Here is a 72,089-nt window from a genome sequence, read left to right on the forward strand (position 1 = left end):
TCTTTATCCATTCATCTGTCTGTGGGCATTTAGGTTGCTTCCATTACCTGGCTATTGTAAATAGTGCTGCAATGAACATTGGGGTGAATGTGTGTTTTTGATTTATGGTTGTCTCTGGGTATATGCCCAGAAGTGGGATTGCTGGATCCTATGGTAATTCTATTTCTAGTTTCTTTAAGGAAACTCCATACTCTTCTCCATAGTGACTGTATCAATTTACCTTCCCACCAATAGTGGAAGAGGGTTCCTTTTGTCCACACCCTCCCCAGAATTTGTTGTTTGTAGATTTTCTGATGATGCCGATTCTAACAGGTGTGAGGTGATACCTCATTGTCGTTTTGATTTGCATTTCTCTAATAATTAGTGGTGTTGAGCAGCTTTTCATGTGCGTCTTGGCCGTCTCTGTGACTTCTTGGAAGAAACGTCTATTTAGATCTTCTGCCCATTTTTGTATTGGGTTGTTTGTTTTATTAATATTAAGCTGTGTGAGCTGTTTATATATATTGGAGATTAAACCCTTGTCCATTGATTCGTTTGCGAACGTTTTCGCCCATTCTGAGGGCTGCCTTTTTCCATTCCCGTTCTTTTTAACCAAAAAAGAAAGAAAGCAAAAGAAGCAGAACACTAATGTGCGTGAAATATGCCTCTTGAAACTGTCGTTTTGAAATACGGACGTCTTTTGAACTTTTTGGTCGATATATGACCCCAGGATTTGTTTTCAGGGCAGGTGTCATTTACAGGCCTGCAATGATTTGGAATATCCACTGACCATTAGCGCTGGGATTAAAGCTGCTGTTGTGTGAAACGGCCACAAGGTGGCAGCAGTTCTCCCTTAGCAAATCTGGTTACTAGGGCAACAGAGCCTCAATGGAAGCCTGTTCTAGATTGGAATTTAGAATGGAATGTGCCAGGAGAAAGCCCCTCAAGTTTGTCTCACTACTTCTTGTTCGTGTTTTTAATTTAATTTTTAATTTTTTATTACAGCAAGTTTGATTACAACGTTTGCTTGTTGTAGGTGTGCAAGATGTGGTTCTTTTACACATATACATATGTCTGTTCTTCCTGGGACCCTTTTCCATGTACGTTATGACAGAATGTTGAGTAGTCTTCTCTTGGCATTCCGTAGGTCTTTGGTGATTATATATTTCACCTGTGTTTGTATATGTCTCTTAACCCAAATATAATGAATCCAATCCTCACACCTTTCCATTGGTGAGCCATAAGTTTGTTTAATGAATCTGTGATTGCCCTTCACCGTGGAAATATCTGCCCTGGTATCCGTTGTTAGGTAACACCTATAAGTGATATCCTACGATATGTGTCTTTCACTTTCTGACTTACTACAAGTCACGTGCTTACCTGTAGACTCATCTACGGGGCTGCAAATGGCATTGTGCCCTTTTTTTCCTTGGCTAATATTCTGTCGTAGCGAGGTCCATTTTCTGCAATGTGATTCCCTGAGGGCTGAGGATTAGCTGACCTGGGCAGCCTGATCCTGCCGGCAAGCCCTCCCCAGGTGTGCCTGGGTTGAGGTCGATAGAAACAGCACTCCAGGCAGCAATAGCCCCTGCAGCTGTGCCTGACTCCATATTCTCTGCCCCGTCAGCAGTCTCGGGGCTGTGCTGGTGGGAGGGTGTGAGGGTCCACGGCTTTGTTGGTGGCCCGGTGTGAGTGGGGCTCTGCTGGACTTTCTGAAGGAGTTGCCAGGCTGCCACATGTAAAGAAGAGGATGTGTCACCCATAACTTCTTCTGGAATTTCTCTCCGGGCTGAGGTGAGGAAGGAAAAAAAGGAATGGGGGCTGGGACAGGAGGGGTATATCAGGCAGGGAAATGGAAAGCTTCCAGAAGAGTGCCCGGGGCCAGGACCATCCTGGCTGGCCTGCAGGCACCAAGTTGGCCTGCGTGCTGTCGCTGGTGTGGCTCCACGGCCCTTCCTCTAGGCTTTCAAGCCCTTGTACATATTCAGGTGTTTTACCTGGGAAGGGTGGGAACAGTTCAGCAGCAGCTGGCCTGGGGCTCAGCTCACGTTTACTCACAGAGGCCTCGGCACGGTCCCCCAGCTTTGCAATGAGGACGCTCCTTGCGTGGGGGGTCCGGGCTGCTGGCTGTATGGGAGATGATTCCCCACCTCTGACCAATCTCAGAATTGTTTACCGCTGGAGCAAGTGCCCTGATAGGGTTTTCCTCTGTATAACTGCTGGGTACAGGATTTGTTTTTTCTTTTTTGGTTCAAGTTAGAAGTTATTCATCTTTTATGTATTTATTGATATAAGCATGGAAATAATTCATTCATAGAAATACATCTGTGTGAAGGGAAGAACTTTTTTTCTGTTTTATTTTTAAATTTCATTTCTAAAAATTTTGCAGTTTAATTATATTTATTTTTCTATACAGCAGGTTATTATTAGTTATCTATTTTATTCATATACATATATACAGGTCAATACCTATCTCCCAACTCATCTGACCACCAACACCCCATGGCTTCCCCCACTTGGTGTCCATACGTTTGTTCTCTACCTCTGTTGCTCTATTTCTGCCCTGCAAACCTGTTCATCTGTACCATATATCTAGGTTCCACATACATGCATTAATACAGAATATTTGTTTTGCTCTTTCTGACTTACTTCATTCTGTATGACACTCTCTAGATCCACCGACTTCTCTACAAATAACCCAGTTTCATTCCTTTTCATGGCTGAGTCATATCCCATTTTATGTATGTACCACATCTTTATCCATTCATCTGTCTGTGGGCATTTAGGTTGCTTCCATTACCTGGCTATTGTAAATAGTGCTGCAATGAACATTGTGGTGAATGTGTGTTTTTGATTTATGGTTGTCTCTGGGTATATGCCCAGAAGAGGGATTGCTGGATCCTATGGTAATTCTATTTCTAGTTTCTTTAAGGAAACTCCATACTCTTCTCCATAGTGACTGTATCAATTTACCTTCCCACCAATAGTGGAAGAGGGTTCCTTTTGTCCACAACCTCCCCAGAATTTGTTGTTTGTAGAATTTCTAATGCTGCCGATTCTAACAGGTGTGAGGTGATACCTCATTGTCATTTTGATTTGCATTTCTCTAATAATTAGTGGTGTTGAGCAGCTATTCATATGCGTCTTGGCCGTCTCTGTGACTTCTTTGAAGAAACGTCTATTTAGATCTTCTGCCCATTTTTGTATTGGGTTGTTTGTTTTATTAATATTAAGCTGCGTGAGCTGTTTATATATATTGGAGATTAAACCCTTGTCCATTTTTTCGTTTGCGAACGTTTTCGCCCATTCTGAGGTTTGCCTTTTTCCATTCCAGTTTTTTTTTAACCAAAAAAGAAAGAAAGCAAAAGAAGCAGAACACTAATGTGCGTGAAATATGCCTCTTGAAACTGTCGTTTTGAAATATGGACGTCTTTTGAACTTTTTGGTCGATATATGACCCCAGGATTTGTTTTCAGGGCAGGTGTCATTTACAGGCCTGCAATGATTTGGAATATCCACTGACCATTAGCGCTGGGATTAAAGCTGCTGTTGTGTGAAACGGCCACAAGGTGGCAGCAGTTTTCCCTTAGCAAATCTGGTTACTAGGGCAACAGAGCCTCAATGGAAGCCTGTTCTAGATTGGAATTTAGAATGGAATGTGCCAGGAGAAAGCCCCTCAAGTTTGTCTCACTACTTCTTGTTCGTGTTTTTAATTTAATTTTTTATTTTTTATTACAGCAAGTTTGATTACAACGTTTGCTTGTTGTAGGTGTGCAAGATGTGGTTCTGTTACACATATACATATGTCTGTTCTTCCTGGGACCCTTTTCCCATGTACATTATGACAGAATGTTGAGTAGTCTTCTCTTGGCATTCCGTAGGTCTTTGGTGATTATATATTTCACCTGTGTTTGTATATGTCTCTTAACCCCAATATCGTAATGAATCCAATCCTCACACCTTTCCATTGGTGAACCATAAGTTTGTTTAATGAATCTGTGATTGCCCTTCTCCGTGGAAATATCTGCCCTGGTATCCGTTTTTAGGTAACACCTATAAGTGATATCCTACGATATGTGTCTTTCACTTTCTGACTTACTACAAGTCACGTGCTTACCTGTAGACTCATCTACGGGGCTGCAAATGGCATTATGCCCTTTTTTTCCTTGGCTAATATTCTGTCTTAGCGAGGTCCATTTTCTGCAATGTGATTCCCTGAGGGCTGAGGATTAGCTGACCTGGGCAGCCTGACCCTGCCGGCAAGCCCTCCCCAGGTGTGCGTGGGTTGAGGTCGATAGAAACAGCACTCCAGGCAGCAATAGCCCCTGCAGCTGTGCCTGACTCCATATTCTCTGCCCCGTCAGCAGTCTCGGGGCTGTGCTGGTGGGAGGGTGTGAGGGTCCACGGCTTTGTTGGTGGCCCGGTGTGAGTGGGGCTCTGCTGGACTTTCTGCAAGAGTTGCCAGGCTGCCACCTGTAAAGAAGAGGATGTGTCACCCATAAATTCCACTGGAATTTCTCTCTGGGCTGAGGTGAGGAAGGAAAAAAAGGAATGATGGCCGGGACAGGAGGAGTATATCAGGCAGGGAAATGGAAAGCTTCTAGAAGAGTGCCGGGGCCAGGACCATCCTGGCTGGCCTGCAGGCACCAAGTTGGCCTGCGTGCTGTCGCTGGTGTGGCTCCACGGCCCTTCCTCTAGGCTTTCAAGCCCTTGTACATATTCAGGTGTTTTACCTGGGAAGGGTGGGAACAGTTCAGCAGCAGCTGGCCTGGGGCTCAGCTCACGTTTACTCACAGAGGCCTCGGCACGGTCCCCCAGCTTTGCAATGAGGATGCTCCTTGCGTGGGGGGGCCGGGCTGCTGGCTGTATGGGAGATGATTCCCCACCTCTGACCAATGTCAGAATTGTTTACCGCTGGAACAAGTGCCCTGATAGGGTTTTCCCCTGTATAACTGCTGGGTTCAGGTTTTTTTTTTCTTTTTTGGTTCAAGTTAGAATTTATTCATCTTTTATGTATTTATTGATATAAGCATGGAAATAATTCATTCATAGAAATACATCTGTGTGAAGGGAAGAACTTTTTTCTGTTTTATTTTTAAATTTCATTTCTAAAAATTTTTCAGTTTAATTATATTTATTTTTCTATACAGCAGGTTATTATTAGTTATCTATTTTATTCATATACATATATACAGGTCAATACCTATCTCCCAACTCATCTGACCACCATCACCCCATGGCTTCCCCCACTTGGTGTCCATACGTTTGTTCTCTACCTCTGTTTCTCTATTTCTGCCCTGCAAACCTGTTCATCTGTACCATATATCTAGGTTCCACATACATGCATTAATACAGAATATTTGTTTTCCTCTTTCTGACTTACTTCATTCTGTATGACAGTCTCTAGATCCACCGACTTCTCTACAAATAACCCAGTTTCATTCCTTTTCATGGCTGAGTCATATCCCATTTTATGTATGTACCACATCTTTATCCATTCATCTGTCTGTGGGCATTTAGGTTGCTTCCATTACCTGGCTATTGTAAATAGTGCTGCAATGAACATTGTGGTGAATGTGTGTTTTTGATTTATGGTTGTCTCTGTGTATATGCCCAGAAGTGGGATTGCTGGATCCTATGGTAATTCTATTTCTAGTTTCTTTAAGGAAACTCCATACTGTTCTCCATAGTGACTGTATCAATTTACCTTCCCACCAATAGTGGAAGAGGGTTCCTTTTGTCCACACCCTCCCCAGAATTTGTTGTTTGTAGATTTTCTGATGATGCCGATTCTAACAGGTGTGAGGTGATACCTCATTGTCATTTTGATTTGCATTTCTCTAATAATTAGTGGTGTTGAGCAGCTTTTCATGTGCGTCTTGGCCGTCTCTGTGACTTCTTTGAAGAAACGTCTATTTAGATCTTCTGCCCATTTTTGTATTGGGTTGTTTGTTTTATTAATATTAAGCTGCGTGAGCTGTTTATATATATTGGAGATTAAACCCTTGTCCATTGATTCGTTTGCGAACGTTTTCGCCCATTCTGAGGGTTGCCTTTTTCCATTCCCGTTTTTTTTTAACCAAAAAAGAAAGAAAGCAAAAGAAGCAGAACACTAATGTGCGTGAAATATGCCTCTTGAAACTGTCGTTTTGAAATATGGACGTCTTTTGAACTTTTTGGTCGATATATGACCCCAGGATTTGTTTTCAGGGCAGGTGTCATTTACAGGCCTGCAATGATTTGGAATATCCACTGACCAGTAGCACTGGGATTAAAGCTGCTGTTGTGCGAAATGGCCACAAGGTGGCAGCAGTTCTCCCTTAGCAAATCTGGTTACCAGGGCAACAGAGCCTCAATGGAAGCCTGTACTAGATTGGAATTTAGAATGGAATGTGCCAGGAGAAAGCCCCTCAAGTTTGTCTCACTACTTCTTGTTCGTGTTTTTAATTTAATTTTTAATTTTTTATTACAGCAAGTTTGATTACAACGTTTGCTTGTTGTAGGTGTGCAAGATGTGGTTCTTTTACACATATACATATGTCTGTTCTTCCTGGGACCCTTTTCCCATGTACGTTATGACAGAATGTTGAGTAGTCTTCTCTTGGCATTCCGTAGGTCTTTGGTGATTATATATTTCACCTGTGTTTGTATATGTCTCTTAACCCCAATATCGTAATGAATCCAATCCTCACACCTTTCCATTGGTGAACCATAAGTTTGTTTAATGAATCTGTGATTGCCCTTCTCCGTGGAAATATCTGCCCTGGTATCCGTTTTTAGGTAACACCTATAAGTGATATCCTACGATATGTGTCTTACACTTTCTGACTTACTACAAGTCACGTGATTACCTGTAGACTCATCTACGGGGCTGCAAATGGCATTGTGCTCTTTTTTTCCTTGGCTAATATTCTGTCTTAGCGAGGTCCATTTTCTGCAATGTGATTCCCTGAGGGCTGAGGATTAGCTGACCTGGGCAGCCTGACCCTGCCGGCAAGCCCTCCCCAGGTGTGCGTGGGTTGAGGTCGATAGAAACAGCACTCCAGGCAGCAATAGCCCCTGCAGCTGTGCCTGACTCCATATTCTCTGCCCCGTCAGCAGTCTCGGGGCTGTGCTGGTGGGAGGGTGTGAGGGTCCATGGCTTTGTTGGTGGCCCGGTGTGAGTGGGGCTCTGCTGGAATTTCTGCAGGAGTTGCCAGGTTGCCACCTGTAAAGAAGAGGATGTGTCACCCATAACTTCCACTGGAATTTCTCTCCGGGCTGAGGTGAGGGAGGAAAAAAAGGAGTGGGGGCCGGGACAGGAGTGGTATCTCAGGCAGGGAAATGGAAAGCTTCCAGAAGAGCGCCGAGGGCCAGGACCATCCTGGCTGGCCTGCAGGCACCAAGTTGGCCTGCGTGCTGTCGCTGGTGTGGCTCCACGGCCCTTCCTCTAGGCTTTCAAGCCCTTGTACATATTCAGGTGTTTTACCTGGGAAGGGTGGGAACAGTTCAGCAGCAGCTGGCCTGGGGCTCAGCTCACGTTTACTCACAGAGGCCTCGGCACTGTCCCCCAGCTTTGCAATCAGGACGCTCCTTGCGTGGGGGTGCGGGGCTGCTGGTTGTATGGGAGATGATTCCCCACCTCTGACCAATTTCAGAATTGTTTACCGCTGGAGCAAGTGCCCTGATAAGGTTTTCCTCTGTATAACTGCTGGGTTCAGGATTTATTTTTTCTTTTTTGGTTCAAGTTACAAGTTATTCATCTTTTATGTATTTATTGATATAAGCATGGAAATAATTCATTCATAGAAATACATCTGTGTGAAGGGAAGAACTTTTTTTCTGTTTTATTTTTAAATTTCATTTCTAAAAATTTTGAAGTTTAATCATATTTAATTTTCTATACAGCAGGTTATTATTAGTTATCTATTTTATTCATATACATATATACAGGTCAATACCTATCTCCCAACTCATCTGACCACCAACACCCCATGGCTTCCCCCACTTGGTGTCCATACGTTTGTTCTCTACCTCTGTTTCTCTATTTCTGCCCTGCAAACCTGTTCATCTGTACCATATATCTAGGTTCCACATACATGCATTAATACAGAATATTTGTTTTGCTCTTTCTGACTTACTTCATTCTGTATGACAGTCTCTAGATCCACCGACTTCTCTACAAATAACCCAGTTTCATTCCTTTTCATGGCTGAGTCATATTCCATTTTATATATGTACCACATCTTTATCCATTCGTCTGTCTGTGGGCATTTAGGTTGCTTCCATTACCTGGCTATTGTAAATAGTGCTGCAATGAACATTGTGGTGAATGTGTGTTTTTGATTTATGGTTGTCTCTGGGTATATGCCCAGAAGTGGGATTGCTGGATCCTATGGTAATTCTATTTCTAGTTTCTTTAAGGAAACTCCATACTGTTCTCCATAGTGACTGTATCAATTTACCTTCCCACCAATAGTGGAAGAGGGTTCCTTTTGTCCACACCCTCCCCGGAATTTGTTGTTTGTAGATTTTCTGATGATGCCGATTCTAACAGGTGTGAGGTGATACCTCATTGTCGTTTTGATTTGCATTTCTCTAATAATTAGTGGTGTTGAGCATCTTTTCATGTGCGTCTTGGCCGTCTCTGTGACTTCTTTGAAGAAACGTCTATTTAGATCTTCTGCCCATTTTTGTATTGGGTTGTTTGTTTTATTAATATTAAGCTGCGTGAGCTGTTTATATATATTGGAGATTAAACCCTTGTCCATTGATTCATTTGCGAACGTTTTCGCCCATTCTGAGGGTTGCCTTTTTCCATTCCAGTTTTTTTTTAACCAAAAAAGAAAGAAAGCAAAAGAAGCAGAACACTAATGTGCGTGAAATATGCCTCTTGAAACTGTCGTTTTGAAATATGGACGTCTTTTGAACATTTTGGTCGATATATGACCCCAGGATTTGTTTTCAGGGCAGGTGTCATTTACAGGCCTGCAATGATTTGGAATATCCACTGACCATTAGCGCTGGGATTAAAGCTGCTGTTGTGTGAAACGGCCACAAGGTGGCAGCAGTTCTCCCTTAGCAAATCTGGTTACTAGGGCAACAGAGCCTCAATGGAAGCCTGTTCTAGATTGGAATTTAGAATGGAATGTGCCAGGAAGAAGCCCCTCAAGTTTGTCTCACTACTTCTTGTTCGTGTTTTTAATTTAATTTTTAATTTTTTATTACAGCAAGTTTGATTACAACGTTTGCTTGTTGTAGGTGTGCAAGATGTGGTTCTGTTACACATATACATATGTCTGTTCTTCCTGGGACCCTTTTCCCATGTACATTATGACAGAATGTTGAGTAGTCTTCTCTTGGCATTCCGTAGGTCTTTGGTGATTATATATTTCACCTGTGTTTGTATATGTCTCTTAACCCCAATATCGTAATGAATCCAATGCTCACACCTTTCCATTGGTGAACCATAAGTTTGTTTAATGAATCTGTGATTGCCCTTCTCCGTGGAAATATCTGCCCTGGTATACGTTTTTAGGTAACACCTATAAGTGATATCCTACGATATGTGTCTTTCACTTTCTGACTTACTACAAGTCACGTGCTTACCTGTAGACTCATCTACGGGGCTGCAAATGGCATTGTGCCCTTTTTTTCCTTGGCTAATATTCTGTCTTAGCGAGGTCCATTTTCTGCAATGTGATTCCCTGAGGGCTGAGGATTAGCTGACCTGGGCAGCCTGACCCTGCCGGCAAGCCCTCCCCAGGTGTGCGTGGGTTGAGGTCGATAGAAACAGCACTCCAGGCAGCAATAGCCCCTGCAGCTGTGCCTGACTCCATATTCTCTGCCCCGTCAGCAGTCTCGGGGCTGTGCTGGTGGGAGGGTGTGAGGGTCCACGGCTTTGTTGGTGGCCCGGTGTGTGTGGGGCTCTGCTGGACTTTCTGCAGGAGTTGCCAGGCTGCCACCTGTAAAGAAGAGGATGTGTCACCCATAACTTCCACTGGAATTACTCTCCGGGCTGAGGTGAGGAAGGAAAAAAAGGAATGATGGCCGGGACAGGAGGGGTATATCAGGCAGGGAAATGGAAAGCTTCTAGTAGAGTGCCGGGGCCAGGACCATCCTGGCTGGCCTGCAGGCACCAAGTTGGCCTGCGTGCTGTCACTGGTGTGGCTCCACGGCCCTTCCTCTAGGCTTTCAAGCCCTTGTACATATTCAGGTGTTTTACCTGGGAAGGGTGGGAACAGTTCAGCAGCAGCTGGCCTGGGGCTCAGCTCACGTTTACTCACAGAGGCCTCGGCACTGTCCCCCAGCTTTGCAATCAGGACGCTCCTTGCGTGGGGGTGCGGGGCTGCTGGTTGTATGGGAGATGATTCCCCACCTCTGACCAATGTCAGAATTGTTTACCGCTGGAACAAGTGCCCTGATAGGGTTTTCCTCTGTATAACTGCTGGGTTCAGGTTTTTTTTTCTTTTTTGGTTCAAGTTAGAATTTATTCATCTTTTATGTATTTATTGATATAAGCATGGAAATAATTCATTCATAGAAATACATCTGTGTGAAGGGAAGAACTTTTTTCTGTTTTATTTTTAAATTTCATTTCTAAAAATTTTGCAGTTTAATTATATTTATTTTTCTATACAGCAGGTTATTATTAGTTATCTATTTTATTCATATACATATATACAGGTCAATACCTATCTCCCAACTCATCTGACCACCATCACCCCATGGCTTCCCCCACTTGGTGTCCATACGTTTGTTCTCTACCTCTGTTTCTCTATTTCTGCCCTGCAAACCTGTTCATCTGTACCATATATCTAGGTTCCACATACATGCATTAATACAGAATATTTGTTTTGCTCTTTCTGACTTACTTCATTCTGTATGACAGTCTCTAGATCCACCGACTTCTCTACAAATAACCCAGTTTCATTCCTTTTCATGGCTGAGTCATATCCTATTTTATATATGTACCACATCTTTATCCATTCGTCTGTCTGTGGGCATTTAGGTTGCTTCCATTACCTGGCTATTGTAAATAGTGCTGCAATGAACATTGTGGTGAATGTGTGTTTTTGATTTATGGTTGTGTCTGGGTATATGCCCAGAAGTGGGATTGCTGGATCCTATGGTAATTCTATTTCTAGTTTCTTTAAGGAAACTCCATTCTGTTCTCCATAGTGACTGTATCAATTTACCTTCCCACTAATAGTGGAAGAGGGTTCCTTTTGTCCACACCCTCCCCAGAATTTGTTGTTTGTAGATTTTCTGATGATGCCGATTCTAACAGGTGTGAGGTGATACCTCATTGTCGTTTTGATTTGCATTTCTCTAATAATTAGTGGTGTTGAGCAGCTTCTCATGTGCGTCTTGGCCGTCTCTGTGACTTCTTTGAAGAAACGTCTATTTAGATCTTCTGCCCATTTTTTGTATTGGGTTGTTTGTTTTATTAATATTAAGCTGCGTGAGCTGTTTATATATGTTGGAGATTAAACCATTGTCCATTGATTCGTTTGCGAACGTTTTGGCCCATTCTGAGGTTTGCCTTTTTCCATTCCCGTTTTTTTTTTAACCAAATAAGAAAGAAAGCAAAAGAAACAGAACACTAATGTGCGTGAAATATGCCTCTTGAAACTGTCGTTTTGAAATATGGACGTCTTTTGAACTTTTTTGTCTATATATGACACCAGGATTTCTTTTCAGGGCAGGTGTCATTTACAGGCCAGCAATGATTTGGAATATCCACTGACCATTAGCGCTGGAATTAAAGCTGATGTTGTGTGAAACGGCCACAAGGTGGCAGCAGTTCTCCCTTAGCAAATCTGGTTACCAGGGCAACAGAGCCTCAATGGAAGTCGTGTTCTAGATTGGAATTTAGAATGGAATGTGCCAGGAGAAAGCCCCTCAAGTTTGTCTCACTACTTCTTGTTCGTGTTTTTAATTTAATTTTTAATTTTTTATTACAGCAAGTTTGATTACAACGTTTGCTTGTTGTAGGTGTGCAAGATGTGGTTCTGTTACACATATACATATGTCTGTTCTTCCTGGGACCCTTTTCCCATGTACGTTATGACAGAATGTTGAGTAGTCTTCTCTTGGCATTCCGTAGGTCTTTGGTGATTATATATTTCACCTGTGTTTGTATATGTCTCTTAACCCCAATATCGTAATGAATCCAATCCTCACACCTTTCCATTGGTGAACCATAAGTTTGTTTAATGAATCTGTGATTGCCCTTCTCCGTGGAAATATCTGCCCTGGTATCCGTTTTTAGGTAACACCTATAAGTGATATCCTACGATATGTGTCTTTCACTTTCTGACTTACTACAAGTCACGTGATTACCTGTAGACTCCTCTACGGGGCTGCAAATGGCATTGTGCCCTTTTTTTCCTTGGCTAATATTCTGTCTTAGCGAGGTCCATTTTCTGCAATGTGATTCCCTGAGGGCTGAGGATTAGCTGACCAGGGCAGCCTGATCCTGCCGGCAAGCCCTCCCCAGGTGTGCCTGGGTTGAGGTCAATAGAAACAGCACTCCAGGCAGCAATAGCCCCTGCAGCTGTGCCTGACTCCATATTCTCTGCCCCGTCAGCAGTATCGGGGCTGTGCTGGTGGGAGGGTGTGAGGGTCCACGGCTTTATTGGTGGCCCGGTGTGAGTGGGGCTCTGCTGGACTTTCTGCAGGAGTTGCCAGGCTGCCACCTGTAAAGAAGAGGATGTGTCACCCATAACTTCCGCTGGAATTTCTCTCCGGGCTGAGGTGAGGGAGGAAAAAAAGGAGTGGGGGCCGGGACAGGATGGGTGTCTCAGGCAGAGAAATGGAAAGCTTCCAGAAGAGCACCTGGGGCCAGGATCAACCTGGCTGGCCTGCAGGCACCAAGTTGGCCTACGTGCTGTCGCTGGTGTGTCTCCACGACCCTTCCTCTAGGCGTTCAAGCCCTTGTACATATTCAGGTGTTTTACCTGGGAAGGGTGGGAACAGTTCAGCAGCAGCTGGCCTTGGGCTCAGCTCACGTTTACTCACAGAGGCCTCGGCACAGTCCCCCAGGTTTGCAATGGGGACGCTCCTTGCGTGGGGTGGGGCGGGCTGCTGGCTGTATGGGAGATGATTCCCCACCTCTGACCAATGTCAGAATTGTTTACCGCTGGAGCAAGTGCCCTGATAGGGTTTTCCTCTGTATAACTGCTGGGTTCAGGTTTTTTTTTCTTTTTTGGTTCAAGTTAGAATTTATTCATCTTTTATGTATTTATTGATATAAGCATGGATATAATTCATTCATAGAAATACATCTGTGTGAAGGGAAGAACTTTTTTCTGTTTTATTTTTAAATTTCATTTCTAAAAATTTTGCAGTTTATTTATATTTATTTTTCTATACAGCAGGTTATTATTAGTTATCGATTTTATTCATATACATATATACAGGTCAATACCTATCTCCCAACTCATCTGACCGACAACACCCCATGGCTTCCCCCACTTGGTGTCCATACGTTTGTTCTCTACCTCTGTTTCTCTATTTCTGCCCTGCAAACCTGTTCATCTGTACCATATATCTAGGTTTCACATACATGCATTAATACAGAATATTTGTTTTGCTCTTTCTGACTTACTTCATTCTGTATGACAGTCTCTAGATCCACCGACTTCTCTACAAATAACCCAGTTTCATTCCTTTTCATGGCTGAGTCATATCCCATTTTATGTATGTACCACATCTTTATCCATTCGTCTGTCTGTGGGCATTTAGGTTGCTTCCATTACCTGGCTATTGTAAATAGTGCTGCAATGAACAATGTGGTGAATGTGTGTTTTTGATTTATGGTTGTCTCTGGGTATATGCCCAGAAGTGGGATTGCTGGATCCTATGGTAATTCTATTTCTGGTTTCTTTAAGGAAACTCCATACTGTTCTCCATAGTGACTGTATCAATTTACCTTCCCACCAATAGTGGAAGAGGGTTCCTTTTGTCCACACCCTCCCCAGAATTTGTTGTTTGTAGATTTTCTGATGATGCCGATTCTAACAGGTGTGAGGTGATACCTCATTGTCGTTTTGATTTGCATTTCTCTAATAATTAGTGGTGTTGAGCAGCTTTTCATGTGCGTCTTGGCCGTCTCTGTGACTTCTTGGAAGAAACGTCTATTTAGATCTTCTGCCCATTTTTGTATTGGGTTGTTTGTTTTATTAATATTAAGCTGCGTGAGCTGTTTATATATATTGGAGATTAAACCCTTGTCCATTGATTCGTTTGCGAACGTTTTGGCCCATTCTGAGGGTTGCCTTTTTCCATTCCCGTTTTTTTTAACCAAAAAAGAAAGAAAGCAAAAGAAGCAGAACACTAATGTGCGTGAAATATGCCTCTTGAAACTGTCGTTTTGAAATATGGACATCTTTTGAACTTTTTGGTCGATATATGACCCCAGGATTTGTTTTCAGGGCAGGTGTCATTTACAGGCCTGCAATGATTTGGAATATCCACTGACCAGTAGCGCTGGGATTAAAGCTGCTGTTGTGCGAAATGGCCACAAGGTGGCAGCAGTTCTCCCTTAGCAAATCTGGTTACCATGGCAACAGAGCCTCAATGGAAGCCTGTTCTAGATTGGAATTTAGAATGAAATGTGCCAGGAGAAAGCCGCTCAAGTTTGTCTCACAACTTCTTGTTCGTGTTTTTAATTTATTTTTTTATTTTTTATTACAGCAAGTTTGATTACAACATTTGCTTGTTGTAGGTGTGCAAGATGTGGTTCTTTTACACATATACATATGTCTGTTCTTCCTGGGACCCTTTTCCCATGTACGTTATGACAGAATGTTGAGTAGTCTTCTCTTGGCATTCCGTAGGTCTTTGGTGATTATATATTTCACCTGTGTTTGTATATGTCTCTTAACCCCAATATCGTAATGAATCCAATCCTCACACCTTTCCTTTGGTGAACCATAAGTTTGTTTAATGAATCTGTGATTGCCCTTCTCCGTGGAAATATCTGCCCTGGTATCCATTTTTAGGTAACACCTATAAGTGATATCCTACGATATGTGTCTTTCACTTTCTGACTTACTACAAGTCACATGATTACCTGTACACTCATCTACGGAACTGCAAATGGCATTGTGTCCTTTTATTCCTTGGCTAATATTCTGTCTTAGCGAGGTCCACTTTCTGCAATGTGATTCCCTGAGGGCTGAGGATTAGCTGACCTGGGCAGCCTGATCCTGCCGGCAAGCCCTCCCCAGGTGTGCCTGGGTTGAGGTCGATAGAAACAGCACTCCAGGCAGCAATAGCCCCTTCAGCTGTGCCTGACTCCATATTCTCTGCCCCGTCAGCAGTCTCGGGGCTGTGCTGGTGGGAGGGTGTGAGGGTCCACGGCTTTGTTGGTGGCCCGGTGTGAGTGGGGCTCTGCTGGACTTTCTGCAGGAGTTGCCAGGCTGCCACCTGTAAAGAAGAGGATGTGTCACCCATAACTTCTTCTGGAATTTCTCTCCGGGCTGAGGTGAGGAAGGAAAAAAAGGAATCGGGGCTGGGACAGGAGGGGTATATCAGGCAGGGAAATGGAAATCTTCCAGAAGAGTGCCCGGGGCCAGGACCATCCTGGCTGGCCTGCAGGCACCAAGTTGGCCTGCGTGCTGTCGCTGGTGTGGCTCCACGGCCCTTCCTCTAGGCTTTCAAGCCCTTGTACATATTCAGGTGTTTTACCTGGGAAGGGTGGGAACAGTTCAGCAGCAGCTGGCCTGGGGCTCAGCTCACGTTTACTCACAGAGGCCTCGGCACGGTCCCCCAGCTTTGCAATGAGGACGCTCCTTGCGTGGGGTGTCCAGGCTGCTGGCTGTATGGGAGATGATTCCCCACCTCTGACCAATGTCAGAATTGTTTACCGCTGGAGCAAGTGCCCTGATAGGGTTTTCCTCTGTATAACTGCTGGGTTCAGGTTTTTTTTTCTTTTTTGGTTCAAGTTAGAATTTATTCATCTTTTATGTATTTATTGATATAAGCATGGAAATAATTCATTCATAGAAATACATCTGTGTGAAGGGAAGAACTTTTTTCTGTTTTATTTTAAAATTTCATTTCTAAAAATTTTGCAGTTTATTTATATTTATTTTTCTATACAGCAGGTTATTATTAGTTATCGATTTTATTCATATACATATATACAGGTCAATACCTATCTCCCAACTCATCTGACCACCATCACCCCATGGCTTCCCCCACTTGGTGTCCATACGTTTGTTCTCTACCTCTGTTTCTCTATTTCTGCCCTGCAAACCTGTTCATCTGTACCATATATCTAGGTTTCACATACATGCATTAATACAGAATATTTGTTTTGCTCTTTCTGACTTACTTCATTCTGTATGACAGTCTCTAGATCCACCGACTTCTCTACAAATAACCCAGTTTCATTCCTTTTCATGGCTGAGTCATATCCCATTTTATGTATGTACCACATCTTTATCCATTCGTCTGTCTGTGGGCATTTAGGTTGCTTCCATTACCTGGCTATTGTAAATAGTGCTGCAATGAACATTGTGGTGAATGTGTGTTTTTGATTTATGGTTGTCTCTGGGTATATGCCCAGAAGTGGGATTGCTGGATCCTATGGTAATTCTATTTCTAGTTTCTTTAAGGAAACTCCATACTGTTCTCCATAGTGACTGTATCAATTTACCTTCCCACCAATAGTGGAAGAGGGTTCCTTTTGTCCACACCCTCCCCAGAATTTGTTGTTTGTAGATTTTCTGATGATGCCGATTCTAACAGGTGTGAGGTGATACCTCATTGTCGTTTTGATTTGCATTTCTCTAATAATTAGTGGTGTTGAGCAGCTTTTCATGTGCGTCTTGGCCGTCTCTGTGACTTCTTTGAAGAAACGTCTATTTAGATCTTCTGCCCATTTTTGTATTGGGTTGTTTGTTTTATTAATATTAAGCTGCGTGAGCTGTTTATATATATTGGAGATTAAACCCTTGTCCATTGATTCGTTTGCAAACGTTTTCGCCCATTCTGAGGGTTGCCTTTTTCCATTCCCGTTTTTTTTTAACCAAAAAAGAAAGAAAGCAAAAGAAGCAGAACACTAATGTGCGTGAAATATGCCTCTTGAAACTGTCGTTTTGAAATATGGACGTCTTTTGACCTTTTTGGTCGATATATGACCCCAGGATTTGTTTTCAGGGCAGGTGTCATTTACAGGCCTGCAATGATTTGGAATATCCACTGACCATTAGCGCTGGAATTAAAGCTGCTGTTGTGTGAAACGGCCACAAGGTGGCAGCAGTTCTCCATTAACAAATCTGGTTACCAGGGCAACAGAGCCTCAATGGAAGCCTGTTCTAGATTGGAATTTAGAATGGAATGTGCCAGGAGAAAGCCCCTCAAGTTTGTCTCACTACTTCTTGTTCGTGTTTTTAATTTAATTTTTAATTTTTTATTACAGCAAGTTTGATTACAACGTTTGGCTTGTTGTAGGTGTGCAAGATGTGGTTCTTTTACACATATACATATGTCTGTTCTTCCTGGGACCCTTTTCCATGTACGTTATGACAGAATGTTGAGTAGTCTTCTCTTGGCATTCCATAGGTCTTTGGTGATTATATATTTCACCTGTGTTTGTATATGTCTCTTAACCCCAATATCATAATGAATCCAATCCTCACACCTTTCCATTGGTGAGCCATAAGTTTGTTTAATGAATCTGTGATTGCCCTTCACCGTGGAAATATCTGCCCTGGTATCCGTTTTTAGGTAACACCTATAAGTGATATCCTACGATATGTGTCTTTCACTTTCTGACTTAATACAAGTCACGTGCTTACCTATAGACTCATCTACGGGGCTGCAAATGGCATTGTGCTCTTTTTTTCCTTGGCTAATATTCTGTCTTAGCGAGGTCCATTTTCTGCAATGTGATTCCCTGAGGGCTGAGGATTAGCTGACCTGGGCAGCCTGACCCTGCCGGCAAGCCCTCCCCAGGTGTGCCTGGGTTGAGGTCAATAGAAACAGCACTCCAGGCAGCAATAGCCCCTGCAGCTGTGCCTGACTCCATATTCTCTGCCCCATCAGCAGTCTCGAGGCTGTGCTGGTGGGAGGGAGTGAGGGTCCACGGCTTTGTTGGTGGCCCGGTGTGAGTGGGGCTCTGCTGGAATTTCTGCAGGAGTTGCCAGGTTGCCACCTGTAAAGAAGAGGATGTGTCACCCATAATTTCCACTGGAATTTCTCTCCGGGCTGAGGTGAGGGAGGAAAAAAAGGAGTGGGGGCCGGGACAGGAGTGGTATCTCAGGCAGGGAAATGGAAAACTTCCAGAAGAGCGCCCGGGGCCAGGACCATCCTGGCTGGCCTGCAGGCACCAAGTTGGCCTGCGTGCTGTCGCTGGTGTGGCTCCACGGCCCTTCCTCTAGGCTTTCAAGCCCTTGTACATATTCAGGTGTTTTACCTGGGAAGGGTGGGAACAGTTCAGCAGTAGCTGGCCTGGGGCTCAGCTCACGTTTACTCACAGAGGCCTCGGCACGGTCCCCCAGCTTTGCAATGAAGACGCTCCTTGCATGGAGGGTGCGGGCTGCTGGCTGTATGGGAGATGATTCCCCACCTCTGACCAATGTCAGAATTGTTTACCGCTGGAGCAAGTGCCCTGATAGGGTTTTCCTCTGTATAACTGCTGGGTTCAGGTTTTTTTTTTCTTTTTTGGTTCAAGTTAGAATTTATTCATCTTTTATGTATTTATTGATATAAGCATGGAAATAATTCATTCATAGAAATACATCTGTGTGAAGGGAAGAACCTTTTTCTGTTTTATTTTTAAATTTCATTTCTAAAAATTTTGAAGTTTAATTATATTTATTTTTCTATACAGCAGGTTATTATTAGTTATCTATTTTATTCATATACATATATACAGGTCAATACCTATCTCCCAACTCATCTGACCACCAACACCCCATGGCTTCCCCCACTTGGTGTCCATACATTTGTTCTCTACCTCTGTTTCTCTATTTCTGCCCTGCAAACCTGTTCATCTGTACCATATATCTAGGTTCCACATACATGCATTAATACAGAATATTTGTTTTGCTCTTTCTGACTTACTTCATTCTGTATGACAGTCTCTAGATCCACCGACTTCTCTACAAATAACCCAGTTTCATTCCTTTTCATGGCTGAGTCATATCCCATTTTATGTATGTACCACATCTTTATCCATTCATCTGTCTGTGGGCATTTAGGTTGCTTCCATTACCTGGCTATTGTAAATAGTGCTGCAATGAACATTGTGGTGAATGTGTGTTTTTGATTTATGGTTGTCTCTGTGTATATGCCCAGAAGTGGGATTGCTCGATCCTATGGTAATTCTATTTCTAGTTTCTTTAAGGAAACTCCATACTGTTCTCCATAGTGACTGTATCAATTTACCTTCCCACCAATAGTGGAAGAGGGTTCCTTTTGTCCACACCCTCCCCAGAATTTGTTGTTTGTAGATTTTCTGATGCTGCCGATTCTAACAGGTGTGAGGTGATACCTCATTGTCGTTTTGATTTGCATTTCTCTAATAATTAGTGGTGTTGAGCAGCTTTTCATGTGCGTCTTGGCCGTCTCTGTGACTTCTTGGAAGAAACGTCTATTTAGATCTTCTGCCCATTTTTGTATTGGGTTGTTTGTTTTATTAATATTAAGCTGCGTGAGCTGTTTATATATATTGGAGATTAAACCCTTGTCCATTGATTCGTTTGCGAACGTTTTCGCCCATTCTGAGGGTTGCCTTTTTCCATTCCCGTTTTTTTTTAACCAAAAAAGAAAGAAAGCAAAAGAAGCAGAACACTAATGTGCGTGAAATATGCTTCTTGAAACTGTCGTTTTGAAATATGGACGTCTTTTGAACTTTTTGGTCGATATATGACCCCAGGATTTGTTTTCAGAGCAGGTGTCATTTACAGGCCTGCAATGATTTGGAATATCCACTGACCAGTAGCGCTGGGATTAAAGCTGCTGTTGTGCGAAATGGCCACAAGGTGGCAGCAGTTCTCCCTTAGCAAATCTGGTTACCAGGGCAACAGAGCCTCAATGGAAGCCTGTTCTAGATTGGAATTTAGAATGGAATGTGCCAGGAGAAAGCCCCTCAAGTTTGTCTCACTACTTCTTGTTCGTGTTTTTAATTTAATTTTTAATTTTTTATTACAGCAAGTTTGATTACAACGTTTGCTTGTTGTAGGTGTGCAAGATGTGGTTCTGTTACACATATACATATGTCTGTTCCTCCTGGGACCCTTTTCCCATGTACGTTATGACAGAATGTTGAGTAGTCTTCTCTTGGCATTCCGTAGGTCTTTGGTGATTATATATTTCACCTGTGTTTGTATATGTCTCTTAACCCCAATATCGTAATGAATCCAATCCTCACACCTTTCCATTGGTGAACCATAAGTTTGTTTAATGAATCTGTGATTGCCCTTCTCCGTGGAAATATCTGCCCTGGTATCCGTTTTTAGGTAACACCTATAAGTGATATCCTACGATATGTGTCTTTCACTTTCTGACTTACTACAAGTCACGTGATTACCTGTAGAATCATCTACGGGGCTGCAAATGGCATTGTGCCCTTTTTTTCCTTGGCTAATATTCTGTCTTAGCGAGGTCCATTTTCTGCAATGTGATTCCCTGAGGGCTGAGGATTAGCTGACCTGGGCAGCCTGACCCTGCCGGCAAGCCCTCCCCAGGTGTGCCTGGGTTGAGTTCAATAGAAACAGCACTCCAGGCAGCAATAGCCCCTGCAGCTGTGCCTGACTCCATATTCTCTGCCCCGTCAGCAGTCTCGGGGCTGTGCTGGTGGGAGGGAGTGAGGGTCCACGGCTTTGTTGGTGGCCCGGTGTGAGTGGGGCTCTGCTGGAATTTCTGCAGGAGTGGCCAGGTTGCCACCTGTAAAGAAGAGGATGTGTCACCCATAATTTCCACTGGAATTTCTCTCCGGGCTGAGGTGAGGGAGGAAAAAAAGGAGTGGGGGCCGGGACAGGAGTGGTATCTCAGGCAGGGAAATGGAAAACTTCCAGAAGAGCGCCCGGGGCCAGGACCATCCTGGCTGGCCTGCAGGCACCAAGTTGGCCTGCGTGCTGTCGCTGGTGTGGCTCCACGGCCCTTCCTCTAGGCTTTCAAGCCCTTGTACATATTCAGGTGTTTTACCTGGGAAGGGTGGGAACAGTTCAGCAGCAGCTGGCCTGGGGCTCAGCTCACGTTTACTCACAGAGGCCTCGGCACGGTCCCCCAGCTTTGCAATGAGGACGCTCCTTGAGTGGGGGGTCCGGGCTGCTGGCTGTATGGGAGATGATTCCCCACCTCTGACCAATGTCAGAATTGTTTACCGCTGGAGCAAGTGCCCTGATAGGGTTTTCCTCTGTATAACTGCTGGGTTCAGGTTTTTTTTTTCTTTTTTGGTTCAAGTTAGAATTTATTCATCTTTTATGTATTTATTGATATAAGCATGGAAATAATTCATTCATAGAAATACATCTGTGTGAAGGGAAGAACTTTTTTCTGTTTTATTTTTAAATTTCATTTCTAAAAATTTTGCAGTTTAATTATATTTATTTTTCTATACAGCAGGTTATTATTAGTTATCTATTTTATTCATATACATATATACAGGTCAATACCTATCTCCCAACTCATCTGACCACCAACACCCCATGGCTTCCCCCACTTGGTGTCCATACGTTTGTTCTCTACCTCTGTTTCTCTATTTCTGCCCTGCAAACCTGTTCATCTGTACCATATATCTAGGTTCCACATACATGCATTAATACAGAATATTTGTTTTGCTCTTTCTGACTTACTTCATTCTGTATGACAGTCTCTAGATCCACCGACTTCTCTACAAATAACCCAGTTTCATTCCTTTTCATGGCTGAGTCATATCCCATTTTATGTATGTACCACATCTTTATCCATTCGTCTGTCTGTGGGCATTTAGGTTGCTTCCATTACCTGGCTATTGTAAATAGTGCTGCAATGAACATTGTGGTGAATGTGTGTTTTTGATTTATGGTTGTCTCTGGGTATATGCCCAGAAGTGGGATTGCTGGATCCTATGGTAATTCTATTTCTAGTTTCTTTAAGGAAACTCCATACTCTTCTCCATAGTGACTGTATCAATTTACCTTCCCACCAATAGTGGAAGAGGGTTCCTTTTGTCCACACCCTCCCCAGAATTTGTTGTTTGTAGATTTTCTGATGATGCCGATTCTAACAGGTGTGAGGTGATACCTCATTGTCGTTTTGATTTGCATTTCTCTAATAATTAGTGGTGTTGAGCAGCTTTTCATGTGCGTCTTGGCCGTCTCTGTGACTTCTTGGAAGAAACGTCTATTTAGATCTTCTGCCCATTTTTGTATTGGGTTGTTTGTTTTATTAATATTAAGCTGCGTGAGCTGTTTATATATATTGGAGATTAAACCCTTGTCCATTGATTCGTTTGCGAACGTTTTCGCCCATTCTGAGGGCTGCCTTTTTCCATTCCCGTTTTTTTTTAACCAAAAAAGAAAGAAAGCAAAAGAAGCAGAACACTAATGTGCGTGAAATATGCCTCTTGAAACTGTCGTTTTGAAATATGGACGTCTTTTGAACTTTTTGGTCGATATATGACCCCAGGATTTGTTTTCAGGGCAGGTGTCATTTACAGGCCTGCAATGATTTGGAATATCCACTGACCATTAGCGCTGGGATTAAAGCTGCTGTTGTGTGAAACGGCCAAAAGGTGGCAGCAGTTCTCCATTAGCAAATCTGGATACCAGGGCAACAGAGCCTCAATGGAAGTCGTGTTCTAGATTGGAATTTAGAATGGAATGTGCCAGGAGAAAGCCCCTCAAGTTTGTCTCACTACTTCTTGTTCGTGTTTTTAATTTAATTTTTAATTTTTTATTACAGCAAGTTTGATTACAACGTTTGCTTGTTGTAGGTGTGCAAGATGTGGTTCTTTTACACATATACATATGTCTGTTCTTCCTGGGACCCTTTTCCCATGTACGTTATGACAGAATGTTGAGTAGTCTTCTCTTGGCATTCCGTAGGTCTTTGGTGATTATATATTTCACCTGTGTTTGTATATGTCTCTTAACCCCAATATCGTAATGAATCCAATCCTCACACCTTTCCATTGGTGAACCATAAGTTTGTTTAATGAATCTGTGATTGCCCTTCTCCGTGGAAATATCTGCCCTGGTATCCGTTTTTAGGTAACACCTATAAGTGATATCCTACGATATGTGTCTTTCACTTTCTGACTTACTACAAGTCACGTGCTTACCTATAGACTCATCTACGGGGCTGCAAATGGCATTGTGCCCTTTTTTTCCTTGGCTAATATTCTGTCTTAGCGAGGTCCATTTTCTGCAATGTGATTCCCTGAGGGCTGAGGATTAGCTGACCTGGGCAGCCTGACCCTGCCGGCAAGCCCTCCCCAGGTGTGCGTGGGTTGAGGTCGATAGAAACAGCACTCCAGGCAGCAATAGCCCCTGCAGCTGTGCCTGATTCCATATTCTCTGCCCCGTCAGCAGTCTCGGGGCTGTGCTGGTGGGAGGGAGTGAGGGTCCACGGCTTTGTTGGTGGCCCGGTGTGAGTGGGGCTCTGCTGGAATTTCTGCAGGAGTGGCCAGGTTGCCACCTGTAAAGAAGAGGATGTGTCACCCATAATTTCCACTGGAATTTCTCTCCGGGCTGAGGTGAGGGAGGAAAAAAAGGAGTGGGGGCCGGGACAGGAGTGGTATCTCAGGCAGGGAAATGGAAAACTTCCAGAAGAGCGCCCGGGGCCAGGACCATCCTGGCTGGCCTGCAGGCACCAAGTTGGCCTGCGTGCTGTCGCTGGTGTGGCTCCACGGCCCTTCCTCTAGGCTTTCAAGCCCTTGTACATATTCAGGTGTTTTACCTGGGAAGGGTGGGAACAGTTCAGCAGCAGCTGGCCTGGGGCTCAGCTCACGTTTACTCACAGAGGCCTCGGCACGGTCCCCCAGCTTTGCAATGAGGACGCTCCTTGAGTGGGGGGTCCGGGCTGCTGGCTGTATGGGAGATGATTCCCCACCTCTGACCAATGTCAGAATTGTTTACCGCTGGAGCAAGTGCCCTGATAGGGTTTTCCTCTGTATAACTGCTGGGTTCAGGTTTTTTTTTTCTTTTTTGGTTCAAGTTAGAATTTATTCATCTTTTATGTATTTATTGATATAAGCATGGAAATAATTCATTCATAGAAATACATCTGTGTGAAGGGAAGAACTTTTTTCTGTTTTATTTTTAAATTTCATTTCTAAAAATTTTGCAGTTTAATTATATTTATTTTTCTATACAGCAGGTTATTATTAGTTATCTATTTTATTCATATACATATATACAGGTCAATACCTATCTCCCAACTCATCTGACCGCCAACACCCCATGGCTTCCCCCACTTGGTGTCCATACGTTTGTTCTCTACCTCTGTTTCTCTATTTCTGCCCTGCAAACCTGTTCATCTGTACCATATATCTAGGTTCCACATACATGCATTAATACAGAATATTTGTTTTGCTCTTTCTGACTTACTTCATTCTGTATGACAGTCTCTAGATCCACCGACTTCTCTACAAATAACCCAGTTTCATTCCTTTTCATGGCTGAGTCATATCCCATTTTATGTATGTACCACATCTTTATCCATTCATCTGTCTGTGGGCATTTAGGTTGCTTCCATTACCTGGCTATTGTAAATAGTGCTGCAATGAACATTGTGGTGAATGTGTGTTTTTGATTTATGGTTGTCTCTGGGTATATGCCCAGAAGTGGGATTGCTGGATCCTATGGTAATTCTATTTCTAGTTTCTTTAAGGAAACTCCATACTCTTCTCCATAGTGACTGTATCAATTTACCTTCCCACCAATAGTGGAAGAGGGTTCCTTTTGTCCACACCCTCCCCAGAATTTGTTGTTTGTAGATTTTCTGATGATGCCGATTCTAACAGGTGTGAGGTGATACCTCATTGTCGTTTTGATTTGCATTTCTCTAATAATTAGTGGTGTTGAGCAGCTTTTCATGTGCGTCTTGGCCGTCTCTGTGACTTCTTGGAAGAAACGTCTATTTAGATCTTCTGCCCATTTTTGTATTGGGTTGTTTGTTTTATTAATATTAAGCTGCGTGAGCTGTTTATATATATTGGAGATTAAACCCTTGTCCATTGATTCGTTTGCGAACGTTTTCGCCCATTCTGAGGGCTGCCTTTTTCCATTCCCGTTTTTTTTTAACCAAAAAAGAAAGAAAGCAAAAGAAGCAGAACACTAATGTGCGTGAAATATGCCTCTTGAAACTGTCGTTTTGAAATATGGACGTCTTTTGAACTTTTTGGTCGATATATGACCCCAGGATTTGTTTTCAGGGCAGGTGTCATTTACAGGCCTGCAATGATTTGGAATATCCACTGACCATTAGCGCTGGGATTAAAGCTGCTGTTGTGTGAAACGGCCAAAAGGTGGCAGCAGTTCTCCATTAGCAAATCTGGATACCAGGGCAACAGAGCCTCAATGGAAGTCGTGTTCTAGATTGGAATTTAGAATGGAATGTGCCAGGAGAAAGCCCCTCAAGTTTGTCTCACTACTTCTTGTTCGTGTTTTTAATTTAATTTTTAATTTTTTATTACAGCAAGTTTGATTACAACGTTTGCTTGTTGTAGGTGTGCAAGATGTGGTTCTTTTACACATATACATATGTCTGTTCTTCCTGGGACCCTTTTCCCATGTACGTTATGACAGAATGTTGAGTAGTCTTCTCTTGGCATTCCGTAGGTCTTTGGTGATTATATATTTCACCTGTGTTTGTATATGTCTCTTAACCCCAATATCGTAATGAATCCAATCCTCACACCTTTCCATTGGTGAGCCATAAGTTTGTTTAATGAATCTGTGATTGCCCTTCTCCGTGGAAATATCTGCCCTGGTATCCGTTTTTAGGTAACACCTATAAGTGATATCCTACGATATGTGTCTTTCACTTTCTGACTTACTACAAGTCACGTGCTTACCTATAGACTCATCTACGGGGCTGCAAATGGCATTGTGCCCTTTTTTTCCTTGGCTAATATTCTGTCTTAGCGAGGTCCATTTTCTGCAATGTGATTCCCTGAGGGCTGAGGATTAGCTGACCTGGGCAGCCTGACCCTGCCGGCAAGCCCTCCCCAGGTGTGCCTGGGTTGAGGTCGATAGAAACAGCACTCCAGGCAGCAATAGCCCCTGCAGCTGTGCCTGATTCCATATTCTCTGCCCCGTCAGCAGTCTCGGGGCTGTGCTGGTGGGAGGATGTGAGGGTCCACGGCTTTGTTGGTGGCCCGTTGTGAGTGGGGTTCTGCTGGACTTTCTGCAGGAGTTGCCAGGCTGCCACCTGTAAAGAAGAGGATGTGTCACCCATAACTTCCACTGGAATTTCTCTCCGGGCTGAGGTGAGGAAGGCAAAAAAGGAATGATGGCCGGGACAGGAGGGGTATATCAGGCAGGGAAATGGAAAGCTTCCAGAAGAGTGCCCGGGGCCAGGACCATCCTGGCTGGCCTGCAGGCACCAAGTTGGCCTGCGTGCTGTCGCTGGTGTGGCTCCACGGCCCTTCCTCTAGGCTTTCAAGCCCTTGTACATATTCAGGTGTTTTACCTGGGAAGGGTGGGAACAGTTCAGCAGCAGCTGGCCTGGGGCTCAGCTCACGTTTACTCACAGAGGCCTCGGCACGGTCCCCCAGCTTTGCAATGAGGGCGCTCCTTGCGTGGGGGGGCCGGGCTGCTGGCTGTATGGGAGATGATTCCCCACCTCTGACCAATGTCAGAATTGTTTACCGCTGGAGCAAGTGCCCTGATAGGGTTTTCCTCTGTATAACTGCTGGGTTCAGGTTTTTTTTTTCTTTTTGGGTTCAAGTTAGAATTTATTCATCTTTTATGTATTTATTGATATAAGCATGGAAATAATTCATTCATAGAAATACATCTGTGTGAAGGGAAGAACTTTTTTCTGTTTTATTTTTAAATTTCATTTCTAAAAATTTTGCAGTTTAATTATATTTATTTTTCTATACAGCAGTTTATTATTAGTTATCTATTTTATTCATATACATATATACAGGTCAATACCTATCTCCCAACTCATCTGACCGCCAACACCCCATGGCTTCCCCCACTTGGTGTCCATACGTTTGTTCTCTACCTCTGTTTCTCTATTTCTGCCCTGCAAACCTGTTCATCTGTACCATATATCTAGGTTTCACATACATGCATTAATACAGAATATTTGTTTTGCTCTTTCTGACTTACTTCATTCTGTATGACAGTCTCTAGATCCACCGACTTCTCTACAAATAACCCAGTTTCATTCCTTTTCATGGCTGAGTCATATCCCATTTTATGTATGTACCACATCTTTATCCATTCATCTGTCTGTGGGCATTTAGGTTGCTTCCATTACCTGGCTATTGTAAATAGTGCTGCAATGAACATTGTGGTGAATGTGTGTTTTTGATTTATGGTTGTCTCTGGGTATATGCCCAGAAGTGGGATTGCTGGATCCTATGGTAATTCTATTTCTAGTTTCTTTAAGGAAACTCCATACTGTTCTCCATAGTGACTGTATCAATTTACCTTCCCACCAATAGTGGAAGAGGGTTCCTTTTGTCCACACCCTCCCCAGAATTTGTTGTTTGTAGATTTTCTGATGATGCCGATTCTAACAGGTGTGAGGTGATACCTCATTGTCGTTTTGATTTGCATTTCTCTAATAATTAGTGGTGTTGAGCAGCTTTTCATGTGCGTCTTGGCCGTCTCTGTGACTTCTTTGAAGAAACGTCTATTTAGATCTTCTGCCCATTTTTGTATTGGGTTGTTTGTTTTATTAATATTAAGCTGCGTGAGCTGTTTATATATATTGGAGATTAAACCCTTGTCCATTGATTCGTTTGCGAACGTTTTCGCCCATTCTGAGGGCTGCCTTTTTCCATTCCCGTTTTTTTTTAACCAAAAAAGAAAGAAAGCAAAAGAAGCAGAACACTAAAGTGCGTGAAATATGCCTCTTGAAACTGTCGTTTTGAAATATGGACGTCTTTTGACCTTTTTGGTCGATATATGACCCCAGGATTTGTTTTCAGGGCAGGTGTCATTTACAGGCCTGCAATGATTTGGAATATCCACTGACCATTAGCGCTGGAATTAAAGCTGCTGTTGTGTGAAACGGCCACAAGGTGGCAGCAGTTCTCCATTAACAAATCTTGTTACCAGGGCAACAGAGCCTCAATGGAAGTCGTGTTCTAGATTGGAATTTAGAATGGAATGTGCCAGGAGAAAGCCCCTCAAGTTTGTCTCACTACTTCTTGTTCGTGTTTTTAATTTAATTTTTAATTTTTTATTACAGCAAGTTTGATTACAACGTTTGGCTTGTTGTAGGTGTGCAAGATGTGGTTCTTTTACACATATACATATGTCTGTTCTTCCTGGGACCCTTTTCCATGTACGTTATGACAGAATGTTGAGTAGTCTTCTCTTGGCATTCCGTAGGTCTTTGGTGATTATATATTTCACCTGTGTTTGTATATGTCTCTTAACCCCAATATCATAATGAATCCAATCCTCACACCTTTCCATTGGTGAGCCATAAGTTTGTTTAATGAATCTGTGATTGCCCTTCACCGTGGAAATATCTGCCCTGGTATCCGTTTTTAGGTAACACCTATAAGTGATATCCTACGATATGTGTCTTTCACTTTCTGACTTAATACAAGTCACGTGCTTACCTATAGACTCATCTACGGGGCTGCAAATGGCATTGTGCCCGTTTTTTCCTTGGCTAATATTCTGTCTTAGCGAGGTCCATTTTCTGCAATGTGATTCCCTGAGGGCTGAGGATTAGCTGACCTGGGCAGCCTGACCCTGCCGGCAAGCCCTCCCCAGGTGTGCCTGGGTTGAGGTCAATAGAAACAGCACTCCAGGCAGCAATAGCCCCTGCAGCTGTGCCTGACTCCATATTCTCTGCCCCGTCAGCAGTCTCGGGGCTGTGCTGGTGGGAGGGAGTGAGGGTCCACGGCTTTGTTGGTGGCCCGGTGTGAGTGGGGCTCTGCTGGAATTTCTGCAGGAGTTGCCAGGTTGCCACCTGTAAAGAAGAGGATGTGTCACCCATAATTTCCACTGGAATTTCTCTCCGGGCTGAGGTGAGGGAGGAAAAAAAGGAGTGGGGTCCGGGACAGGAGTGGTATCTCAGGCAGGGAAATGGAAAACTTCCAGAAGAGCGCCCGGGGCCAGGACCATCCTGGCTCGCCTGCAGGCACCAAGTTGGCCTGCGTGCTGTCGCTGGTGTGGCTCCACGGCCCTTCCTCTAGGCTTTCAAGCCCTTGTACATATTCAGGTGTTTTACCTGGGAAGGGTGGGAACAGTTCAGCAGTAGCTGGCCTGGGGCTCAGCTCACGTTTACTCACAGAGGCCTCGGCACGGTTCCCCAGCTTTGCAATGAGGACGCTCCTTGCGTGGGGGGTCCAGGCTGCTGGCTGTATGGGAGATGATTCCCCACCTCTGACCAATGTCAGAATTGTTTACCGCTGGAGCAAGTGCCCTGATAGGGTTTTCCTCTGTATAACTGCTGGGTTCAGGTTTTTTTTTTCTTTTTTGGTTCAAGTTAGAATTTATTCATCTTTTATGTATTTATTGATATAAGCATGGAAATAATTCATTCATAGAAATACATCTGTGTGAAGGGAAGAACTTTTTTCTGTTTTATTTTTAAATTTCATTTCTAAAAATTTTGCAGTTTAATTATATTTATTTTTCTATACAGCAGTTTATTATTAGTTATCTATTTTATTCATATACATATATACAGGTCAATACCTATCTCCCAACTCATCTGACCGCCAACACCCCATGGCTTCCCCCACTTGGTGTCCATACGTTTGTTCTCTACCTCTGTTTCTCTATTTCTGCCCTGCAAACCTGTTCATCTGTACCATATATCTAGGTTTCACATACATGCATTAATACAGAATATTTGTTTTGCTCTTTCTGACTTACTTCATTCTGTATGACAGTCTCTAGATCCACCGACTTCTCTACAAATAACCCAGTTTCATTCCTTTTCATGGCTGAGTCATATCCCATTTTATGTATGTACCACATCTTTATCCATTCATCTGTCTGTGGGCATTTAGGTTGCTTCCATTACCTGGCTATTGTAAATAGTGCTGCAATGAACATTGTGGTGAATGTGTGTTTTTGATTTATGGTTGTCTCTGGGTATATGCCCAGAAGTGGGATTGCTGGATCCTATGGTAATTCTATTTCTAGTTTCTTTAAGGAAACTCCATACTCTTCTCCATAGTGACTGTATCAATTTACCTTCCCACCAATAGTGGAAGAGGGTTCCTTTTGTCCACACCCTCCCCAGAATTTGTTGTTTGTAGATTTTCTGATGATGCCGATTCTAACAGGTGTGAGGTGATACCTCATTGTCGTTTTGATTTGCATTTCTCTAATAATTAGTGGTGTTGAGCAGCTTTTCATGTGCGTCTTGGCCGTCTCTGTGACTTCTTTGAAGAAACGTCTATTTAGATCTTCTGCCCATTTTTGTATTGGGTTGTTTGTTTTATTAATATTAAGCTGCGTGAGCTGTTTATATATATTGGAGATTAAACCCTTGTCCATTGATTCGTTTGCGAACGTTTTCGCCCATTCTGAGGGTTGCCTTTTTCCATTCCCGTTTTTTTTTAACCAAAAAAGAAAGAAAGCAAAAGAAGCAGAACACTAAAGTGCGTGAAATATGCCTCTTGAAACTGTCGTTTTGAAATATGGACGTCTTTTGACCTTTTTGGTCGATATATGACCCCAGGATTTGTTTTCAGGGCAGGTGTCATTTACAGGCCTGCAATGATTTGGAATATCCACTGACCATTAGCGCTGGAATTAAAGCTGCTGTTGTGTGAAACGGCCACAAGGTGGCAGCAGTTCTCCATTAACAAATCTGGTTACCAGGGCAACAGAGCCTCAATGGAAGTCGTGTTCTAGATTGGAATTTAGAATGGAATGTGCCAGGAGAAAGCCCCTCAAGTTTGTCTCACTACTTCTTGTTCGTGTTTTTAATTTAATTTTTAATTTTTTATTACAGCAAGTTTGATTACAACGTTTGGCTTGTTGTAGGTGTGCAAGATGTGGTTCTTTTACACATATACATATGTCTGTTCTTCCTGGGACCCTTTTCCATGTACGTTATGACAGAATGTTGAGTAGTCTTCTCTTGGCATTCCGTAGGTCTTTGGTGATTATATATTTCACCTGTGTTTGTATATGTCTCTTAACCCCAATATCATAATGAATCCAATCCTCACACCTTTCCATTGGTGAGCCATAAGTTTGTTTAATGAATCTGTGATTGCCCTTCACCGTGGAAATATCTGCCCTGGTATCCGTTTTTAGGTAACACCTATAAGTGATATCCTACGATATGTGTCTTTCACTTTCTGACTTAATACAAGTCACGTGCTTACCTATAGACTCATCTACGGGGCTGCAAATGGCATTGTGCCCGTTTTTTCCTTGGCTAATATTCTGTCTTAGCGAGGTCCATTTTCTGCAATGTGATTCCCTGAGGGCTGAGGATTAGCTGACCTGGGCAGCCTGACCCTGCCGGCAAGCCCTCCCCAGGTGTGCCTGGGTTGAGGTCAATAGAAACAGCACTCCAGGCAGCAATAGCCCCTGCAGCTGTGCCTGACTCCATATTCTCTGCCCCGTCAGCAGTCTCGGGGCTGTGCTGGTGGGAGGGAGTGAGGGTCCACGGCTTTGTTGGTGGCCCGGTGTGAGTGGGGCTCTGCTGGAATTTCTGCAGGAGTTGCCAGGTTGCCACCTGTAAAGAAGAGGATGTGTCACCCATAATTTCCACTGGAATTTCTCTCCGGGCTGAGGTGAGGGAGGAAAAAAAGGAGTGGGGTCCGGGACAGGAGTGGTATCTCAGGCAGGGAAATGGAAAACTTCCAGAAGAGCGCCCGGGGCCAGGACCATCCTGGCTCGCCTGCAGGCACCAAGTTGGCCTGCGTGCTGTCGCTGGTGTGGCTCCACGGCCCTTCCTCTAGGCTTTCAAGCCCTTGTACATATTCAGGTGTTTTACCTGGGAAGGGTGGGAACAGTTCAGCAGTAGCTGGCCTGGGGCTCAGCTCACGTTTACTCACAGAGGCCTCGGCACGGTCCCCCAGCTTTGCAATGAGGACGCTCCTTGCGTGGGGGGTCCAGGCTGCTGGCTGTATGGGAGATGATTCCCCACCTCTGACCAATGTCAGAATTGTTTACCGCTGGAGCAAGTGCCCTGATAGGGTTTTCCTCTGTATAACTGCTGGGTTCAGGTTTTTTTTTTCTTTTTTGGTTCAAGTTAGAATTTATTCATCTTTTATGTATTTATTGATATAAGCATGGAAATAATTCATTCATAGAAATACATCTGTGTGAAGGGAAGAACTTTTTTCTGTTTTATTTTTAAATTTCATTTCTAAAAATTTTGCAGTTTAATTATATTTATTTTTCTATACAGCAGGTTATTATTAGTTATCTATTTTATTCATATACATATATACAGGTCAATACCTATCTCCCAACTCATCTGACTACCAACACCCCATGGCTTCCCCCACTTGGTGTCCATACATTTGTTCTCTACCTCTGTTTCTCTATTTCTGCCCTGCAAACCTGTTCATCTGTACCATATATCTAGGTTCCACATACATGCATTAATACAGAATATTTGTTTTGCTCTTTCTGACTTACTTCATTCTGTATGACAGTCTCTAGATCCACCGACTTCTCTACAAATAACCCAGTTTCATTCCTTTTCATGGCTGAGTCATATCCCATTTTATGTATGTACCACATCTTTATCCATTCATCTGTCTGTGGGCATTTAGGTTGCTTCCATTACCTGGCTATTGTAAATAGTGCTGCAATGAACATTGTGGTGAATGTGTGTTTTTGATTTATGGTTGTCTCTGGGTATATGCCCAGAAGTGGGATTGCTGGATCCTATGGTAATTCTATTTCTAGTTTCTTTAAGGAAACTCCATACTCTTCTCCATAGTGACTGTATCAATTTACCTTCCCACCAATAGTGGAAGAGGGTTCCTTTTGTCCACACCCTCCCCAGAATTTGTTGTTTGTAGATTTTCTGATGATGCCGATTCTAACAGGTGTGAGGTGATACCTCATTGTCGTTTTGATTTGCATTTCTCTAATAATTAGTGGTGTTGAGCAGCTTTTCATGTGCGTCTTGGCCGTCTCTGTGACTTCTTGGAAGAAACGTCTATTTAGATCTTCTGCCCATTTTTGTATTGGGTTGTTTGTTTTATTAATATTAAGCTGCGTGAGCTGTTTATATATATTGGAGATTAAACCCTTGTCCATTGATTCATTTGCGAACGTTTTCGCCCATTCTGAGGGCTGCCTTTTTCCATTCCCGTTTTTTTTTAACCAAAAAAGAAAGAAAGCAAAAGAAGCAGAACACTAATGTGCGTGAAATATGCCTCTTGAAACTGTCGTTTTGAAATATGGACGTCTTTTGAACTTTTTGGTCGATATATGACCCCAGGATTTGTTTTCAGGGCAGGTGTCATTTACAGGCCTGCAATGATTTGGAATATCCACTGACCAGTAGCGCTGGGATTAAAGCTGCTGTTGTGTGAAACGGCCAAAAGGTGGCAGCAGTTCTCCATTAGCAAATCTGGATACCAGGGCAACAGAGCCTCAATGGAAGTCGTGTTCTAGATTGGAATTTAGAATGGAATGTGCCAGGAGAAAGCCCCTCAAGTTTGTCTCACTACTTCTTGTTCGTGTTTTTAATTTAATTTTTAATTTTTTATTACAGCAAGTTTGATTACAACGTTTGCTTGTTGTAGGTGTGCAAGATGTGGTTCTTTTACACATATACATATGTCTGTTCTTCCTGGGACCCTTTTCCCATGTACGTTATGACAGAATGTTGAGTAGTCTTCTCTTGGCATTCCGTAGGTCTTTGGTGATTATATATTTCACCTGTGTTTGTATATGTCTCTTAACCCCAATATCGTAATGAATCCAATCCTCACACCTTTCCATTGGTGAGCCATAAGTTTGTTTAATGAATCTGTGATTGCCCTTCTCCGTGGAAATATCTGCCCTGGTATCCGTTTTTAGGTAACACCTATAAGTGATATCCTACGATATGTGTCTTTCACTTTCTGACTTACTACAAGTCACGTGCTTACCTATAGACTCATCTACGGGGCTGCAAATGGCATTGTGCCCTTTTTTTCCTTGGCTAATATTCTGTCTTAGCGAGGTCCATTTTCTGCAATGTGATTCCCTGAGGGCTGAGGATTAGCTGACCTGGGCAGCCTGACCCTGCCGGCAAGCCCTCCCCAGGTGTGCGTGGGTTGAGGTCGATAGAAACAGCACTCCAGGCAGCAATAGCCCCTGCAGCTGTGCCTGATTCCATATTCTCTGCCCCGTCAGCAGTCTCGGGGCTGTGCTGGTGGGAGGGTGTGAGGGTCCACGGCTTTGTTGGTGACCCGTTGTGAGTGGGGTTCTGCTGGACTTTCTGCAGGAGTTGCCAGGCTGCCACCTGTAAAGAAGAGGATGTGTCACCCATAACTTCCACTGGAATTTCTCTCCGGTCTGAGGTGAGGAAGGCAAAAAAGGAATGATGGCCGGGACAGGAGGGGTATATCAGGCAGGGAAATGGAAAGCTTCCAGAAGAGTGCCCGGGGCCAGGACCATCCTGGCTGGCCTGCAGGCACCAAGTTGGCCTGCGTGCTGTCGCTGGTGTGGCTCCACGGCCCTTCCTCTAGGCTTTCAAGCCCTTGTACATATTCAGGTGTTTTACCTGGGAAGGGTGGGAACAGTTCAGCAGCAGCTGGCCTGGGGCTCAGCTCACGTTTACTCACAGAGGCCTCGGCACGGTCCCCCAGCTTTGCAATGACGACGCTCCTTGCGTGGGGGGGCCGGGCTGCTGGCTGTATGGGAGATGATTCCCCACCTCTGACCAATGTCAGAATTGTTTACCGCTGGAGCAAGTGCCCTGATAGGGTTTTCCTCTGTATAACTGCTGGGTTCAGGTTTTTTTTTTCTTTTTTGGTTCAAGTTAGAAGTTATTCATCTTTTATGTATTTATTGATATAAGCATGGAAATAATTCATTCATAGAAATACATCTGTGTGAAGGGAAGAACTTTTTTCTGTTTTATTTTTAAATTTCATTTCTAAAAATTTTGCAGTTTAATTATATTTATTTTTCTATACAGCAGTTTATTATTAGTTATCTATTTTATTCATATACATATATACAGGTCAATACCTATCTCCCAACTCATCTGACCGCCAACACCCCATGGCTTCCCCCACTTGGTGTCCATACGTTTGTTCTCTACCTCTGTTTCTCTATTTCTGCCCTGCAAACCTGTTCATCTGTACCATATATCTAGGTTTCACATACATGCATTAATACAGAATATTTGTTTTGCTCTTTCTGACTTACTTCATTCTGTATGACAGTCTCTAGATCCACCGACTTCTCTACAAATAACCCAGTTTCATTCCTTTTCATGGCTGAGTCATATCCCATTTTATGTATGTACCACATCTTTATCCATTCATCTGTCTGTGGGCATTTAGGTTGCTTCCATTACCTGGCTATTGTAAATAGTGCTGCAATGAACATTGTGGTGAATGTGTGTTTTTGATTTATGGTTGTCTCTGGGTATATGCCCAGAAGTGGGATTGCTGGATCCTATGGTAATTCTATTTCTAGTTTCTTTAAGGAAACTCCATACTGTTCTCCATAGTGACTGTATCAATTTACCTTCCCACCAATAGTGGAAGAGGGTTCCTTTTGTCCACACCCTCCCCAGAATTTGTTGTTTGTAGATTTTCTGATGATGCCGATTCTAACAGGTGTGAGGTGATACCTCATTGTCGTTTTGATTTGCATTTCTCTAATAATTAGTGGTGTTGAGCAGCTTTTCATGTGCGTCTTGGCCGTCTCTGTGACTTCTTTGAAGAAACGTCTATTTAGATCTTCTGCCCATTTTTGTATTGGGTTGTTTGTTTTATTAATATTAAGCTGCGTGAGCTGTTTATATATATTGGAGATTAAACCCTTGTCCATTGATTCGTTTGCGAACGTTTTCGCCCATTCTGAGGGTTGCCTTTTTCCATTCCCGTTTTTTTTTAACCAAAAAAGAAAGAAAGCAAAAGAAGCAGAACACTAAAGTGCGTGAAATATGCCTCTTGAAACTGTCGTTTTGAAATATGGACGTCTTTTGACCTTTTTGGTCGATATATGACCCCAGGATTTGTTTTCAGGGCAGGTGTCATTTACAGGCCTGCAATGATTTGGAATATCCACTGACCATTAGCGCTGGAATTAAAGCTGCTGTTGTGTGAAACGGCCACAAGGTGGCAGCAGTTCTCCATTAACAAATCTGGTTACCAGGGCAACAGAGCCTCAATGGAAGTCGTGTTCTAGATTGGAATTTAGAATGGAATGTGCCAGGAGAAAGCCCCTCAAGTTTGTCTCACTACTTCTTGTTCGTGTTTTTAATTTAATTTTTAATTTTTTATTACAGCAAGTTTGATTACAACGTTTGGCTTGTTGTAGGTGTGCAAGATGTGGTTCTTTTACACATATACATATGTCTGTTCTTCCTGGGACCCTTTTCCATGTACGTTATGACAGAATGTTGAGTAGTCTTCTCTTGGCATTCCGTAGGTCTTTGGTGATTATATATTTCACCTGTGTTTGTATATGTCTCTTAACCCCAATATCATAATGAATCCAATCCTCACACCTTTCCATTGGTGAGCCATAAGTTTGTTTAATGAATCTGTGATTGCCCTTCACCGTGGAAATATCTGCCCTGGTATCCGTTTTTAGGTAACACCTATAAGTGATATCCTACGATATGTGTCTTTCACTTTCTGACTTAATACAAGTCACGTGCTTACCTATAGACTCATCTACGGGGCTGCAAATGGCATTGTGCCCGTTTTTTCCTTGGCTAATATTCTGTCTTAGCGAGGTCCATTTTCTGCAATGTGATTCCCTGAGGGCTGAGGATTAGCTGACCTGGGCAGCCTGACCCTGCCGGCAAGCCCTCCCCAGGTGTGCCTGGGTTGAGGTCAATAGAAACAGCACTCCAGGCAGCAATAGCCCCTGCAGCTGTGCCTGACTCCATATTCTCTGCCCCGTCAGCAGTCTCGGGGCTGTGCTGGTGGGAGGGAGTGAGGGTCCACGGCTTTGTTGGTGGCCCGGTGTGAGTGGGGCTCTGCTGGAATTTCTGCAGGAGTTGCCAGGTTGCCACCTGTAAAGAAGAGGATGTGTCACCCATAATTTCCACTGGAATTTCTCTCCGGGCTGAGGTGAGGGAGGAAAAAAAGGAGTGGGGTCCGGGACAGGAGTGGTATCTCAGGCAGGGAAATGGAAAACTTCCAGAAGAGCGCCCGGGGCCATGACCATCCTGGCTCGCCTGCAGGCACCAAGTTGGCCTGCGTGCTGTCGCTGGTGTGGCTCCACGGCCCTTCCTCTAGGCTTTCAAGCCCTTGTACATATTCAGGTGTTTTACCTGGGAAGGGTGGGAACAGTTCAGCAGTAGCTGGCCTGGGGCTCAGCTCACGTTTACTCACAGAGGCCTCGGCACGGTCCCCCAGCTTTGCAATGAGGACGCTCCTTGCGTGGGGGGTCCAGGCTGCTGGCTGTATGGGAGATGATTCCCCACCTCTGACCAATGTCAGAATTGTTTACCGCTGGAGCAAGTGCCCTGATAGGGTTTTCCTCTGTATAACTGCTGGGTTCAGGTTTTTTTTTTCTTTTTTGGTTCAAGTTAGAATTTATTCATCTTTTATGTATTTATTGATATAAGCATGGAAATAATTCATTCATAGAAATACATCTGTGTGAAGGGAAGAACTTTTTTCTGTTTTATTTTTAAATTTCATTTCTAAAAATTTTGCAGTTTAATTATATTTATTTTTCTATACAGCAGGTTATTATTAGTTATCTATTTTATTCATATACATATATACAGGTCAATACCTATCTCCCAACTCATCTGACCACCAACACCCCATGGCTTCCCCCACTTGGTGTCCATACATTTGTTCTCTACCTCTGTTTCTCTATTTCTGCCCTGCAAACCTGTTCATCTGTACCATATATCTAGGTTCCACATACATGCATTAATACAGAATATTTGTTTTGCTCTTTCTGACTTACTTCATTCTGTATGACAGTCTCTAGATCCACCGACTTCTCTACAAATAACCCAGTTTCATTCCTTTTCATGGCTGAGTCATATCCCATTTTATGTATGTACCACATCTTTATCCATTCATCTGTCTGTGGGCATTTAGGTTGCTTCCATTACCTGGCTATTGTAAATAGTGCTGCAATGAACATTGTGGTGAATGTGTGTTTTTGATTTATGGTTGTCTCTGGGTATATGCCCAGAAGTGGGATTGCTGGATCCTATGGTAATTCTATTTCTAGTTTCTTTAAGGAAACTCCATACTCTTCTCCATAGTGACTGTATCAATTTACCTTCCCACCAATAGTGGAAGAGGGTTCCTTTTGTCCACACCCTCCCCAGAATTTGTTGTTTGTAGATTTTCTGATGATGCCGATTCTAACAGGTGTGAGGTGATACCTCATTGTCGTTTTGATTTGCATTTCTCTAATAATTAGTGGTGTTGAGCAGCTTTTCATGTGCGTCTTGGCCGTCTCTGTGACTTCTTGGAAGAAACGTCTATTTAGATCTTCTGCCCATTTTTGTATTGGGTTGTTTGTTTTATTAATATTAAGCTGCGTGAGCTGTTTATATATATTGGAGATTAAACCCTTGTCCATTGATTCATTTGCGAACGTTTTCGCCCATTCTGAGGGCTGCCTTTTTCCATTCCCGTTTTTTTTTAACCAAAAAAGAAAGAAAGCAAAAGAAGCAGAACACTAATGTGCGTGAAATATGCCTCTTGAAACTGTCGTTTTGAAATATGGACGTCTTTTGACCTTTTTGGTCGATATATGACCCCAGGATTTGTTTTCAGGGCAGGTGTCATTTACAGGCCTGCAATGATTTGGAATATCCACTGACCAGTAGCGCTGGGATTAAAGCTGCTGTTGTGTGAAACGGCCAAAAGGTGGCAGCAGTTCTCCATTAGCAAATCTGGATACCAGGGCAACAGAGCCTCAATGGAAGTCGTGTTCTAGATTGGAATTTAGAATGGAATGTGCCAGGAGAAAGCCCCTCAAGTTTGTCTCACTACTTCTTGTTCGTGTTTTTAATTTAATTTTTAATTTTTTATTACAGCAAGTTTGATTACAACGTTTGCTTGTTGTAGGTGTGCAAGATGTGGTTCTTTTACACATATACATATGTCTGTTCTTCCTGGGACCCTTTTCCCATGTACGTTATGACAGAATGTTGAGTAGTCTTCTCTTGGCATTCCGTAGGTCTTTGGTGATTATATATTTCACCTGTGTTTGTATATGTCTCTTAACCCCAATATCCTAATGAATCCAATCCTCACACCTTTCCATTGGTGAGCCATAAGTTTGTTTAATGAATCTGTGATTGCCCTTCTCCGTGGAAATATCTGCCCTGGTATCCGTTTTTAGGTAACACCTATAAGTGATATCCTACGATATGTGTCTTTCACTTTCTGACTTACTACAAGTCACGTGCTTACCTATAGACTCATCTACGGGGCTGCAAATGGCATTGTGCCCTTTTTTTCCTTGGCTAATATTCTGTCTTAGCGAGGTCCATTTTCTGCAATGTGATTCCCTGAGGGCTGAGGATTAGCTGACCTGGGCAGCCTGACCCTGCCGGCAAGCCCTCCCCAGGTGTGCGTGGGTTGAGGTCGATAGAAACAGCACTCCAGGCAGCAATAGCCCCTGCAGCTGTGCCTGATTCCATATTCTCTGCCCCGTCAGCAGTCTCGGGGCTGTGCTGGTGGGAGGGTGTGAGGGTCCACGGCTTTGTTGGTGACCCGTTGTGAGTGGGGTTCTGCTGGACTTTCTGCAGGAGTTGCCAGGCTGCCACCTGTAAAGAAGAGGATGTGTCACCCATAACTTCCACTGGAATTTCTCTCCGGTCTGAGGTGAGGAAGGCAAAAAAGGAATGATGGCCGGGACAGGAGGGGTATATCAGGCAGGGAAATGGAAAGCTTCCAGAAGAGTGCCCGGGGCCAGGACCATCCTGGCTGGCCTGCAGGCACCAAGTTGGCCTGCGTGCTGTCGCTGGTGTGGCTCCACGGCCCTTCCTCTAGGCTTTCAAGCCCTTGTACATATTCAGGTGTTTTACCTGGGAAGGGTGGGAACAGTTCAGCAGCAGCTGGCCTGGGGCTCAGCTCACGTTTACTCACAGAGGCCTCGGCACGGTCCCCCAGCTTTGCAATGACGACGCTCCTTGCGTGGGGGGGCCGGGCTGCTGGCTGTATGGGAGATGATTCCCCACCTCTGACCAATGTCAGAATTGTTTACCGCTGGAGCAAGTGCCCTGATAGGGTTTTCCTCTGTATAACTGCTGGGTTCAGGTTTTTTTTTTCTTTTTTGGTTCAAGTTAGAAGTTATTCATCTTTTATGTATTTATTGATATAAGCATGGAAATAATTCATTCATAGAAATACATCTGTGTGAAGGGAAGAACTTTTTTCTGTTTTATTTTTAAATTTCATTTCTAAAAATTTTGCAGTTTAATTATATTTATTTTTCTATACAGCAGTTTATTATTAGTTATCTATTTTATTCATATACATATATACAGGTCAATACCTATCTCCCAACTCATCTGACCACCATCACCCCATGGCTTCCACCACTTGGTGTCCATACGTTTGTTCTCTACCTCTGTTTCTCTATTTCTGCCCTGCAAACCTGTTCATCTGTACCATATATCTAGGTTTCACATACATGCATTAATACAGAATATTTGTTTTGCTCTTTCTGACTTACTTCATTCTGTATGACAGTCTCTAGATCCACCGACTTCTCTACAAATAACCCAGTTTCATTCCTTTTCATGGCTGAGTCATATCCCATTTTATGTATGTACCACATCTTTATCCATTCATCTGTCTGTGGGCATTTAGGTTGCTTCCATTACCTGGCTATTGTAAATAGTGCTGCAATGAACATTGTGGTGAATGTGTGTTTTTGATTTATGGTTGTCTCTGGGTATATGCCCAGAAGTGGGATTGCTGGATCCTATGGTAATTCTATTTCTAGTTTCTTTAAGGAAACTCCATACTGTTCTCCATAGTGACTGTATCAATTTACCTTCCCACCAATAGTGGAAGAGGGTTCCTTTTGTCCACACCCTCCCCAGAATTTGTTGTTTGTAGATTTTCTGATGATGCCGATTCTAACAGGTGTGAGGTGATACCTCATTGTCGTTTTGATTTGCATTTCTCTAATAATTAGTGGTGTTGAGCAGCTTTTCATGTGCGTCTTGGCCGTCTCTGTGACTTCTTTGAAGAAACGTCTATTTAGATCTTCTGCCCATTTTTGTATTGGGTTGTTTGTTTTATTAATATTAAGCTGCGTGAGCTGTTTATATATATTGGAGATTAAACCCTTGTCCATTGATTCGTTTGCAAACGTTTTCGCCCATTCTGAGGGTTGCCTTTTTCCATTCCCGTTTTTTTTTAACCAAAAAAGAAAGAAAGCAAAAGAAGCAGAACACTAATGTGCGTGAAATATGCCTCTTGAAACTGTCGTTTTGAAATATGGACGTCTTTTGACCTTTTTGGTCGATATATGACCCCAGGATTTGTTTTCAGGGCAGGTGTCATTTACAGGCCTGCAATGATTTGGAATATCCACTGACCATTAGCGCTGGAATTAAAGCTGCTGTTGTGTGAAACGGCCACAAGGTGGCAGCAGTTCTCCATTAACAAATCTGGTTACCAGGGCAACAGAGCCTCAATGGAAGTCGTGTTCTAGATTGGAATTTAGAATGGAATGTGCCAGGAGAAAGCCCCTCAAGTTTGTCTCACTACTTCTTGTTCGTGTTTTTAATTTAATTTTTAATTTTTTATTACAGCAAGTTTGATTACAACGTTTGGCTTGTTGTAGGTGTGCAAGATGTGGTTCTTTTACACATATACATATGTCTGTTCTTCCTGGGACCCTTTTCCATGTACGTTATGACAGAATGTTGAGTAGTCTTCTCTTGGCATTCCGTAGGTCTTTGGTGATTATATATTTCACCTGTGTTTGTATATGTCTCTTAACCCCAATATCATAATGAATCCAATCCTCACACCTTTCCATTGGTGAGCCATAAGTTTGTTTAATGAATCTGTGATTGCCCTTCACCGTGGAATATCTGCCCTGGTATCCGTTTTTAGGTAACACCTATAAGTGATATCCTACGATATGTGTCTTTCACTTTCTGACTTAATACAAGTCACATGCTTACCTATAGACTCATCTACGGGGCTGCAAATGGCATTGTGCACTTTTTTTCCTTGGCTAATATTCTGTCTTAGCGAGGTCCATTTTCTGCAATGTGATTCCCTGAGGGCTGAGGATTAGCTGACCTGGGCAGCCTGACCCTGCCGGCAAGCCCTCCCCAGGTGTGCCTGGGTTGAGGTCAATAGAAACAGCACTCCAGGCAGCAATAGCCCCTGCAGCTGTGCCTGACTCCATATTCTCTGCCCCGTCAGCAGTCTCGGGGCTGTGCTGGTGGGAGGGAGTGAGGGTCCACGGCTTTGTTGGTGGCCCGGTGTGAGTGGGGCTCTGCTGGAATTTCTGCAGGAGTTGCCAGGTTGCCACCTGTAAAGAAGAGGATGTGTCACCCATAATTTCCACTGGAATTTCTCTCCGGGCTGAGGTGAGGGAGGAAAAAAAGGAGTGGGGGCCAGGACAGGAGTGGTATCTCAGGCAGGGAAATGGAAAACTTCCAGAAGAGCGCCCGGGGCCAGGACCATCCTGGCTGGCCTGCAGGCACCAAGTTGGCCTGCGTGCTGTCGCTGGTGTGGCTCCACGGCCCTTCCTCTAGGCTTTCAAGCCCTTGTACATATTCAGGTGTTTTACCTGGGAAGGGTGGGAACAGTTCAGCAGTAGCTGGCCTGGGGCTCAGCTCACGTTTACTCACAGAGGCCTCGGCACGGTCCCCCAGCTTTGCAATGAGGACGCTCCTTGCGTGGGGGGTCCAGGCTGCTGGCTGTATGGGAGATGATTCCCCACCTCTGACCAATCTCAGAATTGTTTACCGCTGGAGCAAGTGCCCTGATAGGGTTTTCCTCTGTATAACTGCTGGGTTCAGGTTTTTTTTTTCTTTTTTGGTTCAAGTTAGAATTTATTCATCTTTTATGTATTTATTGATATAAGCATGGAAATAATTCATTCATAGAAATACATCTGTGTGAAGGGAAGAACTTTTTTCTGTTTTATTTTTAAATTTCATTTCTAAAAGTTTTGCAGTTTAATTATATTTATTTTTCTATACAGCAGGTTATTATTAGTTATCTATTTTATTCATATACATATATACAGGTCAATACCTATCTCCCAACTCATCTGACCACCATCACCCCATGGCCTCCACCACTTGGTGTCCATACGTTTGTTCTCTACCTCTGTTTCTCTATTTCTGCCCTGCAAACCTGTTCATCTGTACCATATATCTAGGTTCCACATACATGCATTAATACAGAATATTTGTTTTGCTCTTTCTGACTTACTTCATTCTGTATGACAGTCTCTAGATCCACCGACTTCTCTACAAATAACCCAGTTTCATTCCTTTTCATGGCTGAGTCATATCCCATTTTATGTATGTACCACATCTTTATCCATTCATCTGTCTGTGGGCATTTAGGTTGCTTCCATTACCTGGCTATTGTAAATAGTGCTGCAATGAACATTGTGGTGAATGTGTGTTTTTGATTTATGGTTGTCTCTGGGTATATGCCCAGAAGTGGGATTGCTGGATCCTATGGTAATTCTATTTCTAGTTTCTTTAAGGAAACTCCATACTCTTCTCCATAGTGACTGTATCAATTTACCTTCCCACCAATAGTGGAAGAGGGTTCCTTTTGTCCACACCCTCCCCAGAATTTGTTGTTTGTAGATTTTCTGATGATGCCGATTCTAACAGGTGTGAGGTGATACCTCATTGTCGTTTTGATTTGCATTTCTCTAATAATTAGTGGTGTTGAGCAGCTTTTCATGTGCGTCTTGGCCGTCTCTGTGACTTCTTGGAAGAAACGTCTATTTAGATCTTCTGCCCATTTTTGTATTGGGTTGTTTGTTTTATTAATATTAAGCTGTGTGAGCTGTTTATATATATTGGAGATTAAACCCTTGTCCATTGATTCGTTTGCGAACGTTTTCGCCCATTCTGAGGGCTGCCTTTTTCCATTCCCGTTCTTTTTAAACAAAAAAGAAAGAAAGCAAAAGAAGCAGAACACTAATGTGCGTGAAATATGCCTCTTGAAACTGTCGTTTTGAAATATGGACGTCTTTTGAACTTTTTGGTCGATATATGACCCCAGGATTTGTTTTCAGGGCAGGTGTCATTTACAGGCCTGCAATGATTTGGAATATCCACTGACCATTAGCGCTGGGATTAAAGCTGCTGTTGTGTGAAACGGCCACAAGGTGGCAGCAGTTCTCCCTTAGCAAATCTGGTTACTAGGGCAACAGAGCCTCAATGGAAGCCTGTTTTAGATTGGAATTTAGAATGGAATGTGCCAGGAGAAAGCCCCTCAAGTTTCTCACTACTTCTTGTTCGTGTTTTTAATTTAATTTTTAATTTTTTATTACAGCAAGTTTGATTACAACGTTTGCTTGTTGTAGGTGTGCAAGATGTGGTTCTTTTACACATATACATATGTCTGTTCTTCCTGGGACCCTTTTCCATGTACGTTATGACAGAATGTTGAGTAGTCTTCTCTTGGCATTCCGTAGGTCTTTGGTGATTATATATTTCACCTGTGTTTGTATATGTCTCTTAACCCCAATATAATGAATCCAATCCTCACACCTTTCCATTGGTGAGCCATAAGTTTGTTTAATGAATCTGTGATTGCCCTTCACCGTGGAAATATCTGCCCTGGTATCCGTTGTTAGGTAACACCTATAAGTGATATCCTACGATATGTGTCTTTCACTTTCTGACTTACTACAAGTCACGTGCTTACCTGTAGACTCATCTACGGGGCTGCAAATGGCATTGTGCCCTTTTTTTCCTTGGCTAATATTCTGTCGTAGCGAGGTCCATTTTCTGCAATGTGATTCCCTGAGGGCTGAGGATTAGCTGACCTGGGCAGCCTGATCCTGCCGGCAAGCCCTCCCCAGGTGTGCCTGGGTTGAGGTCGATAGAAACAGCACTCCAGGCAGCAATAGCCCCTGCAGCTGTGCCTGACTCCATATTCTCTGCCCCGTCAGCAGTCTCGGGGCTGTGCTGGTGGGAGGGTGTGAGGGTCCACGGCTTTGTTGGTGGCCCGGTGTGAGTGGGGCTCTGCTGGACTTTCTGCAGGAGTTGCCAGGCTGCCACCTGTAAAGAAGAGGATGTGTCACCCATAACTTCTTCTGGAATTTCTCTCCGGGCTGAGGTGAGGAAGGAAAAAAAGGAATGGGGGCTGGGACAGGAGGGGTATATCAGGCAGGGAAATGGAAAGCTTCCAGAAGAGTGCCCGGGGCCAGGACCATCCTGGCTGGCCTGCAGGCACCAAGTTGGCCTGCGTGCTGTCGCTGGTGTGGCTCCACGGCCCTTCCTCTAGGCTTTCAAGCCCTTGTACATATTCAGGTGTTTTACCTGGGAAGGGTGGGAACAGTTCAGCAGCAGCTGGCCTGGGGCTCAGCTCACGTTTACTCACAGAGGCCTCGGCACGGTCCCCCAGCTTTGCAATGAGGACGCTCCTTGCGTGGGGGGTCCGGGCTGCTGGCTGTATGGGAGATGATTCCCCACCTCTGACCAATCTCAGAATTGTTTACCGCTGGAGCAAGTGCCCTTATAGGGTTTTCCTCTGTATAACTGCTGGGTACAGGATTTGTTTTTTCTTTTTTGGTTCAAGTTAGAAGTTATTCATCTTTTATGTATTTATTGATATAAGCATGGAAATAATTCATTCATAGAAATACATCTGTGTGAAGGGAAGAACTTTTTTTCTGTTTTATTTTTAAATTTCATTTCTAAAAATTTTGCAGTTTAATTATATTTATTTTTCTATACAGCAGGTTATTATTAGTTATCTATTTTATTCATATACATATATACAGGTCAATACCTATCTCCCAACTCATCTGACCACCAACACCCCATGGCTTCCCCCACTTGGTGTCCATACGTTTGTTCTCTACCTCTGTTGCTCTATTTCTGCCCTGCAAACCTGTTCATCTGTACCATATATCTAGGTTCCACATACATGCATTAATACAGAATATTTGTTTTGCTCTTTCTGACTTACTTCATTCTGTATGACACTCTCTAGATCCACCGACTTCTCTACAAATAACCCAGTTTCATTCCTTTTCATGGCTGAGTCATATCCCATTTTATGTATGTACCACATCTTTATCCATTCATCTGTCTGTGGGCATTTAGGTTGCTTCCATTACCTGGCTATTGTAAATAGTGCTGCAATGAACATTGTGGTGAATGTGTGTTTTTGATTTATGGTTGTCTCTGGGTATATGCCCAGAAGAGGGATTGCTGGATCCTATGGTAATTCTATTTCTAGTTTCTTTAAGGAAACTCCATACTCTTCTCCATAGTGACTGTATCAATTTACCTTCCCACCAATAGTGGAAGAGGGTTCCTTTTGTCCACAACCTCCCCAGAATTTGTTGTTTGTAGATTTTCTGATGCTACCGATTCTAACAGGTGTGAGGTGATACCTCATTGTCATTTTGATTTGCATTTCTCTAATAATTAGTGGTGTTGAGCAGCTTTTCATATGCGTCTTGGCCGTCTCTGTGACTTCTTTGAAGAAACGTCTATTTAGATCTTCTGCCCATTTTTGTATTGGGTTGTTTGTTTTATTAATATTAAGCTGCGTGAGCTGTTTATATATATTGGAGATTAAACCCTTGTCCATTTTTTCGTTTGCGAACGTTTTCGCCCATTCTGAGGTTTGCCTTTTTCCATTCCAGTTTTTTTTTAACCAAAAAAGAAAGAAAGCAAAAGAAGCAGAACACTAATGTGCGTGAAATATGCCTCTTGAAACTGTCGTTTTGAAATATGGACGTCTTTTGAACTTTTTGGTCGATATATGACCCCAGGATTTGTTTTCAGGGCAGGTGTCATTTACAGGCCTGCAATGATTTGGAATATCCACTGACCATTAGCGCTGGGATTAAAGCTGCTGTTGTGTGAAACGGCCACAAGGTGGCAGCAGTTTTCCCTTAGCAAATCTGGTTACTAGGGCAACAGAGCCTCAATGGAAGCCTGTTCTAGATTGGAATTTAGAATGGAATGTGCCAGGAGAAAGCCCCTCAAGTTTGTCTCACTACTTCTTGTTCGTGTTTTTAATTTAATTTTTTATTTTTTATTACAGCAAGTTTGATTACAACGTTTGCTTGTTGTAGGTGTGCAAGATGTGGTTCTGTTACACATATACATATGTCTGTTCTTCCTGGGACCCTTTTCCCATGTACATTATGACAGAATGTTGAGTAGTCTTCTCTTGGCATTCCGTAGGTCTTTGGTGATTATATATTTCACCTGTGTTTGTATATGTCTCTTAACCCCAATATCGTAATGAATCCAATCCTCACACCTTTCCATTGGTGAACCATAAGTTTGTTTAATGAATCTGTGATTGCCCTTCTCCGTGGAAATATCTGCCCTGGTATCCGTTTTTAGGTAACACCTATAAGTGATATCCTACGATATGTGTCTTTCACTTTCTGACTTACTACAAGTCACGTGCTTACCTGTAGACTCATCTACGGGGCTGCAAATGGCATTATGCCCTTTTTTTCCTTGGCTAATATTCTGTCTTAGCGAGGTCCATTTTCTGCAATGTGATTCCCTGAGGGCTGAGGATTAGCTGACCTGGGCAGCCTGACCCTGCCGGCAAGCCCTCCCCAGGTGTGCGTGGGTTGAGGTCGATAGAAACAGCACTCCAGGCAGCAATAGCCCCTGCAGCTGTGCCTGACTCCATATTCTCTGCCCCGTCAGCAGTCTCGGGGCTGTGCTGGTGGGAGGGTGTGAGGGTCCACGGCTTTGTTGGTGGCCCGGTGTGAGTGGGGCTCTGCTGGACTTTCTGCAAGAGTTGCCAGGCTGCCACCTGTAAAGAAGAGGATGTGTCACCCATAAATTCCACTGGAATTTCTCTCTGGGCTGAGGTGAGGAAGGAAAAAAAGGAATGATGGCCGGGACAGGAGGAGTATATCAGGCAGGGAAATGGAAAGCTTCTAGAAGAGTGCCGGGGCCAGGACCATCCTGGCTGGCCTGCAGGCACCAAGTTGGCCTGCGTGCTGTCGCTGGTGTGGCTCCACGGCCCTTCCTCTAGGCTTTCAAGCCCTTGTACATATTCAGGTGTTTTACCTGGGAAGGGTGGGAACAGTTCAGCAGCAGCTGGCCTGGGGCTCAGCTCACGTTTACTCACAGAGGCCTCGGCACGGTCCCCCAGCTTTGCAATGAGGATGCTCCTTGCGTGGGGGGGCCGGGCTGCTGGCTGTATGGGAGATGATTCCCCACCTCTGACCAATGTCAGAATTGTTTACCGCTGGAACAAGTGCCCTGATAGGGTTTTCCCCTGTATAACTGCTGGGTTCAGGTTTTTTTTTTCTTTTTTGGTTCAAGTTAGAATTTATTCATCTTTTATGTATTTATTGATATAAGCATGGAAATAATTCATTCATAGAAATACATCTGTGTGAAGGGAAGAACTTTTTTCTGTTTTATTTTTAAATTTCATTTCTAAAAATTTTTCAGTTTAATTATATTTATTTTTCTATACAGCAGGTTATTATTAGTTATCTATTTTATTCATATACATATATACAGGTCAATACCTATCTCCCAACTCATCTGACCACCATCACCCCATGGCTTCCCCCACTTGGTGTCCATACGTTTGTTCTCTACCTCTGTTTCTCTATTTCTGCCCTGCAAACCTGTTCATCTGTACCATATATCTAGGTTCCACATACATGCATTAATACAGAATATTTGTTTTCCTCTTTCTGACTTACTTCATTCTGTATGACAGTCTCTAGATCCACCGACTTCTCTACAAATAACCCAGTTTCATTCCTTTTCATGGCTGAGTCATATCCCATTTTATGTATGTACCACATCTTTATCCATTCATCTGTCTGTGGGCATTTAGGTTGCTTCCATTACCTGGCTATTGTAAATAGTGCTGCAATGAACATTGTGGTGAATGTGTGTTTTTGATTTATGGTTGTCTCTGTGTATATGCCCAGAAGTGGGATTGCTGGATCCTATGGTAATTCTATTTCTAGTTTCTTTAAGGAAACTCCATACTGTTCTCCATAGTGACTGTATCAATTTACCTTCCCACCAATAGTGGAAGAGGGTTCCTTTTGTCCACACCCTCCCCAGAATTTGTTGTTTGTAGATTTTCTGATGATGCCGATTCTAACAGGTGTGAGGTGATACCTCATTGTCATTTTGATTTGCATTTCTCTAATAATTAGTGGTGTTGAGCAGCTTTTCATGTGCGTCTTGGCCGTCTCTGTGACTTCTTTGAAGAAACGTCTATTTAGATCTTCTGCCCATTTTTGTATTGGGTTGTTTGTTTTATTAATATTAAGCTGCGTGAGCTGTTTATATATATTGGAGATTAAACCCTTGTCCATTGATTCGTTTGCGAACGTTTTCGCCCATTCTGAGGGTTGCCTTTTTCCATTCCCGTTTTTTTTTAACCAAAAAAGAAAGAAAGCAAAAGAAGCAGAACACTAATGTGCGTGAAATATGCCTCTTGAAACTGTCGTTTTGAAATATGGACGTCTTTTGAACTTTTTGGTCGATATATGACCCCAGGATTTGTTTTCAGGGCAGGTGTCATTTACAGGCCTGCAATGATTTGGAATATCCACTGACCAGTAGCACTGGGATTAAAGCTGCTGTTGTGCGAAATGGCCACAAGGTGGCAGCAGTTCTCCCTTAGCAAATCTGGTTACCAGGGCAACAGAGCCTCAATGGAAGCCTGTACTAGATTGGAATTTAGAATGGAATGTGCCAGGAGAAAGCCCCTCAAGTTTGTCTCACTACTTCTTGTTCGTGTTTTTAATTTAATTTTTAATTTTTTATTACAGCAAGTTTGATTACAACGTTTGCTTGTTGTAGGTGTGCAAGATGTGGTTCTTTTACACATATACATATGTCTGTTCTTCCTGGGACCCTTTTCCCATGTACGTTATGACAGAATGTTGAGTAGTCTTCTCTTGGCATTCCGTAGGTCTTTGGTGATTATATATTTCACCTGTGTTTGTATATGTCTCTTAACCCCAATATCGTAATGAATCCAATCCTCACACCTTTCCATTGGTGAACCATAAGTTTGTTTAATGAATCTGTGATTGCCCTTCTCCGTGGAAATATCTGCCCTGGTATCCGTTTTTAGGTAACACCTATAAGTGATATCCTACGATATGTGTCTTACACTTTCTGACTTACTACAAGTCACGTGATTACCTGTAGACTCATCTACGGGGCTGCAAATGGCATTGTGCTCTTTTTTTCCTTGGCTAATATTCTGTCTTAGCGAGGTCCATTTTCTGCAATGTGATTCCCTGAGGGCTGAGGATTAGCTGACCTGGGCAGCCTGACCCTGCCGGCAAGCCCTCCCCAGGTGTGCGTGGGTTGAGGTCGATAGAAACAGCACTCCAGGCAGCAATAGCCCCTGCAGCTGTGCCTGACTCCATATTCTCTGCCCCGTCAGCAGTCTCGGGGCTGTGCTGGTGGGAGGGTGTGAGGGTCCATGGCTTTGTTGGTGGCCCGGTGTGAGTGGGGCTCTGCTGGAATTTCTGCAGGAGTTGCCAGGTTGCCACCTGTAAAGAAGAGGATGTGTCACCCATAACTTCCACTGGAATTTCTCTCCGGGCTGAGGTGAGGGAGGAAAAAAAGGAGTGGGGGCCGGGACAGGAGTGGTATCTCAGGCAGGGAAATGGAAAGCTTCCAGAAGAGCGCCGAGGGCCAGGACCATCCTGGCTGGCCTGCAGGCACCAAGTTGGCCTGCGTGCTGTCGCTGGTGTGGCTCCACGGCCCTTCCTCTAGGCTTTCAAGCCCTTGTACATATTCAGGTGTTTTACCTGGGAAGGGTGGTAACAGTTCAGCAGCAGCTGGCCTGGGGCTCAGCTCACGTTTACTCACAGAGGCCTCGGCACTGTCCCCCAGCTTTGCAATCAGGACGCTCCTTGCGTGGGGGTGCGGGGCTGCTGGTTGTATGGGAGATGATTCCCCACCTCTGACCAATCTCAGAATTGTTTACCGATGGAACAAGTGCCCTGATAGGGTTTTCCTCTGTATAACTGCTGGGTACAGGATTTGTTTTTTCTTTTTTGGTTCAAGTTACAAGTTATTCATCTTTTATGTATTTATTGATATAAGCATGGAAATAATTCATTCATAGAAATACATCTGTGTGAAGGGAAGAACTTTTTTTCTGTTTTATTTTTAAATTTCATTTCTAAAAATTTTGAAGTTTAATCATATTTAATTTTCTATACAGCAGGTTATTATTAGTTATCTATTTTATTCATATACATATATACAGGTCAATACCTATCTCCCAACTCATCTGACCACCAACACCCCATGGCTTCCCCCACTTGGTGTCCATACGTTTGTTCTCTACCTCTGTTTCTCTATTTCTGCCCTGCAAACCTGTTCATCTGTACCATATATCTAGGTTCCACATACATGCATTAATACAGAATATTTGTTTTGCTCTTTCTGACTTACTTCATTCTGTATGACAGTCTCTAGATCCACCGACTTCTCTACAAATAACCCAGTTTCATTCCTTTTCATGGCTGAGTCATATTCCATTTTATATATGTACCACATCTTTATCCATTCGTCTGTCTGTGGGCATTTAGGTTGCTTCCATTACCTGGCTATTGTAAATAGTGCTGCAATGAACATTGTGGTGAATGTGTGTTTTTGATTTATGGTTGTCTCTGGGTATATGCCCAGAAGTGGGATTGCTGGATCCTATGGTAATTCTATTTCTAGTTTCTTTAAGGAAACTCCATACTGTTCTCCATAGTGACTGTATCAATTTACCTTCCCACCAATAGTGGAAGAGGGTTCCTTTTGTCCACACCCTCCCCAGAATTTGTTGTTTGTAGATTTTCTGATGATGCCGATTCTAACAGGTGTGAGGTGATACCTCATTGTCGTTTTGATTTGCATTTCTCTAATAATTAGTGGTGTTGAGCATCTTTTCATGTGCGTCTTGGCCGTCTCTGTGACTTCTTTGAAGAAACGTCTATTTAGATCTTCTGCCCATTTTTGTATTGGGTTGTTTGTTTTATTAATATTAAGCTGCGTGAGCTGTTTATATATATTGGAGATTAAACCCTTGTCCATTGATTCATTTGCGAACGTTTTCGCCCATTCTGAGGGTTGCCTTTTTCCATTCCAGTTTTTTTTTAACCAAAAAAGAAAGAAAGCAAAAGAAGCAGAACACTAATGTGCGTGAAATATGCCTCTTGAAACTGTCGTTTTGAAATATGGACGTCTTTTGAACATTTTGGTCGATATATGACCCCAGGATTTGTTTTCAGGGCAGGTGTCATTTACAGGCCTGCAATGATTTGGAATATCCACTGACCATTAGCGCTGGGATTAAAGCTGCTGTTGTGTGAAACGGCCACAAGGTGGCAGCAGTTCTCCCTTAGCAAATCTGGTTACTAGGGCAACAGAGCCTCAATGGAAGCCTGTTCTAGATTGGAATTTAGAATGGAATGTGCCAGGAAGAAGCCCCTCAAGTTTGTCTCACTACTTCTTGTTCGTGTTTTTAATTTAATTTTTAATTTTTTATTACAGCAAGTTTGATTACAACGTTTGCTTGTTGTAGGTGTGCAAGATGTGGTTCTGTTACACATATACATATGTCTGTTCTTCCTGGGACCCTTTTCCCATGTACATTATGACAGAATGTTGAGTAGTCTTCTCTTGGCATTCCGTAGGTCTTTGGTGATTATATATTTCACCTGTGTTTGTATATGTCTCTTAACCCCAATATCGTAATGAATCCAATCCTCACACCTTTCCATTGGTGAACCATAAGTTTGTTTAATGAATCTGTGATTGCCCTTCTCCGTGGAAATATCTGCCCTGGTATCCGTTTTTAGGTAACACCTATAAGTGATATCCTACGATATGTGTCTTTCACTTTCTGACTTACTACAAGTCACGTGCTTACCTGTAGACTCATCTACGGGGCTGCAAATGGCATTGTGCCCTTTTTTTCCTTGGCTAATATTCTGTCTTAGCGAGGTCCATTTTCTGCAATGTGATTCCCTGAGGGCTGAGGATTAGCTGACCTGGGCAGCCTGACCCTGCCGGCAAGCCCTCCCCAGGTGTGCGTGGGTTGAGGTCGATAGAAACAGCACTCCAGGCAGCAAAAGCCCCTGCAGCTGTGCCTGACTCCATATTCTCTGCCCCGTCAGCAGTCTCGGGGCTGTGCTGGTGGGAGGGTGTGAGGGTCCACGGCTTTGTTGGTGGCCCGGTGTGAGTGGGGCTCTGCTGGACTTTCTGCAGGAGTTGCCAGGCTGCCACCTGTAAAGAAGAGGATGTGTCACCCATAACTTCCACTGGAATTACTCTCCGGGCTGAGGTGAGGAAGGAAAAAAAGGAATGATGGCCGGGACAGGAGGGGTATATCAGGCAGGGAAATGGAAAGCTTCTAGTAGAGTGCCGGGGCCAGGACCATCCTGGCTGGCCTGCAGGCACCAAGTTGGCCTGCGTGCTGTCACTGGTGTGGCTCCACGGCCCTTCCTCTAGGCTTTCAAGCCCTTGTACATATTCAGGTGTTTTACCTGGGAAGGGTGGGAACAGTTCAGCAGCAGCTGGCCTGGTGCTCAGCTCACGTTTACTCACAGAGGCCTCGGCACTGTCCCCCAGCTTTGCAATCAGGACGCTCCTTGCGTGGGGGTGCGGGGCTGCTGGTTGTATGGGAGATGATTCCCCACCTCTGACCAATGTCAGAATTGTTTACCGCTGGAACAAGTGCCCTGATAGGGTTTTCCTCTGTATAACTGCTGGGTTCAGGTTTTTTTTTCTTTTTTGGTTCAAGTTAGAATTTATTCATCTTTTATGTATTTATTGATATAAGCATGGAAATAATTCATTCATAGAAATACATCTGTGTGAAGGGAAGAACTTTTTTCTGTTTTATTTTTAAATTTCATTTCTAAAAATTTTGCAGTTTAATTATATTTATTTTTCTATACAGCAGGTTATTATTAGTTATCTATTTTATTCATATACATATATACAGGTCAATACCTATCTCCCAACTCATCTGACCACCATCACCCCATGGCTTCCCCCACTTGGTGTCCATACGTTTGTTCTCTACCTCTGTTTCTCTATTTCTGCCCTGCAAACCTGTTCATCTGTACCATATATCTAGGTTCCACATACATGCATTAATACAGAATATTTGTTTTGCTCTTTCTGACTTACTTCATTCTGTATGACAGTCTCTAGATCCACCGACTTCTCTACAAATAACCCAGTTTCATTCCTTTTCATGGCTGAGTCATATCCTATTTTATATATGTACCACATCTTTATCCATTCGTCTGTCTGTGGGCATTTAGGTTGCTTCCATTACCTGGCTATTGTAAATAGTGCTGCAATGAACATTGTGGTGAATGTGTGTTTTTGATTTATGGTTGTGTCTGGGTATATGCCCAGAAGTGGGATTGCTGGATCCTATGGTAATTCTATTTCTAGTTTCTTTAAGGAAACTCCATTCTGTTCTCCATAGTGACTGTATCAATTTACCTTCCCACTAATAGTGGAAGAGGGTTCCTTTTGTCCACACCCTCCCCAGAATTTGTTGTTTGTAGATTTTCTGATGATGCCGATTCTAACAGGTGTGAGGTGATACCTCATTGTCGTTTTGATTTGCATTTCTCTAATAATTAGTGGTGTTGAGCAGCTTCTCATGTGCGTCTTGGCCGTCTCTGTGACTTCTTTGAAGAAACGTCTATTTAGATCTTCTGCCCATTTTTTGTATTGGGTTGTTTGTTTTATTAATATTAAGCTGCGTGAGCTGTTTATATATGTTGGAGATTAAACCATTGTCCATTGATTCGTTTGCGAACGTTTTGGCCCATTCTGAGGTTTGCCTTTTTCCATTCCCGTTTTTTTTTTAACCAAATAAGAAAGAAAGCAAAAGAAACAGAACACTAATGTGCGTGAAATATGCCTCTTGAAACTGTCGTTTTGAAATATGGACGTCTTTTGAACTTTTTTGTCTATATATGACACCAGGATTTCTTTTCAGGGCAGGTGTCATTTACAGGCCAGCAATGATTTGGAATATCTACTGACCATTAGCGCTGGAATTAAAGCTGATGTTGTGTGAAACGGCCACAAGGTGGCAGCAGTTCTCCCTTAGCAAATCTGGTTACCAGGGCAACAGAGCCTCAATGGAAGTCGTGTTCTAGATTGGAATTTAGAATGGAATGTGCCAGGAGAAAGCCCCTCAATTTTGTCTCACTACTTCTTGTTCGTGTTTTTAATTTAATTTTTTATTTTTTATTACAGCAAGTTTGATTACAACGTTTGGCTTGTTGTAGGTGTGCAAGATGTGGTTCTTTTACACATATACATATGTCTGTTCTTCCTGGGACCCTTTTCCCATGTACGTTATGACAGAATGTTGAGTAGTCTTCTCTTGGCATTCCGTAGGTCTTTGGTGATTATATATTTCACCTGTGTTTGTATATGTCTCTTAACCCCAATATCGTAATGAATCCAATCCTCACACCTTTCCATTGGTGAACCATAAGTTTGTTTAATGAATCTGTGATTGCCCTTCTCCGTGGAAATATCTGCCCTGGTATCCGTTTTTAGGTAACACCTATAAGTGATATCCTACGATATGTGTCTTTCACTTTCTGACTTACTACAAGTCACGTGATTACCTGTAGACTCCTCTACGGGGCTGCAAATGGCATTGTGCCCTTTTTTTCCTTGGCTAATATTCTGTCTTAGCGAGGTCCATTTTCTGCAATGTGATTCCCTGAGGGCTGAGGATTAGCTGACCAGGGCAGCCTGATCCTGCCGGCAAGCCCTCCCCAGGTGTGCCTGGGTTGAGGTCAATAGAAACAGCACTCCAGGCAGCAATAGCCCCTGCAGCTGTGCCTGACTCCATATTCTCTGCCCCGTCAGCAGTATCGGGGCTGTGCTGGTGGGAGGGTGTGAGGGTCCACGGCTTTATTGGTGGCCCGGTGTGAGTGGGGCTCTGCTGGACTTTCTGCAGGAGTTGCCAGGCTGCCACCTGTAAAGAAGAGGATGTGTCACCCATAACTTCCGCTGGAATTTCTCTCCGGGCTGAGGTGAGGGAGGAAAAAAAGGAGTGGGGGCCGGGACAGGATGGGTGTCTCAGGCAGAGAAATGGAAAGCTTCCAGAAGAGCACCTGGGGCCAGGATCAACCTGGCTGGCCTGCAGGCACCAAGTTGGCCTACGTGCTGTCGCTGGTGTGTCTCCACGACCCTTCCTCTAGGCGTTCAAGCCCTTGTACATATTCAGGTGTTTTACCTGGGAAGGGTGGGAACAGTTCAGCAGCAGCTGGCCTTGGGCTCAGCTCACGTTTACTCACAGAGGCCTCGGCACAGTCCCCCAGGTTTGCAATGGGGACGCTCCTTGCGTGGGGTGGGGCGGGCTGCTGGCTGTATGGGAGATGATTCCCCACCTCTGACCAATGTCAGAATTGTTTACCGCTGGAGCAAGTGCCCTGATAGGGTTTTCCTCTGTATAACTGCTGGGTTCAGGTTTTTTTTTCTTTTTTGGTTCAAGTTAGAATTTATTCATCTTTTATGTATTTATTGATATAAGCATGGATATAATTCATTCATAGAAATACATCTGTGTGAAGGGAAGAACTTTTTTCTGTTTTATTTTTAAATTTCATTTCTAAAAATTTTGCAGTTTATTTATATTTATTTTTCTATACAGCAGGTTATTATTAGTTATCGATTTTATTCATATACATATATACAGGTCAATACCTATCTCCCAACTCATCTGACCGACAACACCCCATGGCTTCCCCCACTTGGTGTCCATACGTTTGTTCTCTACCTCTGTTTCTCTATTTCTGCCCTGCAAACCTGTTCATCTGTACCATATATCTAGGTTTCACATACATGCATTAATACAGAATATTTGTTTTGCTCTTTCTGACTTACTTCATTCTGTATGACAGTCTCTAGATCCACCGACTTCTCTACAAATAACCCAGTTTCATTCCTTTTCATGGCTGAGTCATATCCCATTTTATGTATGTACCACATCTTTATCCATTCGTCTGTCTGTGGGCATTTAGGTTGCTTCCATTACCTGGCTATTGTAAATAGTGCTGCAATGAACAATGTGGTGAATGTGTGTTTTTGATTTATGGTTGTCTCTGGGTATATGCCCAGAAGTGGGATTGCTGGATCCTATGGTAATTCTATTTCTGGTTTCTTTAAGGAAACTCCATACTGTTCTCCATAGTGACTGTATCAATTTACCTTCCCACCAATAGTGGAAGAGGGTTCCTTTTGTCCACACCCTCCCCAGAATTTGTTGTTTGTAGATTTTCTGATGATGCCGATTCTAACAGGTGTGAGGTGATACCTCATTGTCGTTTTGATTTGCATTTCTCTAATAATTAGTGGTGTTGAGCAGCTTTTCATGTGCGTCTTGGCCGTCTCTGTGACTTCTTGGAAGAAACGTCTATTTAGATCTTCTGCCCATTTTTGTATTGGGTTGTTTGTTTTATTAATATTAAGCTGCGTGAGCTGTTTATATATATTGGAGATTAAACCCTTGTCCATTGATTCGTTTGCGAACGTTTTGGCCCATTCTGAGGGTTGCCTTTTTCCATTCCCGTTTTTTTTAACCAAAAAAGAAAGAAAGCAAAAGAAGCAGAACACTAATGTGCGTGAAATATGCCTCTTGAAACTGTCGTTTTGAAATATGGACATCTTTTGAACTTTTTGGTCGATATATGACCCCAGGATTTGTTTTCAGGGCAGGTGTCATTTACAGGCCTGCAATGATTTGGAATATCCACTGACCAGTAGCGCTGGGATTAAAGCTGCTGTTGCGCGAAATGGCCACAAGGTGGCAGCAGTTCTCCCTTAGCAAATCTGGTTACCATGGCAACAGAGCCTCAATGGAAGCCTGTTCTAGATTGGAATTTAGAATGAAATGTGCCAGGAGAAAGCCGCTCAAGTTTGTCTCACAACTTCTTGTTCGTGTTTTTAATTTATTTTTTTATTTTTTATTACAGCAAGTTTGATTACAACGTTTGCTTGTTGTAGGTGTGCAAGATGTGGTTCTTTTACACATATACATATGTCTGTTCTTCCTGGGACCCTTTTCCCATGTACGTTATGACAGAATGTTGAGTAGTCTTCTCTTGGCATTCCGTAGGTCTTTGGTGATTATATATTTCACCTGTGTTTGTATATGTCTCTTAACCCCAATATCGTAATGAATCCAATCCTCACACCTTTCCTTTGGTGAACCATAAGTTTGTTTAATGAATCTGTGATTGCCCTTCTCCGTGGAAATATCTGCCCTGGTATCCATTTTTAGGTAACACCTATAAGTGATATCCTATGATATGTGTCTTTCACTTTCTGACTTACTACAAGTCACATGATTACCTGTACACTCATCTACGGAACTGCAAATGGCATTGTGTCCTTTTATTCCTTGGCTAATATTCTGTCTTAGCGAGGTCCACTTTCTGCAATGTGATTCCCTGAGGGCTGAGGATTAGCTGACCTGGGCAGCCTGATCCTGCCGGCAAGCCCTCCCCAGGTGTGCCTGGGTTGAGGTCGATAGAAACAGCACTCCAGGCAGCAATAGCCCCTTCAGCTGTGCCTGACTCCATATTCTCTGCCCCGTCAGCAGTCTCGGGGCTGTGCTGGCGGGAGGGTGTGAGGGTCCACGGCTTTGTTGGTGGCCCGGTGTGAGTGGGGCTCTGCTGGACTTTCTGCAGGAGTTGCCAGGCTGCCACCTGTAAAGAAGAGGATGTGTCACCCATAACTTCTTCTGGAATTTCTCTCCGGGCTGAGGTGAGGAAGGAAAAAAAGGAATCGGGGCTGGGACAGGAGGGGTATATCAGGCAGGGAAATGGAAATCTTCCAGAAGAGTGCCCGGGGCCAGGACCATCCTGGCTGGCCTGCAGGCACCAAGTTGGCCTGCGTGCTGTCGCTGGTGTGGCTCCACGGCCCTTCCTCTAGGCTTTCAAGCCCTTGTACATATTCAGGTGTTTTACCTGGGAAGGGTGGGAACAGTTCAGCAGCAGCTGGCCTGGGGCTCAGCTCACGTTTACTCACAGAGGCCTCGGCACGGTCCCCCAGCTTTGCAATGAGGACGCTCCTTGCGTGGGGGGTCCAGGCTGCTGGCTGTATGGGAGATGATTCCCCACCTCTGACCAATCTCAGAATTGTTTACCGCTGGAGCAAGTGCCCTGATAGGGTTTTCCTCTGTATAACTGCTGGGTTCAGGTTTTTTTTTCTTTTTTGGTTCAAGTTAGAATTTATTCATCTTTTATGTATTTATTGATATAAGCATGGAAATAATTCATTCATAGAAATACATCTGTGTGAAGGGAAGAACTTTTTTCTGTTTTATTTTAAAATTTCATTTCTAAAAATTTTGCAGTTTATTTATATTTATTTTTCTATACAGCAGGTTATTATTAGTTATCGATTTTATTCATATACATATATACAGGTCAATACCTATCTCCCAACTCATCTGACCACCATCACCCCATGGCTTCCCCCACTTGGTGTCCATACGTTTGTTCTCTACCTCTGTTTCTCTATTTCTGCCCTGCAAACCTGTTCATCTGTACCATATATCTAGGTTTCACATACATGCATTAATACAGAATATTTGTTTTGCTCTTTCTGACTTACTTCATTCTGTATGACAGTCTCTAGATCCACCGACTTCTCTACAAATAACCCAGTTTCATTCCTTTTCATGGCTGAGTCATATCCCATTTTATGTATGTACCACATCTTTATCCATTCGTCTGTCTGTGGGCATTTAGGTTGCTTCCATTACCTGGCTATTGTAAATAGTGCTGCAATGAACATTGTGGTGAATGTGTGTTTTTGATTTATGGTTGTCTCTGGGTATATGCCCAGAAGTGGGATTGCTGGATCCTATGGTAATTCTATTTCTAGTTTCTTTAAGGAAACTCCATACTGTTCTCCATAGTGACTGTATCAATTTACCTTCCCACCAATAGTGGAAGAGGGTTCCTTTTGTCCACACCCTCCCCAGAATTTGTTGTTTGTAGATTTTCTGATGATGCCGATTCTAACAGGTGTGAGGTGATACCTCATTGTCGTTTTGATTTGCATTTCTCTAATAATTAGTGGTGTTGAGCAGCTTTTCATGTGCGTCTTGGCCGTCTCTGTGACTTCTTTGAAGAAACGTCTATTTAGATCTTCTGCCCATTTTTGTATTGGGTTGTTTGTTTTATTAATATTAAGCTGCGTGAGCTGTTTATATATATTGGAGATTAAACCCTTGTCCATTGATTCGTTTGCGAACGTTTTCGCCCATTCTGAGGGTTGCCTTTTTCCATTCCCGTTTTTTTTTTAACCAAAAAAGAAAGAAAGCAAAAGAAGCAGAACACTAATGTGCGTGAAATATGCCTCTTAAAACTGTCGTTTTGAAATATGGACATCTTTTGAACTTTTTGGTCGATATATGACCCCAGGATTTGTTTTCAGGGCAGGTGTCATTTACAGGCCTGCAATGATTTGGAATATCCACTGACCATTAGCGCTGGAATTAAAGCTGCTGTTGTGTGAAACGGCCACAAGGTGGCAGCAGTTCTCCATTAGCAAATCTGGTTACCAGGGCAACAGAGCCTCAATGGAAGTCGTGTTCTAGATTGGAATTTAGAATGGAATGTGCCAGGAGAAAGCCCCTCAAGTTTGTCTCACTACTTCTTGTTCGTGTTTTTAATTTAATTTTTAATTTTTTATTACAGCAAGTTTGATTACAACGTTTGGCTTGTTGTAGGTGTGCAAGATGTGGTTCTTTTACACATATACATATGTCTGTTCTTCCTGGGACCCTTTTCCATGTACGTTATGACAGAATGTTGAGTAGTCTTCTCTTGGCATTCCGTAGGTCTTTGGTGATTATATATTTCACCTGTGTTTGTATATGTCTCTTAACCCCAATATCATAATGAATCCAATCCTCACACCTTTCCATTGGTGAGCCATAAGTTTGTTTAATGAATCTGTGATTGCCCTTCACCGTGGAAATATCTGCCCTGGTATCCGTTTTTAGGTAACACCTATAAGTGATATCCTACGATATGTGTCTTTCACTTTCTGACTTACTACAAGTCACGTGCTTACCTGTAGACTCATCTACGGGGCTGCAAATGGCATTGTGCCCTTTTTTTTCCTTGGCTAATATTCTGTCTTAGCGAGGTCCATTTTCTGCAATGTGATTCCCTGAAGGCTGAGGATTAGCTGACCTGGGCAGCCTGATCCTGCCGGCAAGCATTCCCCAGGTGTGCCTGGGTTGAGGTCGATAGAAACAGCACTCCAGGCAGCAATAGCCCCTGCAGCTGTGCCTGACTCCATATTCTCTGCCCCGTCAGCAGTCTCGGGGCTGTGCTGGTGGGAGGGTGTGAGGGTCCACGGCTTTGTTGTTGGCCCGGTGTGAGTTGGGCTCTGCTGGACTTTCTGCAGGAGTTGCCAGGCTGCCACCTGTAAAGAAGAGGATGTGTCACCCATAACTTCTTCTGGAATTTCTCTCCGGGCTGAGGTGAGGAAGGAAAAATAGGAATGGGGGCTGGGACAGGAGGGGTATATCAGGCAGGGAAATGGAAAGCTTCCAGAAGAGTGCCCGGGGCCAGGACCATCCTGGCTGGCCTGCAGGCACCAAGTTGGCCTGCGTGCTGTCGCTGGTGTGGCTCCACGGCCCTTCCTCTAGGCTTTCAAGCCCTTGTACATATTCAGGTGTTTTACCTGGGAAGGGTGGGAACAGTTCAGCAGCAGCTGGCCTGGGGCTCAGCTCACGTTTACTCACAGAGGCCTCGGCACGGTCCCCCAGCTTTGCAATGAGGACGCTCCTTGCGTGGGGGGTCCGGGCTGCTGGCTGTATGGGAGATGATTCCCCACCTCTGACCAATCTCAGAATTGTTTACCGCTGGAGCAAGTGCCCTGATAGGGTTTTCCTCTGTATAACTGCTGGGTTCAGGTTTTTTTTTCTTTTTTGGTTCAAGTTAGAATTTATTCATCTTTTATGTATTTATTGATATAAGCATGGAAATAATTCATTCATAGAAATACATCTGTGTGAAGGGAAGAACTTTTTTCTGTTTTATTTTTAAATTTCATTTCTAAAAATTTTGCAGTTTATTTATATTTATTTTTCTATACAGCAGGTTATTATTAGTTATCTATTTTATTCATATACATATATACAGGTCAATACCTATCTCCCAACTCATCTGACCACCAACACCCCATGGCTTCCCCCACTTGTTGTCCATACGTTTGTTCTCTACCTCTGTTTCTCTATTTCTGCCCTGCAAACCTGTTCATCTGTACCATATATCTAGGTTCCACATACATGCATTAATACAGAATATTTGTTTTGCTCTTTCTGACTTACTTCATTCTGTATGACAGTCTCTAGATCCACCGACTTCTCTACAAATAACCCAGTTTCATTCCTTTTCATGGCTGAATCATATTCCATTTTATATATGTACCACATCTTTTTCCATTCGTCTGTCTGTGGGCATTTAGGTTGCTTCCATTACCTGGCTGTTGTAAATAGTGCTGCAATGAACATTGTGGTGAATGTGTGTTTTTGATTTATGGTTGTCTCTGTGTATATGCCCAGAAGTGGGATTGCTGGATCCTATGGTAATTCTATTTCTAGTTTCTTTAAGGAAACTCCATACTGTTCTCCATAGTGACTGTATCAATTTACCTTCCCACCAATAGTGGAAGAGGGTTCCTTTTGTCCACACCCTCCCCAGAATTTGTTGTTTGTAGATTTTCTGATGATGCCGATTCTAACAGGTGTGAGGTGATACCTCATTGTCGTTTTGATTTGCATTTCTCTAATAATTAGTGGTGTTGAGCAGCTTTTCATGTGCGTCTTGGCCGTCTCTGTGACTTCTTTGAAGAAACGTCTATTTAGATCTTCTGCCCATTTTTGTATTGGGTTGTTTGTTTTATTAATATTAAGCTGCGTGAGCTGTTTATATATATTGGAGATTAAACCCTTGTCCATTGATTCGTTTGCGAACGTTTTCGCCCATTCTGAGGGTTGCCTTTTTCCATTCCCGTTTTTTTTTAACCGAAAAAGAAAGACAGCAAAAGAAGCAGAACACTAATGTGCGTGAAATATGCCTCTTGAAACTGTCGTTTTGAAATATGGACGTCTTTTGAACTTTTTGGTCGATATATGACCCCAGGATTTGTTTTCAGGGCAGGTGTCATTTACAGGCCTGCAATGATTTGGAATATCCACTGACCATTAGCGCTGGAATTAAAGCTGCTGTTGTGTGAAACGGCCACAAGGTGGCAGCAGTTCTCCATTAGCAAATCTGGTTACCAGGGCAACAGAGCCTCAATGGAAGTCGTGTTCTAGATTGGAATTTAGAATGGAATGTGCCAGGAGAAAGCCCCTCAAGTTTGTCTCACTACTTCTTGTTCGTGTTTTTAATTTAATTTTTAATTTTTTATTACAGCAAGTTTGATTACAACGTTTGGCTTGTTGTAGGTGTGCAAGATGTGGTTCTTTTACACATATACATATGTCTGTTCTTCCTGGGACCCTTTTCCATGTACGTTATGACAGAATGTTGAGTAGTCTTCTCTTGGCATTCCGTAGGTCTTTGGTGATTATATATTTCACCTGTGTTTGTATATGTCTCTTAACCCCAATATCATAATGAATCCAATCCTCACACCTTTCCATTGGTGAGCCATAAGTTTGTTTAATGAATCTGTGATTGCCCTTCACCGTGGAAATATCTGCCCTGGTATCCGTTTTTAGGTAACACCTATAAGTGATATCCTACGATATGTGTCTTTCACTTTCTGACTTACTACAAGTCACGTGCTTACCTGTAGACTCATCTACGGGGCTGCAAATGGCATTGTGCCCTTTTTTTCCTTGGCTAATATTCTGTCTTAGCGAGGTCCATTTTCTGCAATGTGATTCCCTGAGGGCTGAGGATTAGCTGACCTGGGCAGCCTGATCCTGCCGGCAAGCCCTCCCCAGGTGTGCCTGGGTTGAGGTCGATAGAAACAGCACTCCAGGCAGCAATAGCCCCTGCAGCTGTGCCTGACTCCATATTCTCTGCCCCGTCAGCAGTCTCGGGGCTGTGCTGGTGGGAGGGTGTGAGGGTCCACGGCTTTGTTGTTGGCCCGGTGTGAGTTGGGCTCTGCTGGACTTTCTGCAGGAGTTGCCAGGCTGCCACCTGTAAAGAAGAGGATGTGTCACCCATAACTTCTTCTGGAATTTCTCTCCGTGCTGAGGTGAGGAAGGAAAAAAAGGAATGGGGGCTGGGACAGGAGGGGTATATCAGGCAGGGAAATGGAAAGCTTCCAGAAGAGTGCCCGGGGCCAGGACCATCCTGGCTGGCCTGCAGGCACCAAGTTGGCCTACGTGCTGTCGCTCGTGTGGCTCCACGGCCCTTCCTCTAGGCTTTCAAGCCCTTGTACATATTCAGGTGTTTTACCTGGGAAGGGTGGGAACAGTTCAGCAGCAGCTGGCCTGGGGCTCAGCTCACGTTTACTCACAGAGGCCTCGGCACGGTCCCCCAGCTTTGCAATGAGGACGCTCCTTGCGTGGGGGGTCCGGGCTGCTGGCTGTATGGGAGATGATTCCCCACCTCTGACCAATCTCAGAATTGTTTACCGCTGGAGCAAGTGCCCTGATAGGGTTTTCCTCTGTATAACTGCTGGGTTCAGGTTTTTTTTTCTTTTTTGGTTCAAGTTAGAATTTATTCATCTTTTATGTATTTATTGATATAAGCATGGAAATAATTCATTCATAGAAATACATCTGTGTGAAGGGAAGAACTTTTTTCTGTTTTATTTTTAAATTTCATTTCTAAAAATTTTGCAGTTTAATTATATTTATTTTTCTATACAGCAGGTTATTATTAGTTATCTATTTTATTCATATACATATATACAGGTCAATACCTATCTCCCAACTCATCTGACCACCAACACCCCATGGCTTCCCCCACTTGGTGTCCATACGTTTGTTCTCTACCTCTGTTTCTCTATTTCTGCCCTGCAAACCTGTTCATCTGTACCATATATCTAGGTTCCACATACATGCATTAATACAGAATATTTGTTTTGCTCTTTCTGACTTACTTCATTCTGTATGACAGTCTCTAGATCCACCGACTTCTCTACAAATAACCCAGTTTCATTCCTTTTCATGGCTGAATCATATTCCATTTTATATATGTACCACATCTTTTTCCATTCGTCTGTCTGTGGGCATTTAGGTTGCTTCCATTACCTGGCTGTTGTAAATAGTGCTGCAATGAACATTGTGGTGAATGTGTGTTTTTGATTTATGGTTGTCTCTGTGTATATGCCCAGAAGTGGGATTGCTGGATCCTATGGTAATTCTATTTCTAGTTTCTTTAAGGAAACTCCATTCTGTTCTCCATAGTGACTGTATCAATTTACCTTCCCACCAATAGTGGAAGAGGGTTCCTTTTGTCCACACCCTCCCCAGAATTTGTTGTTTGTAGATTTTCTGATGATGCCGATTCTAACAGGTGTGAGGTGATACCTCATTGTCGTTTTGATTTGCATTTCTCTAATAATTAGTGGTGTTGAGCAGCTTTTCATGTGCGTCTTGGCCGTCTCTGTGACTTCTTTGAAGAAACGTCTATTTAGATCTTCTGCCCATTTTTGTATTGGGTTGTTTGTTTTATTAATATTAAGCTGCGTGAGCTGTTTATATATATTGGAGATTAAACCCTTGTCCATTGATTCGTTTGCGAACGTTTTCGCCCATTCTGAGGGTTGCCTTTTTCCATTCCCGTTTTTTTTTAACCAAAAAAGAAAGAAAGCAAAAGAAGCAGAACACTAATGTGCGTGAAATATGCCTCTTGAAACTGTCGTTTTGAAATATGGACGTCTTTTGAACTTTTTGGTCGATATATGACCCCAGGATTTGTTTTCAGGTCAGGTGTCATTTACAGGCCTGCAATGATTTGGAATATCCACTGACCATTAGCGCTGGAATTAAAGCTGCTGTTGTGTGAAAAGGCCACAAGGTGGCAGCAGTTCTCCATTAGCAAATCTGGTTACCAGGGCAACAGAGCCTCAACGGAAGTCGTGTTCTAGATTGGAATTTAGAATGGAATGTGCCAGGAGAAAGCCCCTCAAGTTTGTCTCACTACTTCTTGTTCGTGTTTTTAATTTAATTTTTAATTTTTTATTACAGCAAGTTTGATTACAACGTTTGGCTTGTTGTAGGTGTGCAAGATGTGGTTCTTTTACACATATACATATGTCTGTTCTTCCTGGGACCCTTTTCCATGTACGTTATGACAGAATGTTGAGTAGTCTTCTCTTGGCATTCCGTAGGTCTTTGGTGATTATATATTTCACCTGTGTTTGTATATGTCTCTTAACCCCAATATCATAATGAATCCAATCCTCACACCTTTCCATTGGTGAGCCATAAGTTTGTTTAATGAATCTGTGATTGCCCTTCACCGTGGAAATATCTGCCCTGGTATCCGTTTTTAGGTAACACCTATAAGTGATATCCTACGATATGTGTCTTTCACTTTCTGACTTACTACAAGTCACGTGCTTACCTGTAGACTCATCTACGGGGCTGCAAATGGCATTGTGCCCTTTTTTTCCTTGGCTAATATTCTGTCTTAGCGAGGTCCATTTTCTGCAATGTGATTCCCTGAGGGCTGAGGATTAGCTGACCTGGGCAGCCTGATCCTGCCGGCAAGCCCTCCCCAGGTGTGCCTGGGTTGAGGTCGATAGAAACAGCACTCCAGGCAGCAATAGCCCCTGCAGCTGTGCCTGACTCCATATTCTCTGCCCCGTCAGCAGTCTCGGGGCTGTGCTGGTGGGAGGGTGTGAGGGTCCACGGCTTTGTTGTTGGCCCGGTGTGAGTTGGGCTCTGCTGGACTTTCTGCAGGAGTTGCCAGGCTGCCACCTGTAAAGAAGAGGATGTGTCACCCATAACTTCTTCTGGAATTTCTCTCCGTGCTGAGGTGAGGAAGGAAAAAAAGGAATGGGGGCTGGGACAGGAGGGGTATATCAGGCAGGGAAATGGAAAGCTTCCAGAAGAGTGCCCGGGGCCAGGACCATCCTGGCTGGCCTGCAGGCACCAAGTTGGCCTACGTGCTGTCGCTCGTGTGGCTCCACGGCCCTTCCTCTAGGCTTTCAAGCCCTTGTACATATTCAGGTGTTTTACCTGGGAAGGGTGGGAACAGTTCAGCAGCAGCTGGCCTGGGGCTCAGCTCACGTTTACTCACAGAGGCCTCGGCACGGTCCCCCAGCTTTGCAATGAGGACGCTCCTTGCGTGGGGGGTCCGGGCTGCTGGCTGTATGGGAGATGATTCCCCACCTCTGACCAATCTCAGAATTGTTTACCGCTGGAGCAAGTGCCCTGATAGGGTTTTCCTCTGTATAACTGCTGGGTTCAGGTTTTTTTTTCTTTTTTGGTTCAAGTTAGAATTTATTCATCTTTTATGTATTTATTGATATAAGCATGGAAATAATTCATTCATAGAAATACATCTGTGTGAAGGGAAGAACTTTTTTCTGTTTTATTTTTAAATTTCATTTCTAAAAATTTTGCAGTTTAATTATATTTATTTTTCTATACAGCAGGTTATTATTAGTTATCTATTTTATTCATATACATATATACAGGTCAATACCTATCTCCCAACTCATCTGACCACCAACACCCCATGGCTTCCCCCACTTGGTGTCCATACGTTTGTTCTCTACCTCTGTTTCTCTATTTCTGCCCTGCAAACCTGTTCATCTGTACCATATATCTAGGTTCCACATACATGCATTAATACAGAATATTTGTTTTGCTCTTTCTGACTTACTTCATTCTGTATGACAGTCTCTAGATCCACCGACTTCTCTACAAATAACCCAGTTTCATTCCTTTTCATGGCTGAATCATATTCCATTTTATATATGTACCACATCTTTTTCCATTCGTCTGTCTGTGGGCATTTAGGTTGCTTCCATTACCTGGCTGTTGTAAATAGTGCTGCAATGAACATTGTGGTGAATGTGTGTTTTTGATTTATGGTTGTCTCTGTGTATATGCCCAGAAGTGGGATTGCTGGATCCTATGGTAATTCTATTTCTAGTTTCTTTAAGGAAACTCCATTCTGTTCTCCATAGTGACTGTATCAATTTACCTTCCCACCAATAGTGGAAGAGGGTTCCTTTTGTCCACACCCTCCCCAGAATTTGTTGTTTGTAGATTTTCTGATGATGCCGATTCTAACAGGTGTGAGGTGATACCTCATTGTCGTTTTGATTTGCATTTCTCTAATAATTAGTGGTGTTGAGCAGCTTTTCATGTGCGTCTTGGCCGTCTCTGTGACTTCTTTGAAGAAACGTCTATTTAGATCTTCTGCCCATTTTTGTATTGGGTTGTTTGTTTTATTAATATTAAGCTGCGTGAGCTGTTTATATATATTGGAGATTAAACCCTTGTCCATTGATTCGTTTGCGAACGTTTTCGCCCATTCTGAGGGTTGCCTTTTTCCATTCCCGTTTTTTTTTAACCAAAAAAGAAAGAAAGCAAAAGAAGCAGAACACTAATGTGCGTGAAATATGCCTCTTGAAACTGTCGTTTTGAAATATGGACGTCTTTTGAACTTTTTGGTCGATATATGACCCCAGGATTTGTTTTCAGGTCAGGTGTCATTTACAGGCCTGCAATGATTTGGAATATCCACTGACCATTAGCGCTGGAATTAAAGCTGCTGTTGTGTGAAAAGGCCACAAGGTGGCAGCAGTTCTCCATTAGCAAATCTGGTTACCAGGGCAACAGAGCCTCAACGGAAGTCGTGTTCTAGATTGGAATTTAGAATGGAATGTGCCAGGAGAAAGCCCCTCAAGTTTGTCTCACTACTTCTTGTTCGTGTTTTTAATTTAATTTTTAATTTTTTATTACAGCAAGTTTGATTACAACATTTGGCTTGTTGTAGGTGTGCAAGATGTGGTTCTTTTACACATATACATATGTCTGTTCTTCCTGGGACCCTTTTCCATGTACGTTATGACAGAATGTTGAGTAGTCTTCTCTTGGCATTCCGTAGGTCTTTGGTGATTATATATTTCACCTGTGTTTGTATATGTCTCTTAACCCCAATATCATAATGAATCCAATCCTCACACCTTTCCATTGGTGAGCCATAAGTTTGTTTAATGAATCTGTGATTGCCCTTCACCGTGGAAATATCTGCCCTGGTATCCGTTTTTAGGTAACACCTATAAGTGATATCCTACGATATGTGTCTTTCACTTTCTGACTTACTACAAGTCACGTGCTTACCTGTAGACTCATCTACGGGGCTGCAAATGGCATTGTGCCCTTTTTTTCCTTGGCTAATATTCTGTCTTAGCGAGGTCCATTTTCTGCAATGTGATTCCCTGAGGGCTGAGGATTAGCTGACCTGGGCAGCCTGATCCTGCCGGCAAGCCCTCCCCAGGTGTGCCTGGGTTGAGGTCGATAGAAACAGCACTCCAGGCAGCAATAGCCCCTGCAGCTGTGCCTGACTCCATATTCTCTGCCCCGTCAGCAGTCTCGGGGCTGTGCTGGTGGGAGGGTGTGAGGGTCCACGGCTTTGTTGGTGGCCCGGTGTGAGTGGGGCTCTGCTGGACTTTCTGCAGGAGTTGCCAGGCTGCCACCTGTAAAGAAGAGGATGTGTCACCCATAACTTCTTCTGGAATTTCTCTCCGGGCTGAGGTGAGGAAGGAAAAAAAGGAATGGGGGCTGGGACAGGAGGGGTATATCAGGCAGGGAAATGGAAATCTTCCAGAAGAGTGCCCGGGGCCAGGACCATCCTGGCTGGCCTGCAGGCACCAAGTTGGCCTGCGTGCTGTCGCTGGTGTGGCTCCACGGCCCTTCCTCTAGGCTTTCAAGCCCTTGTACATATTCAGGTGTTTTACCTGGGAAGGGTGGGAACAGTTCAGCAGCAGCTGGCCTGGGGCTCAGCTCACGTTTACTCACAGAGGCCTCGGCACGGTCCCCCAGCTTTGCAATGAGGACGCTCCTTGCGTGGGGGGTCCGGGCTGCTGGCTGTATGGGAGATGATTCCCCACCTCTGACCAATCTCAGAATTGTTTACCGCTGGAGCAAGTGCCCTGATAGGGTTTTCCTCTGTATAACTGCTGGGTTCAGGTTTTTTTTTCTTTTTTGGTTCAAGTTAGAATTTATTCATCTTTTATGTATTTATTGATATAAGCATGGATATAATTCATTCATAGAAATACATCTGTGTGAAGGGAAGAACTTTTTTCTGTTTTATTTTTAAATTTCATTTCTAAAAATTTTGCAGTTTATTTATATTTATTTTTCTATACAGCAGGTTATTATTAGTTATCTATTTTATTCATATACATATATACAGGTCAATACCTATCTCCCAACTCATCTGACCACCAACACCCCATGGCTTCCCCCACTTGGTGTCCATACGTTTGTTCTCTACCTCTGTTTCTCTATTTCTGCCCTGCAAACCTGTTCATCTGTACCATATATCTAGGTTCCACATACATGCATTAATACAGAATATTTGTTTTGCTCTTTCTGACTTACTTCATTCTGTATGACAGTCTCTAGATCCACCGACTTCTCTACAAATAACCCAGTTTCATTCCTTTTCATGGCTGAATCATATTCCATTTTATATATGTACCACATCTTTTTCCATTCGTCTGTCTGTGGGCATTTAGGTTGCTTCCATTACCTGGCTGTTGTAAATAGTGCTGCAATGAACATTGTGGTGAATGTGTGTTTTTGATTTATGGTTGTCTCTGTGTATATGCCCAGAAGTGGGATTGCTGGATCCTATGGTAATTCTATTTCTAGTTTCTTTAAGGAAACTCCATTCTGTTCTCCATAGTGACTGTATCAATTTACCTTCCCACCAATAGTGGAAGAGGGTTCCTTTTGTCCACACCCTCCCCAGAATTTGTTGTTTGTAGATTTTCTGATGATGCCGATTCTAACAGGTGTGAGGTGATACCTCATTGTCGTTTTGATTTGCATTTCTCTAATAATTAGTGGTGTTGAGCAGCTTTTCATGTGCGTCTTGGCCGTCTCTGTGACTTCTTGGAAGAAACGTCTATTTAGATCTTCTGCCCATTTTTGTATTGGGTTGTTTGTTTTATTAATATTAAGCTGCGTGAGCTGTTTATATATATTGGAGATTAAACCCTTGTCCATTGATTCGTTTGCGAACGTTTTCGCCCATTCTGAGGGTTGCCTTTTTCCATTCCCGTTTTTTTTTAACCAAAAAAGAAAGAAAGCAAAAGAAGCAGAACACTAATGTGCGTGAAATATGCCTCTTGAAACTGTCGTTTTGAAATATGGACGTCTTTTGAACTTTTTGGTCGATATATGACCCCAGGAATTGTTTTCAGGGCAGGTGTCATTTACAGGCCTGCAATGATTTGGAATATCCCCTGACCATTAGCGCTGGAATTAAAGCTGCTGTTGTGTGAAACGGCCACAAGGTGGCAGCAGTTCTCCATTAGCAAATCTGGTTACCAGGGCAACAGAGCCTCAATGGAAGTCGTGTTCTAGATTGGAATTTAGAATGGAATGTGCCAGGAGAAAGCCCCTCAAGTTTGTCTCACTACTTCTTGTTCGTGTTTTTAATTTAATTTTTAATTTT

The sequence above is a fragment of the Mesoplodon densirostris genome, chromosome 6, assembly GCF_025265405.1.
Source record: "Mesoplodon densirostris isolate mMesDen1 chromosome 6, mMesDen1 primary haplotype, whole genome shotgun sequence".
In the NCBI taxonomy this organism is placed as follows: domain Eukaryota; kingdom Metazoa; phylum Chordata; class Mammalia; order Artiodactyla; family Ziphiidae; genus Mesoplodon; species Mesoplodon densirostris.